Here is a 72,089-nt window from a genome sequence, read left to right on the forward strand (position 1 = left end):
ACTTTTGAACACTCTAGAATTTAGGCTCATGGCTTTTCTGGTTTAATATATACCCCTAGCCATCATCCCTCCTCTCTTTCTGCCCTCCCTACCCTAGCAAATTATTTCAAGGCAAATCCCAGACATAGCTCTTCCTAAAATCTATAGCATTTTTTATTCAAAGTTGTCAATTTTGCCTGCTATAAATTTCTACTTTTAAACATCTGATCAAACTACCTGATAGTTCAAATAGAAGAGCAGGAAATAAAATTACACCTGAAAGTTATGTAAGTTTTAGTTTTTCACTTCCTACAGGTGAAAGGAATCATTTAATTGATTTAACGACAACAGTTGAATGAAGTACACTGATGTTTCTTTTGAAGTTTAGCTACTTCCTGTCTGCCAGTTGTTTATTATAATAAAATGATCATAAAAACTTCATATATTTTCACATGTAACATTTTATTTTTAACTTTATAAAGACGTGGCTTTGGTCATGATTGTTTATAGAGGTCAGATAACGCAAATAACAACGAGCGAATTTGTACTTTTTTTTTTTGAGACAGAGTTTCGCTCTTGTTGCTCAGACTGAAGTACAATTGCGTGATCTTGGCTCACTGCAACCTCCACCTGCTGGGTTCAAGAGATTCTCTTGCCTCAGCCTCCCGAGTAGCTGGGATTACAGGTGCCCGCCACCGCACCCAGCTAGTTTTTGTACGTTTTTAGTAGAAACGGGCTTTCATGTTGTCTGGGCTGGTCTCAAACTCCTGACCTCAGGTGATCCACCCACTTCGGCCTCCCAAATTTCTGGGATTACAGGCATGAGCCACTGTGCCCGGCCAAATTTGTATTTTTTTAAAGATGATGTCTGATTCTTTTAAAGGTGATTTGTTTGAAGATGAGTTCTCACTGTGTGGCCCAGATTGAGTTTAAACTCCTGAGCTCAAGCAATCCTCCTGCTTCAGCCTCCCAAAGTGCTGGGATCACAGGCATGAGTCACCATGCCCAGCCAGATCTCTACATCGTAAACATCACAAAGGGCCTTTGGAGATCACTTGTCCTTGGTACCCATGAAGTCATGGTTCCTCTGTGTGCTTTATATGACATCACTAAGTGAATGGTAGCCCATGCTACACCAGGTGCTGAAGGCTGAGATGGTGACAGTATGAGTGATAAGATGTTCTCTCCCCTTGCTCTTTCTGAAGATGACAAACTCCATCTTTTTTCTGAAGTCTTACTAAAGGTGGAAATCTTTTTTCTTCCCTTCATTTAAAAAACGTATTTGTTTTTGTTTTATAGAATAGACTGAGAGTGGGCTTTTAAGATTAAGAAGTTGATTTTATATTTATATACAAACACTGCATAGTTAGACATTTATAAGTAGGTTGATGAATATTCAGTATATGATAGATACACAAGCAGTTTGGGTGTGAATATATTAAACTTATTGAAAAAATTTTTTAATGTGAGATTTTACATATTTCTGACTTTTTCAAAATTTGAGTTTAGAAGAAAGTTGAAATACAGCCCAGAGCAAATTTTCAGGTGGAGCTCTCTGTAGCCCTAGGTACTCCAAACCAAGTGTTTCAAGAGTCACTTGGAGTTGTGATAGTTGGCAGTTTAGGGGGCAAGAACCCTTGTACTCTATCTGTTCCTCCCCTCGCAACTGGGCAGTTGTATTTATTAAGCATCTGCACCATCCTTTGTTGAAGAAAGGGCTCCCCACCTGAGTTTGATAATCAATGGTCTACAAAAATAGCACTTTGATGAAATCTGATGCCCTGGGAGGGAGGAATTCAGAACAGAAATAGGAAACAGGTTCCATTTGACAGTTTATATAATATGTTCAGAATAGAAGGTAGAGAAACAAGTATTGTAATCAAGATAATATTCATGTACAGAGGAATATAGTGAACCTGCAATATTTCTAAAATTTCAGTTTAACAATAAAAAATGTACAAATGTTTCTCATTCAAGGTAACCCACATTTTGAAGATCTCATTTTACACAAAAAAGAGTAATTAGAACTATAAATAGGTCTTTATTTTATAATAAGCACTAATATAATTAATGTGCAGTTATGATTTTTAAAATTGGCAAACATGCAAAATTGCATTAAATAAGTTATGTCAGATAATTATCCTTTGTTTAATGTTTATTTACAGCTTGTAATTAATGTTTAATCATTTTGTTATCGGTGGTGGGAATCCGAGTAATACGGGACAGCATCAAGAATTCATGTGTCATCAGCGGCAGAATCCGACTAAGGGGTGTAAGGCAGAAGAAGAGATCAAGGCAAATTTTAGAGTGGGAGTGAAGGTTTATTGAAAAACTTTAGAGGAGGAATGAAAAGAAAGTAAAGTACACTTGGAAGAGGGCCAAGTGGCCATCTTAGAGGACAAGTGCCCCATTTGACCTTGGACGTAGGGTTTTACATGTTGGCATACTTCCGGCATCTTGCGTCCCTTTTCCCTTGATTCTTTCCTTGGAGAGGGAGGCCTGTTAGCACTTTGGAGGTGAGCGTGCGCAGTGTGTTTACTGGAGTTGTACGCATGCTCACCAGAGGTGTTCTTCCCTTACCAGCTGAATGTCCTTAGGAGGTCATGTACCAGTTAAACTCCTCGATTTTGCCTCTTAATATGCATGCCTGAGCCCACTCTCCCATCTCCTTAGATCTTATCCGGAAGCTGCTGATCACCAGTTTTAGGTGTTACTATCTGTTGGGAAACTGCCTTTTCCTGGCACTGGCTGCAACCAATTATTTCAGAGAGACAGTTTAACAACCGCTTGACATTCCCAGTTGGGGTAGGGGTCACCATCTCTTGCTCTGTTTATGCCTAAATAGCTACATACTGTAACCATTCATTTTTCAAGATACATTTAATTGAAAAGTAATGGAAATACAAAATAGGAAAAGTTATGGTCCCTGGCCTCAAGAAAATCCATCTAGTGGGGCTGAAAAGAAAACTTACAAGTATCTTACAGCAAAGTGAGGTGAAGAGAGAAGATGATTCAGAGTTGGCATGGCTGGGGCAGGTTTCATGACAGAAAGAGACTCGAGCTGCTACTTGAAAGAAACACAAGACTTTGCAAATTGGGGTGGAAAGCTAAGGGATGCTAGTCTGAAGGTTGATGTGAGCAAGAAATACAATGTGAGGAGCTGTTCACAAGAGAATGAGGGTTTCCAACAGGGAATAACGAGATAATTGATTGCAGCAAATTTTAGGATGAGGAGGTGAAGGAAATTTTCTTTTTTGGGGGGGCCAGGGAACAGGGTCCTGCTCTGTGGCCTAGGCTGGAGTTCAGTAGCAGGATCATGGCTCACTGCAGCATGGAACTCCTGGGCTCAAGTGATCCTCCCGCCTCAGCCTCCTGAGTAGCTGGGACTACAAGGTACATGCCACCACACCCTGGGATTTTACTTTTGAAACCAAGGTTCTCAGTTATCCCGAGGTGAAAGTAGGGTAACAATGTGTATTGCCTTTAGGGGTTCCTATGGAAGTCTCTCAAAGAGATGCTTCTACCCTCCCACCATGAGATATTTTGATTTTTTCCTCCTTTGCTGTCCAGGTGACAATGTATATGGTATAATAAAGGATGTTACTAGATGACATGTGCTGCACACCTGAGCCTTGTGGAGGCTGAAGAAAAGGAGGCTTCTGTAGAAAATAGGAACTCAGTGAGTGTTTTCAGACAGCTGGGTAATGTGTATGAAGAAAAAACTTTGGGCCAGGCGCAGTGGCTCATGCCTGTAATTCCAACACTTTGGGAGGCCAAAGCTGGAGGATCACTTGAGGTCAGGAGTTTGAGACCAGCCTGGCCAACATGGCAAAACCCTATCTCTATTAAAAATGCAAAAATTAGCCTGGCATGGTGGTGTGCGCCTGTAATCTCAGCTACTCAGGAGCCTGAGGCAGGAGAATTGCTTGAACACAGGAGGCAGATGTTGCAGTAACCTGAGATCGCTTCACTGCACTCCAGCCTGGATGGCAGAATGAGACTCCGTCTCAAAAAACAACAACAACAAAAAGAAAGTTTTGGCTACTGGTGTGTTAGGTGGGAGAAACTGAAGGCAGGGAGATGTGAAGAGTTGACTGCAATTGTATAGGAATTGAAGAGGCAGAAAGAATATCTGAATGTTTGATGGTAGAGAAGGTGAATGTCATAAAAACCGAAGTGGAGCAGACACTGTACTAAGAATAACCACCTTTCAAAGCAGGTATTGTTTCTATTTTACAAACAATAAAATCTAGAAATCAAATACAAATCCAAGTATATGGGTTTTAGTGAGAGAGTTGGGCTCTGAATTGAGGTCCGTCTGACTCTAAATTCCGCTAACACACTATAAATTTGAGTTTCTAAGAGATGAACAGAAAAAGGGACAAAAGATGAGCTTGCTTTTGAGGTTTGATGTATGGGTAGGTTGTCCAGCAAGCATCTGGAAAAGTGGCATTTGACTTTAGAGATGTTGGGCATAGATTATTAACAATTATTTGAACAGGGTGACAATGATAAGGATTCCAAGGAAGACCACTAAGAGTTGAAAAAGAAAGGAGAGAGCAAAGGCTTGAACAACAATAATATTCCCAGGTTAGAAAAAAATGGGATCAATTATTGAAAAACCAGAAAAGGAGTAAAGTTATGAGAAATAGGAAGTGTAGCATCACCAAAAATAAAGAAAACACTTGTACTTAGGAAAAGATTGTCAAAGCTGTTGGATACTGCAGATGTCAAGGAGGCAGGTCTAATTTGCCAATTAGGAAAAAAAAATTAGTTGGGGTCAGTAGTTTTATTTCAGAAGAGCATTACACAGGAGCCAATCTGTAATTAATTAAAAATCAAAATAGTAAAGATAGGGAAACAGATAATTTACTAAAATCTATAGACATTTCTTTTGAGATCATGAAAAAATGAAATGAGAGAGAAATTAGCACATGGTAGGTAGGTGGAAGAGCAAGGCCTAGGGAGGGTTTCAATACTGGGCTTCTTTATAGCTTGGTAAGGAAAAGAGCCCATCGAAAGGGTAAAATATTGAAATGCAGGTAAAGAAAGGAAAATAAATTTATTAATGGAAAAAAGTTTTTAATTAAAAAAATAAAGAAAATAGGGCGGGGTACAGTGGCTCATGCCTGTAATCCCAGCTCTTTGGGAGGGCGAGGCGAGCGGATCATGAGGTCAGGAGATCGAGACCATCCTGGCCAACATGGTGAAACCCTGTCTCTACCAAAATTAAAAAAAAAAAAAAAATTAGTCGGGTGTGGTGGCAGGCGCCTGTAGTCCCAGCTACTCTGGAGGCTGAGGCAGGGGAATCGCTTGAACCCAGGAGGTGGAGGTTGCAGTGAGCTGAGATTGCAACACTGCACTACAGCCTGGTGACAGAGCAAGACTACATCTCAATAAATAAATAAATAAACAAACAAACAAACAAATAAACAAAATAGCAGTAACACCTGTAATCAACCACAAAAATTGTATAAAATAAGTTAAAGGCCATTTCTCCAATTTACAAACCTTTTACTACTTTATTTCTACTGTTAATAGTTTGGTGCAAATCTTTTTCTTTTTCTGAGACAGAGTCTCGCTCTGTCGCCATGCTGGAGTACAGTGGCACGGTCTTGGCTCACTGCAACCTCCACCTCCTGGGTTCAAGCGATTCTCCTGCTTCAGCCTCCCAAGCAGCTGGGATTACAGGCACGCATCACCATGCCTGGCTAATTTTTGTATTTTTAGTGGAGATGGGGTTTCACCATGTTGGCCAGGCTGGTCTTGAACTCCTGATCTTGTGATCTGCCAGTCTTGGCCTCCCAAAGTGCTAGGATTACAGGTGTGAGCCACAGAGCTTGGCCAGTGCAAATCTTTTTCAACATCTTCCTTTATTCAAAGAAGCATCACTCTTTTCTTTCTCTCTCTCTCTCTTTCTCTGTATCTGTTCCTAAATAAACCTGTTATTAAATAAAAATAAAATGGTGCCACATATGTATGCATATATATTTATGTTTTCAAATTACTTTTTTTCATTGTATCTATCACAGAGATCTTTCTAGGTTAATATTTACACTCATATCAAATCCATCTAATTTATTTTAGCCGGTGTATAGTGTTCTTTTGCTTGGCTAGATCATAATTTTTATAGAAATTTCTTTTTTAAAAATTTATTTTTTATTTTGTAGCGAAGTGGGTTCTTACTATGTCTCAAACTCCTGGGCTCAAGCGATCCACCCCTCAGCCTCCCAAAGTGCTGGGATTGCAGGTGTGAGCCACCACATCTAGCCTCAATGTGTGTAGAAATTTCTTCATTGATGAACCTTTCTTGGTAGCTTAATTCTAAAAAGTGGATTGCTCCGTGTTGTGGGCTAACTAGTCCCCAAAGATATCCATACACTAAGCTTTAGAACCTGTGAATGTTACCTTATATGGCAAAAGATATTTTGAAGATGTGATTATTAACTTGATCACCTCTACTGGATATTGAAATAGTAAGATTATCCTGGATCACCTGGGCGAGTCCTAAATGTAATCACAAGGCTATGTGATGGCAGAAGCTGAACAAAGCAGTGTCAGACAGACCAAAGATGCTTCATCTTTGGCTTTGAAAAGGCAGGAAGGTGACAAAAGCTAGGAAATATAAGTAGCTTCTAGAAGCTTGAAAAAGCAAGGTAATAGATTCTCCCCTGGAGCCTCCAGAAGAAAATAGTCCTTCTTATTGATTTTAGCCCCATAATACTCATTTTGGATTTCTGGCCTCCAGAATTATAAGAGATACATTTGTGCTGATTTAGGTTACCGAGACTGTGGTACTCCAATATGACTTTATCTGAACTTTATTACATCTGCAAAGACCCAATTTCCAAATAAGGTCATATTCATAAGTATGAGGGTTAGGACATGAACATAAATTTTTGGGGGACACAATTCAATTCACACACCCATTTTCAAAAAGTCAATTCGATCTGTGAGTGGTTTTAAAATTTGATTTCTGGGAACCTACCATTTAATTCTGGAATTGTTACTGCCTCATTCCAAAGACAAAATTCTTACTGGATTTGAGATTTTGGAAGTCGTAGAAGAAATAGCTGAGCATGGGTGGATATTTTGGAAATAATCCTCATGGTATGGAGCTGAGAACACCCCAGTTATACATATGTAGCACATTATTGTATAAAGTTAGTAACTGAGCAAAACTAAACAACATATTTTTACACACACATATGCAGAATATGTATATGTGATCTACGTGTGACTATGCCCTAAAGAAAAGCAGCAAAGTGAGGGGAGATGGATGGCAGGGATGGCACAGGCAGGAACACGAAAGATTCCGCGGTGTGGAGGGTTCGTGGGTGCGTATAATTATCCTCCATTATCTACATGTGTACTTATGCGTTCGTTAGCTATATTTTTGTATGTATTAATATGCAACAAAACATCGTATGAGTTATGCTTTAATGTAAAATTGTCTACATAACACAAAATTTAAAAGAAATGGCATACAGATAGTAGAAAACATATTTTGAGAAAAAAGCGTCATGCACTAAGTCCAGAAATTTACATTGGAAAGAGGCACCAATTGTTTTCATCAAGCTAACTTTCCCAGGTGTTACTCGGAAAAGCTGACCGGTGATAGGGCACTGGGTCAACTCACGCTAATTATGAAACCGTGAGTAAAATAATCTGTGCTTCTATGTAACTCAAGTGCCAACAAATCAGGAAGCTCACAGAGGGACGAAAAGCATTCCCAGAACCACACGCTGGTTCGCCACCTTCCCGGTGGAAAAACCCTTTTTTCGGAAATTCTTAGCGCAAAAACTTTGCCCTATTCCAAAATGGCTCCGGCGCCCACAACTTAAGCACAGCGCAGGTCCGGAAGTTACGCAACCCCAAGAGATAGCACGCCCTTACCCGTAGGGAGCGTTTCCGCCATTTTTGAAAATTGGTAAGGTCCTGGTTTTAAGTGTAGTTGCCGACGCAATGGCAGCCTTTGCCGTGGAACCTCAGGGGCCCGCGTTAGGTGAGTGAAATATTGCTTTTCCTTGTTGGCACTGCCATCCCTGCTTTGGGCCTGGAGGCGGGCAAGACTGAAGGGCAGTCGTCAGGCTCTCGTCTGCTGGTTTCAGTCGCGGAGAGGGAACCATTGGGTGCCCCCAAGTTCCTAGTCAGTCCCCTACTCAACGCATCGCCTCCATACTGCTACAGAGGTGGCGCCGGGAAGCTGTGGGCCTGGGAGGGTGAAGGAAAGGCCGTCGGACGGTGACTGAGCTGTGTTTGTGCCCCCACACGCCAGCTACGCCAGACTGGCCCATACCTTAACCTCCTTCTAATACCCGAGACGCGCTGCTAGTTGCTGGATTCCCCGGTTCCCCGGAAGCCTACCTGGGAGGAACTGACCGCGGTACACGTGGGTGGGCGGTGCCCTGAAGTGTGTAGGTGCAGTCCACTGCTTCATGATCACCTGTGCTTCTAGTTCCTGTTTTGACTCCTCCTCTCTCCCGGGCTTTGCAAAAGGAATCTTGTTATTAATGGAAGCTTGAATCGTGCAACGTTTAATCAACCAGGTGGTTGGTAATCATTGAGATATTGGCCTTAATAGCAAGCTAGGAGTTCGCACGATATTTCCCGCCTTTATTTAAGTGACTCTTAAGTATTGTAGGAGGTATTTTTCTCTAATAGATCACTATCTGAATTTTTTAAAGATTCACTCCCATTATTTATTGCGGAGCCTCATTGAAATATGTCGTATTTGAAAAAAATCTACCAATGTAACAGCACGCGGATTCCTTTTTTTTTTTTTTCCTGCTGAGTTTTGCGACTTGTGAGAACCGTCGAAAATTTTAGAACGGAAAATAAACCGTCTTACTGTCATAGAGACTTACCTGAAAGTTAGGTTATAACTTTCTGAGCTTGGAAAAGAGAGCAAGTGTGATATATATATATATATATATAGTAGAAAGAGTCTTTTTAGATTTGAAGGGTATATAATGCTTGCCATGTTTGGTGTAAAATAAGTTCCTTTTGAGAATAGAGTAACTTGAACTGCTTTAGTATGTCATAAAAAAACTAAATGCATAATGTCAATAATGCAGATACTGTGCATTAAAATTTATGTACAAATGTCGTCTTGGTATTTATTTTTAATATATTTTAGAGATCAGAAAACTCTTCATTTCCAGTTCCAAATTTTTCTATTGAACAAAAACATTTTGGAGTGCATATTTATTGGGGTTACAAATGTGAGTAAACCAGTCCCTGTATATTGCCTTGCCAGAAATCTGACATTAGCCAGTATTAATGTGCAAGTTCACATTTTGCAGATATTCCAGGTGCCCACTGGTGTAGTAAAACTAAGGGTTGACTTCAACAAACTGTACTAGCTGAGTACGAATCTTTTAGGAGCACAGAATATGAAATGGAATTGAGGACATGCAGCATTTTTTCCTTAAGTTTGCTTTAAGTGAAATTTAGTCTGAAGGGTGGTTAGTGACAGTCCTGATTAAGAGCCCATTGTGCCCTCCTTGCTGTCTGGTGCTTTCTTTTTTCTTTTCATTCCTTCTTCTCTCTCTCCCTCCTCCCTCCCTCCCTTCCTCTTTTTTGACACAGGGTCTCGCCTTGTCCCCCGGGCTGGGCTGGAGTGCAGTTGTGCAATCTCAGCCCACTGCAACTTCCGCCTCCGCCTCCGGGCTCAAACAATCCTCCCACCTCAGCCTCCCAGTGGCGTGTGCCGCCACTCCCAGCTACTTTTTGTATTTTTGGTGGAGGCAAGGTTTTGCCCTTTTGTCCAGACTGGTCTGGAACTGAGCTTAAGCGATCCGCCCCCCTCGGCCTCCCAAAATCCTGGGATTACAGGCTTGAGGCTTCTACTGTGTCTATATGTATCCAGATATATCACAACTTTTCTTAAGCCAATTCTTACTTTATTTTGCTATGATTTTTTTTTTCTTTTAGGGAGGGGAGTGAATGTAGTGGATGTTACCAAAAACTTTGCATTTAATATGATATTCTAAATATCTGTTAGGAATATGCCTTTGTTTAGACTTTTGGTTTGATTTTAGTGGATATTCTTAGGAAATATTTCTGTAGTGCCATGTAACATAGTAACTAGCACTTTTTAAACTAATTACAATGTAGTTAGAGTTTTTTACACCTTGTTTTAGCATCTGCTTTATCCATTTATTGAATTTTTTTTTTGTCTTTTATACACTTGTATTGTTAATATCTAGGCCTAGTATAATGGGAAATAAGAGGAAGAGTAAAGAGTTGGCAGCTTTTAGATATCAAGAAACAGATTTTTAAGGCTGTCTGGAAGTTAAGTAATAGTTAATAAAAAACATACAAATAACATAGCAAACATTTGACCCTTCTGGGTGCCATGAGTCACACTCAGGCTTGTCAGCTAGTTGAAAATTATTTTCGTAAGCAGAGATTGCAAATTCTACATTTATACTTTCATTACTCAGTTTTTGCTATTATGAAATACTTGTAGAAAATAATAATTCGTATTTACTGAGCACTTCACTGTGTATCAGGTACCAGGTCAAGCTGTACTTGCTATAATTCTAACAAAAGCTCTGTTTCCCTTTTGCTGAAAGACCTTGAACGCACATCTTTGACTCCATAGCCCGTCGTTTTCCTTATTCTGCTATTTTGCTATGAAAATAGAATTATATAGCTCACTCATCTTCATAAGGGAAATAATATCTATAGACTGTGAGGATTTTGTATCAACAATTGTGAGAGGTTTCAGTTCTCTAAGTTGGCTTTATATTAGGGAAATATTTAGAGATGATTCTTTGTTTTTTTTTTATTTTTATTATTATTTTTTTTAATAAAAAGGATGAGCTCTCACTGTGTTTCCCAGGCTGGTCTTGAATTCCTGAGCTCAAGTGATCCTCCTGCCTTGGCCTCCCAAAGTGCTAGGATTTCAGGCTTGAGTCACCACGCCCAGCTGTGATTATTCTTGACTTAAACTAATGATTAAGAAAAAAGTTACAAAAATAAGTTTTCAATTCTTTTCAACATGTTTCTGAGTTAGGGTGCTAGTTATCACTGTTATTTTGTAAGTGCTCTAATATATGCATGGTTACAGTTTTATCACAATAATGATGCACTTTTTATGGGGAAGAAAAAGAAACAATTTAGCAAGCTAAACGCGTTGTGTTTGATATTCTAAGACTTTGTATAAGTAGTGCAGCCTGTCCTTGTTTTCGGTTGTTACATAGTCCAAACTGATTCGGAAATGGAAAGAAGTTATTAGTGTGATTTTTAAATCCCTGAAATAATGTAAACAAAAATAGCTGTCACGGATTAATATTGTGCTGCCAGGCATGATGGCTTCATGCCTTTAATCTCAGCACTTTGGGAGTCCAAGGCTGGTGGATCACCTGAGCTCAGGAGCTCCAGACCAGCCTGGACAGCATGGTGAAACCCCATTTCTACAAAAAAATACAAAAATTAGCTGGGCGTGGTAGTGCAGGCCTGTCGACTCAGCTACTGAGAGGCTGAGGAGGGAGGATCGCTTGAGTCTAGGAGGTAGAGGTTGCAGTGAACTGAGATTGCGCCACTGCACTCCAGCCTGGTGACAGAGTGAGACTCTGACTCTCAAAAAAAAAAAAAAAAAAAAAGTGAATACAAGATAACTTTACATTTTTCTAGAAATAATTTTTGTTGGCTTTTAAAATAATAAATTCAACTATAGTTCTATTATATCTAAAAGTTTTGATTAAACTTTCAAAATTATGGTAGATTCTTGCATGTATTTGTCAGATATTGTAACAGAAAAGTCTTTAATTTATTTTTTGATTCATGTAGGATCTGAACCAATGATGCTGGGTTCACCCACATCTCCAAAGCCAGGAGTTAATGCCCAGTTCTTACCTGGATTTTTAATGGGGGATTTGCCAGCTCCAGTGACTCCCCAACCTCGATCAATTAGTGGCCCTTCGGTAGGAGTAATGGAAATGAGATCACCTTTACTTGCAGGTAGGTGAATTGCTTAAAATAATTTTATAGACGTGCTGCATACAGGGATGTCCAATCTTTTGGCTTCCCTGGACCACATGGGAAGAAGAATTGACTTGGGCCACACATAAAATACAGTAACTCTAACAATAGCTGATGAGCTACAAAAAAAAAAAAAAAAAAATGCAAAAAAAAGTCTTATAATGTTTTAAGAAAGTTTAGCAATTTGTGTTGGGCCACATTCAAGGCCATCCTGGGCTTCATGTGGTATTCAAGCCACGGGTGGGACAGGCTTATGCTAGAATTTTAAAAAGTGTAATGGTGCAGCATTCACCCTCGTCAGTACGTTCATTAATTAAAAAAAAATTAAGCAATGTGTCTATTATAAAGCAAAGCTTTTATTTTAAGGCTCTTGGAATAGAGATGTAAGCAATATAAGCTATAATTTCTAGAGCCACTAAAATGTATTCTACTTTTTATTCATTCTAAGATGCCACTGAATTGGCTTTTAAGTACCACTAGCAAAAATAACCCTAAACGTGACATAATGCTAAGATGCCATTTTTTGTAAAATTTCTGTTTTGGAGATGTCAGAGTGTGGTGGGGGGAGAGTGCCTCATAGAGTTGATGAAATACCATCATTTAGCTTCAACTGAATTAATTTAAAGTAATTCATCTTAAGATACAAGCAGAGGAAATGATTGGTCAAAAGAAATGTAACTTGAAGATGTAGATGTGAATTCTGCCTTTAGTCTTAGTGAATTGAGATTGTCACATATAGCATGTTTGAGGAAGGGACTGACTTTGCAAACTAGGGGGAGGTTTTATACACAGAATTTGTGATTGTCAGGGCAAAGTATTGTAAATGCAGCCTGTATTTATTGCAGAACTCCTTTAGCAAAGAAATATTTTAAAAAATGACTTCAAAGTTTTAACTGAGTAGTGAGAATTAGCTACGGAAGTGGTTGAATTCTAATTGTGAGCTAATATCCTTTAGTAGTTGTTCAAATGAAAACTCTTTTTACCTTAATTGCCCTTTAAAGTATTTTTGCTTTAAAATGGTTTATTATTATTTAGGATTTATCCAGGAGAATTATAAATTATATTTGAAATAATTCATTTAACATTAAACATTAAATTTCAAATGTGTTTTATTGTGGTAGCCAACATGTATTGATTGCTTATGAGCCTGGCAGTATGCTAATCCTTATTTTGTCAATCTTAAAGGGTAGGTAACAGTATGCCCATTTTTAAAAAGAGGAAACTGAGGCTAAATGCAACAAATAATTTGCTGAAGGTCACTTGCTAGTGAGAGAGCGCTATAAACCTCAGGTTAGTCTTATTCCTTAGACTGTGCTCTAAATAGCTCAAGCTATACTGTCCAAGCTCAGACATTAGTCTTACCAATGGCCTGGGCTGCATCACTCTTTGGCATTGCATGTTCTCTGATCGAAAAAGACATCTTTATGTCACAGAAGTTGTTCCTTTTATTACATCTTTATTATGTACTTAAATATATTTCTACTGTGAGAAACATGAATGGGATGTACTTAATCTAGATAGTCAGACTCTACATTAGGGAATTATATTTATTCAGGAATCTACAGACTGGAGTTGTTTAGTACCTATTTTCAAGTGAGAAATGGGATCAAGTTTTGTATTTAAATGTTAAGCATTTTGTAGAGAGAGCAAAAGTTACATGTGTTTTCTGAAAACTAAGATTTTCATTAACTACTTACTCTGAATCCTTTTGTTCAAAGTGCAGTCTGTGGATCAGCAGCATTGGCATCACCTGGGAGCTTGTTGTAACTGTATAATCTCAGGCTTCACCCTACACCTTCTGAATCAGAGTCTGAATTTTAACAAGGTCCCCAGGTGACTCTTCAGCTTATTAAAGTTTGAAAAAAACTAGGAGACAAGATTTTAAGTCAATATTTCAAAAATATAAATTTTTAAAAATCTTACCAAAAAGATAGAAGAATCTTTTCTTTTCTCACCTTTTTTTTTTTGTACACTGTAGGTGGGTCACCACCACAACCAGTTTTACCAGCTCATAAAGATAAAAGTGGCGCTCCACCAGTTAGAAGTATATATGATGACATTTCTAGCCCAGGACTTGGATCAACACCTTTAACTTCAAGAAGACAGGTAATATAAATACCATTTTGATCCACAGTGAACAACATCATGGTTTTATGTGACTGTTCAGTGAGAGTCAATACTTTGAAATGTTTCCCTGAGGTCTATTTTAATGTAACTGTGTTGCACAGAATAAGCATTAAACACATTTATCGTACAATCTACTTAAATTGTTGATGATGAACTGTACTTAACAGCGTAGAACTCGAGATTTTCTCTCATAGGTAATTCTCAGTTTTTATAGGTATGCCTTATCCACCTGCTCATACCTCCAATCTACTTAATATACATGTAGAATGTGATTATGGTTTAAATCTTTCTGATTGTTTAAGAAGTTTAATATTTAAAAATTATGTGAAAGAATAAATGAAAATTTAGAGTTTCATGTAGATCTAGGGCACTTGTCAGCTGAGAAGTAGTATGGACTTCTCTTTATTTTCTTCTGTTTTTTAAGGTCCCAACAGGGTCCTGCTCTGTTGCCCAGGCTAGAGTGCAGTGATGCAGCCATAACTCTGCAGCCTTGAACTCCTGGGTTCAAACAATCCTTCTGCCTCAACTGTCCTATTGGGATATAGGCACGTGCTGCTATGCCTGGCTTATTGTGTTATTTTTTGTAGAGATGAGGTCTTGCTGGCTTCAAGTGATCCTTGCACCTTGACCTCTCAAAGCGCTAGATTATAAGTGTGAGCCACTGTGCCTGGCCAACTTTTCTTTTAAGTGGAAAATTTAGTAGCTTCAGAGACACAAGTGTTGTTTCCTATTATTATTGTGCTTAGTAGGACAATCATAAACGTTTATCAGTTAAGTTGATAAGTTCTTTATATAAACATATGTCTGCTGTTTGCTTTAGATATATGTTTTATGCTTTTCCCTAAATCGTATTTAGTGAAGTTAAGAGTTCAAGAATATTAGAAAGCTTTTTTCAGTAGATTCGTGCTATTTATAGGCTTATATATCTGGCATACTAGGCTTACTTGTCAAGTAAAGCAAAATTCATTCACTGTGGTAAACAAATTACTGTTTCTTCCCAGCACTTCTAGACTTGCCTTCGTGTTTAACAGGAGCCACTAGCTAAGTGTGGCTATTGATACTAGAGATATAACTAGTCTCAATTGAGATATATTTTAAGTATAAAATACACACCAGAGTTTGAAGACTTAGAAAGAATGTAAGGTATCTTATTTTTTATGTTGATTACATATTGAAATGAGAATGTTTTGGATGTGTTGGGCTAAATAAACCATTACTAAATTTCACCTGTTTGTACTTTTTAAATGTACCTACTAGAAATGGTAAAATTACATGTATGGCATTTGTTGTTCCTAATGGACAGATATTCTGGTCTGGGATGGTTTTCTAAAGGTTGGTAAGTAAAGCTTATGTTTAGTTTGGTATGAAGGCTGGGCGTGTTGGTGCATGCCTGTAATCCCAGCACTTTGGGAGGCTGAGGTGGGCGGATTGCTTGATTTTTATGTATTTTTATCATTTTTATTATTATTATTTTTTGAGACAGGGTCTTGCTGTATCACCCAGACTAGAGTGCAGTGGAATGCTCATGCCCCACTGTAGCCTTGACCTCCTGGGCTCAAGTGATCCTCCCACCTCTGCTCCTTAGTAGCAGGGACTACACACGTACACCACCATGCCTAGCTAATTTTTGTATTTTTTGTAGAGATGGGATTTGTCCTGTTGCCCAGGCTGGTCTTGAACTCCTGAGCTCAAGTAATCCACCTTCCTTGGCCTCCCAAAGTGCTGGGATTACAAGTGTGAGCCCCTGTGCTGGGCTTTGGGCAGATCACTTGAGCCCATGAATTTGAGATCAGCCTGGGCTACATGGCGAAACTCTGTGTCTACTAAACATACAAAAAAAAAAAAAATTGACTGGGTGTGGTGGTGTGTACCTATAGTCCCAGCTACTCAGAAAGCTGAGGTGGGATGATTACTTGAGCCTGGGAAGCTCAGGCTACAATGGGCTGTGATTGTATTACTGCACTCAACCTGCGTGACAGAGTGAGACCCTGTCTCAAAAATAAATAAAATAATAAAAATTTAAAAATTGTTTGTTACAAGAACCACTGGCTTCTAAATTTGTGCAAGTTTTCATTACTTCTCTGATGATATAGGCAAAGGCTTGCAGATATTGCTGTATTCAAAATGCTTGAAAGACTCATGGGTCATAATTTATAGAGAATGTTTTTGATTTGAAAGTTGGTAAGAATATCATTGCTAGATTAGAGCCCAAATTAGTTATGCCCCCTGGAATTTGCTCAACCTTTTTCTAATCATGAAAGAGTTGGCATTAATCATTGAAGAATACATTTTATATCTCTCCCAACATTCTCTCAGCATTTAGTTCTGGTTGCTAGATGAAGCTATTTGAGATTTCCTTAGTTTAATTAGAATCTGTTTTTTAAAATATTGAGTTCTAGGTAGAGTCTGTTCTCATTTATTGATTGAATATCGTCTTTGTTTTAGAAGGATTTTTAACTGTTTTAATCCTTAATTATATTTAAAGGGACTGAAATGGATAATTTACCAGTTTTGGAACGTTCTACTGGTAGTGGTAGGGATATGCTGTCTATTATTGTTTAGACTGATTTGAATCTAGAGTATTTCATGGTTTCTAAGTATCTGTTGAAAATCATATTCTGTCACCCTTCTGTTTTTCTGTGTGAACTTGGTCATTTTAAAAATTACCATTATCTCTGTTATTTCACATATTGCACTTTAGAAACTAAAAACAAATAGTTACTATGTCACCTTTTATGGAAGATAATGTTTTTTTTTTTAAACATGACTTTTCTTATTTTAACAAATACTAAGGGGTCTAGTATGTTTTAGGTTAATACTATTTAACTTACGGAAAAAAAGAGTGCCTTTGTACTTTGATCTAATTAGAGGCATCTCTAGCACCTGATAAAAGTTCAGTTATCTGTTGAATGAAGCCTTTTAACGCTTACTGTATTTGTGTTTTGCATTTTTACCATAACACTTTCTTCTGTTTTTGCGTAGCCAAACATTTCAGTAATGCAGAGTCCTCTTGTTGGAGTTACATCTACTCCTGGAACAGGTAAGTGGTTTTTTCTTTCTTTCTTTTTTTTTTTTTTTTTTTAAGACAGGGTCTGGCTCTGCTACCTATGCTGGAGTGCAGTGGTGTAATCATGGAGTAAACAACTCTAACACCAAAGATTTCTCTGTTCGTCGAATGAAGATATGTTTGTTGGTAATTGCCAAAATTTTTTGTTTTATATTTCAAACCTGGGGATTTTCCGAAATCTCTATAACTTCTTTCAGGAAGGAAATACTTTGTATATTGATTATTTTCTGAATCAAATCACCCCAAAGGCATGATGGGTGAATATTCAGAATGTCTTTTTAAGAAATTGTATACTTAGGCCGGGCGCGGTGGCTCAAGCCTGTAATCCCAGCACTTTGGGAGGCCGAGACAGGCGGATCACTAGGTCAGGAGATCGAGACCATCCTGGCTAACACGGTGAAACCCCGTCTCTACTAAAAAATACAAAAAACTAGCCGGGCGAGGTGGTGGGCGCCTGTAGTCCCAGCTACTCAGGAGGCTGAGGCAGGAGAATGGCGTAAACCCGGGAGGCGGAGCTTGCAGTGAGCTGAGATCCGGCCACTGCACTCCAGCCTGGGCGACAGAGCGAGACTCCGTCTCAAAAAAAAAAAAAAGAAATTGTATACTTAATAGATGTTTGAAGTGTCTCCTTGGTTATTAAAATTTGTCAACAAAAAAGCCGTTGCAATTGGGATGAAAAGGAATAGTTAAGACACTGAATAATAAAGGTGTTTTGAGAGATGTTAATGCATAGTTATAAATCTAAATGCTGTTGAATAGAAGCAACCACTGATTATATACCTAGTTTTTCTTTAAGATTAATGGCTTTTTAATCATCATCATTATCCTTAGCACAGTTCTTCATATGTAGTCATATGTGTATAATCCCATCAAATGTTTATTCGGCAAATATTTGAGCACCTCACTGTACTCTGGGAAATAGCAGACGAAATAGATACTCCCTGCCTTTATGGAACTTACATTTCTTTGCAGAATTTACATTTATAAACAAAACAAGTAAATTATAAAGTTTGTTAGAAGGTATTGCATTTTGTGGAGGAAAAAGATTAAGCAGCAAAGTGGGGAAAGGGGTGGGGACTTAGAGATTTAAATAGGGTAATGTATTAGTTTTCTATTGCTGCCATAACAAACTACCGCAAACATAAAAGTGGCTTAAACAATACAAATTCATTATCTTTCATTTCTGGAGGTCAGAAGTTTGAAATGGGTCTTGGTGGGCTAAAATCTAGACATTGGTAGGGCTGTGTTCATTTATGGAGGTTCTAGACAATAATCTTTTGAGATGAGTCGCTCTGTCACCCAGGTTAGAGTGCAGTGGCACGATCTCGGCTCACTGCAACCTCTGCCTCCTGGGTTCAAGCGATTCTCCTGCCTCAGCTTCCTGAGTAGCTGGGATTATAGGCACCCACCACTGTTCCCGCTAATTTTTTTTTTTTTTTTTGTATTTTTAGTAGAGACGGGGTTTCACCATATTGGCTAGGCTGGTCTCGAACTCCTGACCTTGTGATCCACCCGCCTCGGCCTCCCAAAGTGCTGGGATTACAGGCCTGAGCCACCGCATCTGGCCAGCAATAATCTATTTTCTTGCCTTTTGCATTTCTGGAGGCTGCTTATGTTTCTTGTTTGTGGTTCCCTTCCTCCCTCTTCACAGTCAGCAACTTTGTAACTCTCTGACCATTCTTCTGTAGTCACATCATCCTCTCTCTTTTAAAGACCCCTGTGAATACATTGGGCCCTTCTAGGTAATGTAGGATAATCTTCGTATTTTAAGGTCAGTTGATTAGCAGCCTTAATTTCACCTGCAACCTTAATTCCCCTTTGCCATGTAATGTAACATTCACAGGTTCCAGGGATTAGATCATGGACATCATTTGGGGACCTACCCAGATTATTCCACCTACCACTGATAGTTACGGGACAAGTAAACTTTACTCAAAAGTCTGTAAGTGAGGGAAGTAGGGAATAGTATTCTAGATGGAGGTAACAGCAGACACAAAGGTCCTGAGGTGGGAGTGTGTCTGGGGTGTTCAAGGAAGAATAAGGGGACAGTATGAGTGAAATGAAGTAAGTGAGGGGGAGAATAGTAGAAAATGAGGTCAGAGAGGAGAGGTAATGGGGGCAGATGTATTACAGGGCCTTCTAGGTTATTGTCACAATTGGTCTTTACCCAGAAAAGGTGGAAGACAATAAGGATGAGACTGTTGCTGGATACAACTAGTTTGGGAGTAAAAATTAGCCTAGAAGCAAGGAGACAAGTTAGGAGGCTACTTGTAGCAATCTAGGTGAGAGATGGTAGTGATAGAAAAAGAAGGCAGGCAAGAAGGAAAAGAATACAGCAACAGAAAGATGGAACATTAGAAACAATAGCAAGACAGTAGATTTTAAACTAAGAAATCAGGGATGTGCCTGTAGTTCCAGCTACTCAGAAGGTTGAGGCAGGAGGATTGCTGGAGCCCAGGAATTCGAGGTTGCAGTGAGCTGATTTTGTCACTGCACTCCAGCCTGGGTGACAGAGCAAGACCCTATCTCTAAAAAAAAAGTAAATAAAATTAAAAAAAAAAAAAAGCAAAACTAACGAAATTAACAGTTACATAAAATGTATTAAACACTCTGGTTAAGGCAGATGTTGTCAGAATAAATAACAAAGGAACACCCAATACAAATTGGATCCTTTGAATCCTGCAAGTCTGAATTTCTTCAGGCAGTCTGTGAGCACTCATTGGCCATGTCTTTAAAGTCTACATTTCTAGTAACAGGTTGTTCAAGGAAACTTAGTCATTTTCTATCACGATGCTCAGAATTCTTCCAGCCTCTACCGACTGCCTGATTTCTAAATCCATTTCCACATTTTTAGCTGTGTGTTAACAGCAGCACCTGACTTGTCCCAACAATCTGTACTAGTTTGCTGTAGTTGCCATAAGAAGTTACTACAAACTTAGTAGTTTAAAACAACACATGTATTATCTTCTAGTTTGTAGAGATCAGATATCTGGGTCATTGCTTAGAGCTCAGGTGTCAACAGGGCTATGTTTCTCTCTGGAGGCTTTGGGTGTGAATCTGTTTCCAGGCTCTTTCAGGTTGTTGGTAGAATTTAGTTCCGTGTGGTTATAGGAATGAATGAGGTCCCTCTCTTTGCTGACTGTTACCTTAAAGTTCTTAACTTCTAGAGGCTGCCCTCACTCCTTGGCTCATGGCTCTCCATCTTCCATCTTCAGATAACAAACATCTAGAATGTCACCCTAATCTTTTCAGCTACATAACTGAGGTTGAATGTCTAGGAAAATTAGTTCTGAACAGCCTTAAGCTGATCAAACTGTAACAAATAGGTGGATGATGATGCTTTGTTACACACAGAAATAGTGACTATTCAGTTATTTGAGTCATGCCGGGTACCACTGGTTCATGTCTGTAATCCTGAGGCAAGCGGATCACTTGAGTCCAGGAGTTTTGAGACCAGCCCGGGCAACATAGTGAGATGCCTGTCTGTACAAAAAAATTAAAAAATAAGCCTGGCATGGTGGCACACACCTGTAGTCCCAACTACCTCAGAGGCTGGGGTTAAGAAGATCACTTGAGCCTGGGAAGTCAAGGCTGTAGTGAGCAGTGATCACACCACTGCATTCCAACCAGGGTGACAAGAGTGAGACCTTGTTTCAAATAAATAAAATAATTGAGTCAGTAAGTGATCCCAGGGACATTGAAAATCCAAAAACAGGGCTGGGTGTGGCATGATGGCACATGCCTATAATTCCAGTACTATGGGAGGTCAAGGTGGGAAGACTGTTTGAGCCTGGGAGTTTAAGGCTGCAGGCAGCTATGATTGCACCACTGCACTCCAGCCTGGGTGACAGTGAGACCTCAAAAAAAAAAAAGCAAAAACACATAATGTTAAGTAATGTTTTACATTTTAGCGTCTCTCTTAGTTGACTGAAAAGCGTACATTTTAATTTTCTTAACTGTTGTCAAGTGGAAAAGCACAGGATTAATGTTAATATCTTTTTGTTAACTTATTTTTTTTCTAATATAGTGACTTCTGTGAGGTTTTGTAATTGTGGAAACTGTATGTGAAAATACAAGAGCTGTGATAGGAAAAATAGTTATCATGAATTGGCCACTGGGAGCCACTGCTGCTTCTACTTTGAGTTTAAGGAATTTGCATGTAGAGAGTCTTAATAGGACATAAGTTAACAAGAATATTTTTGAAAAGATGACAAGGTGTGGAGACCTGTCATCCATGGCCAATGATAGGCAAGAAATGGGAAAAGGGAATTGATAAGAAAATTGAGGGGAAAACCTAGATTTTTTTCACTTAGAGCTTTTTTTTTTTTTTTTTTTAGCTCCTGTATTTATTGTTAAGTGAAGTTTTTTTGGATGATTAGTAAATCTTAGCCTTCTGAGATTGGCAACTTTTATAAAGAGATGTCATGGGATGTAATGGCATGACTGCCATTTTATGCTTAGGGTTTTTTTGCATCCAATAAGGAGATTGGTGGGTTTTTATTTTTTTTTGTTAAACATTCTGTAACTGATGTTAAGATCTTTTTTAGAATATTATTTCTGGTGCAGGAAAACATTGGTCATAAGTCAAAATAGGAAATCTGGATTAAAGAATATAAGAAACTCTTAGTCATGGTATATTACTGCCCCTGGTAAAGGACATTGAATGTGTTTGCTCTGCTTGCTCCATCCTCATCCCTCAATATTTTTTTCTGCCGCTATTGAAGTTTTCTTCTGCTTTTCTTCTTCCATTATATTTTTTATTAATTTTTTTCTTGAGAAGTTCTTTCACTTATATATTAGCTCTCTTCCAAAATGGTAGGTCACTAGTTAATTAACTAGAATCATTATTTGTGTTAGCATATTGTTAAGGGGTTAAGTGTGTTATTAAGTGATAATAGCATTTTATGGCTGCTTTTGTTGATGGAAGGACCTCAGAGTTTTGATAGTGTTCCTGGAAGTGGGGGCCAAAAGTGACTCTTTGTTTTCTGGTTTGGGTTAGGTACTCCTAACATGTGCTCCTTTTAAAGTTCTCTCTGCTTGGCTCTCTTCTGTCTTTATTACTTGATTATGAACTCCTTCAGGACAGAGACTTCCTGTGTCTTCAGTGTTTACCCATCTCAGAGCTGGGTACAAAGGGCCTAACATTAATCCTGTGCTTTTCCACTTGACAACATTAAGAAAATTAAAATGTATGCTTTTCAGTCAACTAATAGAGCTGCTAAATGTAAAACATTACTTAACGTTATGTTTTTGCATTTCTTTATTTTTTTTGAGAAAAGATCTCGCTGTCACCCAGGCTGGAGTGCAGTGGTGCAATCATAGGTCCCTGCAGCCTTTAACTCCCAGGCTCAAGCAGTCCTCCCACCTTGACCTCCCATAGTACTGGAATTTTAGGCGTGTGCCACCATGCCATACCCAGCCCTTTGTACATGTTTGTTGACTGAATATATTGATGGATATAAGCTGTAGAGAGTCGAATGGTGGCCTCCATACAATATGTCCACATCCTAATCACTGGAACCTGTGACTGTTAACTTATATGTGATTGCATTAAGGATTTTCAGAGGGAAGACTCTGAAGGAGAGTGTAAAGAGGTAGGGAGGGAAGGGGAGGGAATCCTGGATTGCCTGGATGGCTCCTAAACCCAGTCACAAGGGTCCTTGTAGGTATGAGGTGGAAAGAAATTTGAAACAGAAGAGGAAGAGAAACATAGAGGAGAGAGAAGGTGATGTTCATAAGGGGACAGAGGTTAGAGTGTTATTTCCAAAGCATGCCGTAAGTCACCAGAAGATGGAGGAAGCAAGCAGTGGATCCTTCCTTAGAGTCTCCAGCAGGCATGCCACCTTGCCAACAACATAATTTGGGACTTCGGGCCTCCAGAACTTGTGAGAGAATAAATATCTGTTTTAATCTATCCAGTTTGTGGTAATTTGTTACAGCAGCCACAGGTAACTAATATATGTAAATATTGTTTCAAGACAATGACGTTCCAACACCAGTATCTACTACCAAATAAGAGGATTGGAGTATTTGCATCCAACTTGGCAAGGCATTTTTCTTTAATAATACCAAACAAACACTATCCTTATTCTAGACTATGTAGGTTCTTATTGCTGCTGAACCATATTATCACAAATTAATGGCTTAAAACAACACGAATGTATTGTGTTACAGTTGGGGAGATCAGAAGTCTGAAGTAGGCCTCAGTGGACTAAAATCAAGATGTTAGCAGGACTGCATTCCTTTCTGGAGGCTCTAGAGGATAATTTTTTTTTTTCTTTTCCAACTTCTGGAGGCTCCCCACATTCTTTGACTTGTGTCCCCCTACCATCTTCAGAGCCAGCAGTGTTTCTACATCATTCTTTTCCTTTCCTCTTCCCTCTTTAAGACCTTGTTGGTTATCTTGGGCCTTTTTGGATAATCTAGGATAATCTTATTTTTGATAGTCACCAAAATTTTATTTACTCTCATGTCACATTAGGCTACCATTGAGTGGTTTCTAGTTACGGTGGTGGCAATATTTATGTTTTAGTCAAAATAATAAATTCAGATAGTTTTAGAAAATTAAATAGAGCTTACTGTAATCCCAGCACTTTGGGAGGCCAAGGCGGGTGGATCACCTGAGGTCAGGAGTTGAAGATCAGCTTGGCCAACATGGTGAAACCCCATCTCTACTAAAACTACAAAAAATTAGCCAGGCATGGTGGTGGGTGCCTGTAATCCCAGCCACTCAGGAGGCTGAGGCAGGAGAATCGCTTGAACTGGGGAGGTGGAAGTGGCAGTGAACCAAGATTGCACCACTGAACTCCAGCCTGGGCAACAAGAGCAAAACTCTATCTCAAAAAAAAGAAAAGAAAATTAAATAGAACTTAAATACTTACAACAAAATGCAATAATCTTTAACCTTATTTTGAACTAGCCAGTCCAGATCTTAGAGCTGTTCTTTTTGGAATTTACTTTCATGTCCAAATGAGATGCTAGATTAGTTTACTCTTGCTGTTATAACAAATTACCACAAATGTAGTGACTTAAAACACTTTACATTCATTCTCTTAGAGTTTTGGAAGTCAGAAATCCAAAATCAGTTTCACTGGGCTAAAGTCAAGGTGTTGATAGGATTACCTCTGGAGATTCTATGGACAATCAGCTTCCTTGTTTTTTTTAAGCATCTAGTTGGATTCTTGTTTATGCCTTTTTCCTCCATCTTCAAAGCATGTCATTCCAATCCCTGCTTCCATAATCACATAACCTTCTCCGAAGTAAAATCTCCTTCTACTTCCCTCTTGTAAGGATACTTGTGGTTACATGTAGGGCCCACCTGGATAATCTCCCCATCTTGGGATCTGTAATCGCATCTGCAAGATCCCTTTTGCCACATAGATAGCATTCGCAGATTTCAGGGATTAGGATTTTGTTATCTTGGAGGGTTATTATTTAGCCAGCCACATATCATCATATTGCTAATTCTTAATTTTCAGTTTTTAATTTTGCTGTATTTCTCTTAAAGTAATTGAAGATACTATATTTTCCCCTCATATTATCTGAATATAGTTATATCTAATTTTATTCCTTTGTCAGTGTTTGTATTGTGACTATGTAAATACTGCTCAGTGCTGAACCAATTAATATTATTCTTTCTGTAAAACTCTTGATTCTCCAATAGCTAATAATTGTATTTTTTTTCTATGTGCCATTTGTTCCCTTTATTTTAAGCAAACATTCTGTTGCTATGGTATACACCTATTTTAGTACACTCATTTTTCAAGCACATTTTTCTTTGTTTTAAACTGAGAATTTCTCTCTCTTAGCCTCTGTCTTGATTTCTTGTTTTGGCATGGTGTATGACTGTCATCCTAGGACTTGCAAGTTTCTAACATCGAGTTCTTTTTCCTAGAAAGCATTCCTTCCTCTTTATGTCCTGGTTTTGGTGAAGAATATATTTGAGTAGCTTTCTAAAAAAGCTTGCTTAGGAAGCAAAAATCTTAAGACCTCATGTCAGAAATGCTTTATTTTCAGTCTTCACACTTGACTGATAGCGTAGGTTGGTAGGTTGGAATTTTGGAGGCATCATTCCATTGTCTTCTGCCTTCCAGTGTTCTGTGGAAGCGATTTGTGGTGATGATTCCTGAGTATTTCTGTGTGACCTGTTTTCCAAAATTTATGGTATCTCTATGGTTGGTATTCTCAGTTTCACAAATGTGACTAGGTGTAGAGCTTTTAAAATTGTTTTTCTGGGGAATTGATGGATCCTTGGCATCAAGAAGCTTATATTCTTCAGTTCTGAGAAACTTCCCTGTATTATTTGCTTGACAATTGCTTTCTCTCTGCTTTCTGTGTTCCCTTTTTTGGAATTATTTCTGTTTGTGTGTTGCATTACTGCAGAGATTTCTAATTATTTCTTCCCTTTTATGTTATCATTTATATCTGTATGCTACTTTCTGAGAGATTTTCTCAAATTTTGTGTGTGTGTGTGTGTGTGTGTGTGTGTTTTGGCTTTTTTTTTTGTTTTGAAATGGAGTTGCCCAGGCTGGAGTGCAGTGATGCAATCTCTGCTTACTGCAGCCTGCCTCCCAGGTTCAAGTGATTCTCCTGCCTCAGCCTCCCAAGTAGCTGGGACTACAGATGGTGCGCCACCATTCCGGGCTGATTTTTTGTATTTTTAGTAGAGACAGGGTTTCACCATGTTGGCCAGGCTGGTCTCGAACTCCTGACCTCAAGTGATTCACCTTCATCAGCCTCCCAAAGTGCTGGGACTACAGATGTGAGCCACCGTGCCCCACCATCTCAATCAGTTTTTTATTTTCTCTGTCATTTTAATTCCGGGAACATTTTTGTTGTTATTCTTTGAATATACTTAGAAATACAGCATTCTGTTCTTTCATAGGTAAAATGTCCTAGCAGTGAGGTTAATAGCAGTCTTTTTTATTCCTGCTCTTACTGTCTCGTCTCTTCTAGTTATTGGTGTTTTTTTGTTTGTTTGTTTTTGTTTTTTTTTTTAACCCCTCTGTCATTGCTGGTGAGCAAATATTTATCAAATGAGGCACTAGAAAGCTACTTGGAATAACTGTGTGTATAGGGTTCAGTATTGGCAGCAGGGTAGAATTGATGGAGAGAGGCTGTTTTGTATCTTACTGGGCTTCACCTGTAAGTGTTCGCAAAGAAGAATCTTTTAATAGCCTTATTGCCTAAGCTGGTGTTCTGAATCTAGGCAGGGGCAAGTCTCCTTTTCAGTGTGCAGATTTCCACTTAATCTCATTACAGTTGTCTTCTGCTGTCAGACTCATTGAGTTTTGAGCTGTTTAGGTTCCTTTTCTCCAGAGACAAACTCTTTGGTCTTTGAGGGTGGATTGGGAAAGTGACAGTTATCTGGCTGCCTGGGATAAGGAGAGGCCTGGCCTCTAAGCCCTTATTATATACTTTACACTAGTTTTCCTTAAGTTCAGCCAGGAGTTTTCCACAGTATCATTGTCCCCAAAACCTGATACTTTTTTAGAGTGTCTGTCATTAGGTGTTTGCAAGGGATTACAAGTGAATACAGGGTTCAGTTCACTATGCTTGATTGGACATTGTACCCACTGTTCAGTACGCTTTTTGGGTACAATGTGTGTGCCATACTACAAAGTCTGATTAAATAGTCCTTATAAGATTATCCTTACTTCAGATACTAGCTGTTAAATTTGGAACGATCACTTTAGACCAACTGTCTATAAAGTAAGAGATTCCCAAGGCTGCTTGTAATGTTTGGTAGTTTACTAGAAAGACTCACAACCCCACTGAAAGTGCTGTACTCATGGTTACAGTTTTATTACAGCAAAAAGAAACAAAGTAGAGCCAGCCAAAGGAAGAGACATAGGGCGAAGTTGGAAAGGGTTCCAAATGTGAAGGGAGATGTGTTATCATCCCATTGTCAATGTATAGCAATATACATGGAGTACTACCAACTAGGGAAGCTCACTGGAGCGTCTATGTTCACAGTTTTTATTGGAGTTTCATTACGTGGGCATGATTGAATTATCAATCAAATGGTTGAGTTCAATCTCCAGTCTTCCTCCTCTCATTGAGCAGAGACCAAATCCCTTAGTACATTTTGTGCTACTTTGTTTCATGATAAGAAGTTAACACTGCCAGAAACCCTCTTTTTTTCTAAATTTCATTTGGCTTATATCTGTTTAAAATTTACTTATCTTTTTATCTCTTTTGTTTTCATTTAGGTTAGTGGTCTATTTTGAAATAATTGAATCTTTCTTTAATTGAAGACATTGTCATAAAGGGTAATAAGATCTTTTGCCCTCTGCTTTAATCCAGTTTTAGGAAGAATGTTTGGATAGTGATTTACTCAGGGAGACACATTACACTCCGATTTGATGTGGTTTGATAGGCACACTTTATTTTCATCTTATAAAGCATGGCATGTGGGCACCAGAAGTCTGATTGAAAGGAAGTAAAATCAGTGGAGCAATTAAACATTAGGTGGGGGGCAATTATGCTAAAGTTATGTAAATAGTTTTAGATTATGTATAAGTAATTATGTTACTCAGAGTAGTTGACAGGGCAAAAATTAGATTGCTTATTCGTTTGAGACTTATTTTTGATTTTATTTTTAAAGGTTGTAATGGTTGTCATAATTTGAACCTTCATTTAATTTCTTGCTTGAAAGTTATTACATGATGTAGCATAACTAAATTTTATCTTAATGGTAATACATATAAACCATAGAAAATTTGGATTGGCTTCAGATTAAATGCCTTTTGCTGTCTTTGGTTTGTTAATGGAATCTTTGTAGTAACTAAAATTAGTTAAGAGTATCTTTTGTATAAATATATGCTTTTGCTTACTTAGTAAAGCAATAGTTGGTAACTTAGTTGATAAACAGATTCTTAAAAATATATCTCTTGTCAAAGTGGGATGTTTCATTTTAAATTAGCCTTATTCTAGAAATATATTGAATAGGTTGAGTATCCCTTACCAGAACTGCTTCGGACCAGAAGAATTTCAGATTTTGGAATATTTGCATTATACTTATCAGTTGAGTGTTGAAAATCTGAAATTTCCTTTGAGTGTTATGCTCGTGCTCCAAAAGTTACAGGTTTTGGAACATTTTGGATTTTGTATTTACAGATTTTGGATACTCAGCCTATACCTATTAAATGCTTCTGTGGCGATGAGGGAAATAAATTGTTAAATGTATTATAGGATGATGTACTTTAGTATTCCTGCACATCTACCCCGTACATTTGTACAAATAAAAAAAAAACTGTCCCATATAGTTGAAGATTACCTGAAAGAAAATTTTTAAAAAGGTTTAACAAATATTACTTAGTTTTATGTTTATAATGAACCTGTAACACAAGACTTAGGTGTTACTCCAAAAGTAAAATGCGACAATAGACAAGAACTTAAAAAAGTTAACTGTTGTTAGTAATATATAACTTCAATTACAGCACAAATGTTAATTTGTAAAGTCAAATCTAAAAGACTTCTAGGAATGATGTCCATGTCTTGCCTCCAAATGATATCAAAACAAAACTGTAGCCTGGACAGGATCAAAAGAGTTGTCAAGTAAAAGCTATAATGCAATAATATCATTCTAACTGAAGAGAAAAAAATATAATCACTTAAAAATTTCAAAAGTCTGCTGGGCACGGTAGCTTACGCTTGTAATTCCAGCACTTTGGGAGACCAAGGCGGGCAGATCACCTGCCGTGAGGAGTTTGAGACCAGCCTGGCCAACCTGGTGAAACCTCGTCTCTACTAAAAATACAAAAATTAACTGGCTGTGGTGGTGCACACCTGTAATCCCAGCTACTCCAGAAGCAGAGACAGGAGAAACCCTTGAACCCAGGAGGCGGAGGTTGCAGTGGGCTATGATTGCACCACTACACTCCAGCCTGGGCAACAGAGCAAGACTCTGTCTCAAAAAAAAAAAGTGTTTCAAAAATCTTGCCTCTTTAGGGTTGCTAAACAATTTGAGTTCCGAGACTGCTTTGAATTCAAAGTTAGAAACTAGAACTAATCTAATTTAACCTATTAACGTAAACTTTCCTCTAGGAAAAATATGTTTCAGATCACCTCACATCTATTAAGCTTATTAAATAATCTATTTTATCCAGAACGCTATTCTATACCTTACTAGACAACAAGATGTTCAAATAGTAGTGCTATTTTGAGTTCTACAAATCTCCAAACCGCTTTCTGCTGGGGCTGCACTAATTTACACTCCCACCAACAGCATATAAGGGTTCCCTCTGCAGCCTCACCAACATTCTTACATTCTTTTTTTTTTTTTTTGAGACGGAGTCTCGCTTTGTCGCCCAAACTGGTGTGCAGTGGCCGGATCTCAGCTCACTGCAAGCTCCGCCTTTCAGGTTCATGCCATTCTCCTGCCTCAGCCTCCTGAGTAGCTGGGACTACAGGCACCCGCCACCTCGCCTGGCTATTTTTTTTTTTTTTGTATTTTTTAGTAGAGACGGGATTTCACCGTGTTAGCCAGGATGGTCTCGGTCTCCTGACCTTGTGATCCACCCGTCTCAGCCTCCCAAAGTGCTGGGATTACAGGCTTGAGCCACCACGCCCGGCCTACGTTCTTATTTTTTGATTTTTTTTTTTTTTTTTTTTTTTGAGATGGAATCTCACTGTCACCCAGGCTGGAGTGAAGTGGCACGATCTCGGCTCACTGCAGCCTCTGCTCCCTGGGTTCGAGTGATTTTCTTGTCTCAGTTTCCCAAGTAGCTGGGACTACAGGCGCCCGCCACCATGCCCAGCTAGTTTTTGTGTTTTTAGTAGAGATGGGGTTTCGCCATGTTGGCCAGGCTTGTCTCGAACTCTTGACCTCAGGCAATCCAAATGCCTTGGCCTCCCAAAGTGCTAGGATTACAGGTGTGAGCCACTGCGCTTGGCCTATTTTTTGACTTTTTAATAGTAACCATTTTGATTGGTGTGAGATAGTATCACATTGTGGTTTTGATTTGCAGTCTCTCTGATTAGTGACATTGAACATTTTTTCATGTTTGTTGGTCACCTGCATGTCTTCTTCTGAGAAATGCCTGCTCATGTTCTTTGCCCATTTTTTAATGTGTTTTTTTCTTGTTAATTTAAGTTCCTTACAGATTCCTTTGTTGGATGCATACTTTGAACATATTTTCTCCTATTCTGTAGGTTGTCAGTTTATTCTTTTGATAGTTTCTTTTGTGTGCAGAAAGTCATTAGTTTAATGAGGTCCAACTTGTCAATCTTTGTTTTTGTCGTATTTGCTTTTGCAATATTAGTTATAAAGTCTTTGCCTAGGCCAATGTCCAGAAGAGGGTTTTCAAGGTTTTCTTTTAGAACTTTTATTTTGAGGTCTTACATTTAAGTCTTTAATTCATCTTGAGTTAATTTTTTTATATGGTGAGAGGCAGGCTGCATATGGCTAGCTAGTTTTCCTTGCACCATCTATTGAATAAGGCATCCTTTATCCATTCTTTATTTTTGCTAACTTTGTTGAAGATCCATTGTTTGTAGGTGTGTGACTTTGTTTCTGGATTCTCCATTCTGTTTCATTGGTCTGTGTGCCTATTTTTGTACCAGTACCATACTGTTTTGGTTACTGTAGCCCCATAGTTTGAAGTCAGGTAATATGATGCTGCTGGCTTTGTTCTTTTTGCTTAGAATTGCTTTGGCTATTTGGGCTCTTCTTGCTTCTCTGTGAATTTTAGAGTAGTTTTTTATAATTCTGTGAAAAATGATGTTGGTTATTTGATTGAAAATGTGTTGAATTCCTTTGGGCAATATGGTCATTTTAATAATATTGATTCTTCTAATCTATGAGCGTGGAATGTTGTTCCATTTGTGTCATCTGTGATTTCTTTCATCAGTGCTTTGGAGTTCTCCTTGTAGAGATTTTTCACCTCCTGGGGTAGATGTATTCCTAAGTATTTTAATTTTTTTTTTTGTATGTGGCTATTGTAAATGGGATTACATTTTTGATTTAGTTCTCAGCTTGAATGTTATTGCCGTATATAAATGCTACTGATTTTTGTGAATACTTTTTAAAGCACTTGCTTATGAGTGAGCATATGTGATGTTTGTCTTTCTGTGCCTGTGTTGTTTCACTTAAGATACTGACTTCCAATTCCATCCATGTTGCTACAAAATTGATTCCTTTCTTTTTAATGGCTGAATAATATTCCATTGTGTATGTATACCACATTTTCTTTATTCACTCACCCATTGATGGACCCTTAGTTGATTCCATATCTTTGCTATTGTGAATAGTGCTGTGATAAACTTACAAGTCCAGCGGTCTTTTTGGTATATTATTTCTTTTCCTTTGGTTAGATACCCAGTAAGAGAGATTGTTGGATTGAATGGTAGTTCTATTTTTAGTTCTTTGAGAAATCTCCATACGGCTTTCTATAGAGGTTGTACTAATTTATGTTCTCACTATCAGTGTATGAGTTTTTTCTCTGCATCCTTGCCAGCATCTCTTTGTTTTTTTTTGTTTGACAATAGCCATTCTGACTAGGGTAAGATGATAATGTAGTTTTGAATTGCATTTCTCTGATGATTAGTGATGTTGAGCATTTTTTCATATACCTCTTAGCCATTTGTATGTCTTTTGAAAAATGTCTATTCATGTTCTTTACCCACTTCTTTAATAAGTTATTTTTATCAAATATATATATACATTTTTTTTGAGATGGGGTCTTACTCTGTCATTTAGGTTGGAGTGCAGTGGCGCAATTTCGGCTCACTGCAACCTCCATGTCCCAGGCTCAAGTGATCCTTCCATCTCAGCGTCTCAAATAGCTGGGACCACAGGCGCACACCACTACGCCCAGCTAATTTTTTGTATTTTTAGTAGAGATAGGATTTCACCATGTTGCCCAAGCTGATCTCGAGCTCCTAAGCTCAAGCAATCCTCCTGCCATGGCCTCCCAAAGCGCTGGGATTACAGCCATGAGCCATGGTGCAAAGTCAAGCTTTTTATCACAGTAGCTTTTCCCCCCACTTTCTATAGATAGTCTTTTTGGTTTCTTGAGAACATTGAGAAATCCAGGTGACTGTAAACACTTTGGAATGAGTTAGGATGGTTTTCAGCTCATTTGGGAATTAAGGATAAATGACAAGCCAGGAGATATATACAATAGTTAGAATGTGTTAAGTAGCCTCCAGAAAATCAGTAAAAATGGAGCGTGACTCATGTGCATTGACCGTAGAACAGTGGTTCTCAAACGTCTTAGTTTTATAGTTTTTACCTTGTTTATACTCTTAACAGTTAAAGAGCTTTTGTTTATATAGCTTATAGCTATCAATATTTACTGCATTCAAAATTAAAACAGAAAATTTTAAAACTTAAGTATTAACTGATTTAAAAATAATAAAGTTATTTCATATAAACAACCCTTTTTGAAGTGAACAGTAACTATTTTCTAAAGATAAAAAAATTTTGTGGAAAGAGTGACATTGTTTTTGTTTTAAAAATCTTTTTAGTGTCTGGCTTAATAAAATACCTCTGAATTCTCATGAATCTGCTTCTCTGTTCAACCTGAGTCCGTTGAATCACATAATCACATGAAGTTGCCTCTGGAAAACTCCATTGTACACTCATAAGAGACTGAGAAAAAGGCAAATGAAACTTCATGTTTTTGTGAAAATAATTTTGAGTTGGCTGATCTCATGAGAGGGTCTTGGGGGAGCCAAGGGTCTCCAGACCACACTTGTAGTACCGCCATAAGAAATAAACATGTTAACTAGGTTACTGCCTTAGAGCTCATGCTTTGGATTCCTATTGCCTGGATTGGAATTCCAACTTCCCTACTGTTATTTAATATTATCATTTTCCTAATTTGTTAAATGGACTAATTGGACCGATTTTATAGGATTGTTAGGATTAAATGTAATTATACTCATAAAGTATAACAATCACTTAATAAAATGCTACCTATTTTTTTTTTTTTTGAGACAGAGTCTCTCTATCACCCAGGCTGGAACGCAGTGATGCTATCTCAGCTCACTGCAGCCTCCGCCTCCTGGGCTCAAGCGATTCTCCTGCCTCAGCCTCGCGAGGAGCTGGGATTACAGGCATGTGCCAGCACACCTGGCTAATTTTTGTAGTTTTTAGTAGAGGTGGGGTTTTACCATGTTAACCAAGCCAGTCACGAACTCCTGACGTCATGATCTGCTCGCCTAGGCCTCGCAAAGTGTTGGGATGACAGGCGTGAGCCACTGGCCTGGCCCTTAAAATGCTACCTTTTACTATCAAAGTTTTAGTCCTGTTATGTCACGCTTGCTCAGAATTTTCTGTTGGTTTCCTACCTCACTTAGAGCTTTGGCTTTTACAGTGGCTTTATAAGGTTTTTCTTCATGATCTGGCATATTGCTGCCTCTCTGCTTTCATATCCTTGTTCTCATCTCACATCCCCCCCACTCACTGTGCAAATAGTGGCCTTCTTGTGTTCATCTAAAACCAGTCATGTCTTTCCTCAGGGCCTTGGTTTTATTATTTTCTCCACAGAATGTTCACTTCTTCAAATATTGTTTTGCTTCCCTTGTCCTTCAGGTTTTTGCTTTAACGCACCTGAGTGAAATCCTTTTTCATTTAACCCATCCACACAAATTGGCCCTGTCTCCCTTCTCTGCTTTATTTTTTTTTCCCTATAGTATTTTTAGTTTTGTAGCACACTAAGTATTTACTTATATGTCTCTCTTTCTCTAGAATGTAGGCTCCAGTAGGGATGGATTTTTTGTTTTTATTTGTCTAATGTGTTTACTGCTATACCTTCAATACCTAGGTTGATGCTTGGTGCATATTTAAGTGCTGACAAAATATTTTTTGAATGAGTAAATCATGATTGCTACTGTGAAGATGAAAGGGAAATAGTCTCTGTTTCTCACAAATGTATAACCTTAATTGGACAGTGCTTCTGAGATAAAATGAATTTGTAAAGTGTTTATTTAGCATGGCATGTTGGATACATGGAAGTACTCATTAATTGGTGGCTGTTACTGAAGAATAAGAAATAAAAGGATAAGACATTTTAAGTAGAAATGACCTGAATAAAAGGAAATTGCATTCACATTTTAAGGGGTAGGGTAGATATTGTTTAGTGCATACCGGCAAAGTAAGATTGCAACTGTATAGCCAAGGCTGAGGCATTCGGATTTTGTTCTGTGGGTAATACATTTTTACATGTTCTTGAGGCAGAGGTGCTGTGATGAAAGTGGTAGGTTTGGAAGATGAAACCAGCAGAAGTCTTTGAGGTTGCCTGGGATATCCTTCTGGTGTCGGCTTAACCAGACATGCTTAATAAAGCATTTAGATAATTTATCATACATAATAAAACATTTGCAAAATTATAAACTATGCCCAATTATTACTTCCTCTAATTGTGTGGTAGCATGAAATTGCTATTTGACCACAGTTGTATGTTTTGAACTATTTATGTAATTGCCAACTTTATTAGACTTTATCATTTAAAACTAAGATTTTTGATTTAGAATCAATCAAGGTGTTTATACTGGTAACTAACTTGCTAAATATCTTAATACAGGCCAAAGTATGTTTAGTCCAGCAAGTATCGGTCAACCACGAAAGACGACATTATCTCCTGCCCAGTTGGATCCTTTTTATACTCAAGGAGATTCTTTGACTTCAGAAGATCACCTCGATGACTCTTGGGTGACTGTGTTTGGGTAAGGTTTTTAGATCATTTGCCTTTTAAAAACCCCACCGAATATAATCAAACATACAGAAAAATGGAAAGAAGCGCATAGCAAACACCCATATTACTACTGCCTAGATTCTATGGTTAACAGTTTGCTACATTTGCTTTATCTGTCATTCACCCATCTATCAATTCATTATTTTTGTTGGTACATTTCATAATAACTTGTAGACAACAATACATATTACCCTGACATTTGAGCATGCATGTCATTAACTAGAGTTTGATATTTGTTTGTAGTTTTTTTAATCATTTGTCTGTTTATTTCTTCCCAGCTTATTTTCTCTTAAGCATATTTGCTAGATGGAATACAGTTGTCCCTTTAGACTTAGGGACTCCTTTCCCTTTTTCTAGTGACTAGTTCTCTATATCTAGTGGAATTCACCAGTTTTGAACTAACAGAATGAACATTTACACACACACACACACACACACACACACTCACAGGGTTGATACTTTCTAGTCACAAAGTATTGAATATTAATAGAAACAGAGTATTGACGCTCGTCGTTACATTTTTGAATAGATTTTTAGGTCCAAAATATACTTTAAAATACCTTTCTTTAAAAAAAATTTTTATTTCCGTAGGTTTTTGGGGAACAGGTGGTATTTGGTTACATGAGTAAGTCCTTTACATGATTTGTGAGACTTTGGTGCACCCATCTCCTGAGCAGTATACACTGACCCCAATTTATAGTCTTTTATCCCTCAGCCTCTTCCCGCCATTTTCCCCTGAGTCCCCAAAGTCCATTTCATCATTCTTACGCCTTTGCATCCGTATAGCTTAGCTCCCACTTATGAGTGAGAACATACGATGTTTGCTTTTTACATTCCCGAGTTACTTCACTTAGAATAAGTGAGTTACTTCACTTAGAATAATAGTCTCCGGTTCCATCCAGGTTGCTACAAATGCCATTAATTAATTCCTTTTTATGGCTGGGTAGTATTCCATTTTCTGTGTGTGTGTGTGTGTGTGTGTGTATGTATATCACTGTAAAACACCTTAGAGATCATATTGTATAATGTTTTATTTTACAGGTGAGGAAACTGAGGTGTAGGCAGCTTAAGTGATTTATTCAGCAGTTTATATCTAGTTATTATTAGCAAAGCTCCAGCAAAAACTTAGGTCTTTTGATATTCAAGCTAATATTTATACTGTACAATATAAGGTTTGTTTCTGAAAGTATGATTTGCCATACTGTATTAGTCCATTTTCATGCTGATAAAGACATACCCCAGACTGGAAAGAAAAAGAGGTTTAATTGGACTTATGTTTCCATGGCTGGAGAGTCCTCAGAATCATGGTGGGAGGTGACAGACATTCTTACATGGCGGTGTCAAGAGAAAATGAGGAAGAAGCAAAAGCGGAAGCACCTGCTAAACCCATCAGATCTCGTGAGAATTATTCACTATCATGAGAATAGCACAGGAAAGATTGGCCCCCATGAATCAATTACCTCTCCCTGGATTCCTCCCACAATATATGGGAATTCTGGGAGATATAATTTGAGTTGAGATTTGGGTGGAGACACAGCCAAACCATTTCATTTCATCCCTGGCCCCTCTAAATCTCATGTCCTCACATTTCAAAACCAATCATGGCTTCCCGATACATCCCCCAAAGTCTTAACTCATTTCAGCATTAACCCAAAAGTCCACAGTCCCAAGTCTCATCTGAGCTAAGGCAAGTCCCTTCCACCTATGAGCCTGTGAAATCAAAAGCAAGCTGGTTACTTCCTGGATACAATGGGAGTATAGGAATTGGGTAAATACAGCCATTCCAAATGGGAGAAATTGGCCAAAACAAAGGGGTTGTAGGCCCCATGCAAGTTAAAAATCCAGCGGGGCAGTCAAATTTTAAAGCTCCAAAATGATCTCCTTTGACTTCCTGGTCTCACATCCAGGTCACGCTGATGCAAGAGGTGGGTTTCCGTGGTCTTAGGCAGCTCCACCCCTATGACTTTGCAGGGTACAGGCTCCCTCCCGGCTGCTTTCCCATGCTGGCACTGAGTGTGTGGGTTTTCCAGGCACACAGTGCAAACTGTCAGTGGATCTACCATTCTGGGGTCTGGAGGATGGTGGCCCTTTTCTCACAGCCCCACTAGGCAGTGCCCCAGTAGGGACCTTGTGTGGGAGCTTTGACCCCACAATTCCCTTCCACACTGCCCTAGCAGAGGTTCTCCATGAGGGCCCCACCCCTGCAGCACAGTTTTGCCTGGGCATCCAGGTATTTCCATACATCTTCTGAAATCTAGGTGAAGGTTCCCAAACCTCAATTCTTGATTCTGTGCACCCACAGACTCAACACCATGTGGAAGCTGCCAAGGTTTAGGGCTTCCACCCTCTGAAGCCACAGCCCAGGCTCTACATTGGCCCCTTTCAGCCATGGCTGGAGAGGCTGGGACACAGGGCACCAAGTCCCTAGGCTGCACACAGCACAGCGATCCTGGGCCCAGACCACGAAACCGCTTTTTCCTCCTGGGCCTCCAGGCCTGTGATGGGATTAGCTGTCTTGAAGGGCTCTGACATGCCCTAGAGACATTTTCCCCATGCTCTTGGGCCTTAACATTAGGCTTCTTTATACTTACGCAGATTTCTACAGCTGGCTTGAATTTCTCCTCAGAAAATGAGTTTTCCTTTTCTCCTGCCTTGTCGGGCTGCAAATTTTCTGAACTTTTATGCTGTTTCCCCTTTAAAATGGAATGCTTTTAATAGCACCCAAATCACCTTTTGAATGCTTTGCTGCTTAGAAATTTCTTCCGCCAGATACCTTAAATCATCTCTCTCAAGTTCAAAGCTCCACAAATCTCTAGGGCAGGGGCAAAATGCCATCAGTCTCTTTGCTAAAACATAGCAAGAGTCACTTTTGCTCCAGTCCCCAACAAGTTCCTCATCTCCATCTGAGACCACCTCAGCATGGACCTTATTGTTCATATCAGTATCAGCATTTTTGTAAAAGCCGTTCAACAAGTCTCTAGGAGGTTCCAAACTTCCCACATTTTCCTGTCTTCTTCTGAGCTCTCCAGACTGTTCCAATCTCTGCCTATTACCCAGTTCCAACGTCGCTTCACATTTTTGGGTATCTTTTCAGCAATGCCCTACTCTACTGGTAGCAATTACTGTGTTAGTCCATTTTTATGCTGCTGATAAAGACATACTTGAGACAGGGAAGAAAAAGAGGTTTCATTGGACTTACGGTTCCACATGGCTGGGGGGGCCTCAGAATCATGGCGGGAGGCAACTTACATGGTGATGTCAAGAGAAAATGAAGAAGCAAAAACAGAAGCCCCAGATAAACCCATCAGATCTTGAGACTTACTCACTATCATGAGAACAGTATGGGAAAGACCGGCCCTCCCAATTCAGTTACCTCCCCCGGGTCCGTCCCACAACGCATGGGAATTCTGGGAGATGCAATTCAAGTTGAGATTTGGGTGGAGACACAGCTGAACTGTATCACATGCTGATACTGGAATATATCTATCTATTATATTTTTTTGGGGGATTAAAAAACATAAAAGTAACACATGAGCTCCTTGAAGGAAGAAAGGTGCACAATAAATGTTTAGTGTATTCAATTTATTTAAAATTAAAAAGTTCAAAAGGTATGTGAAAATGAACAATGAAGTCTTCCCTTTTGCTTTTCTCCCCAGCTAGTTTTCCTCCTCTTTAAGGCAGTGATTGCCACCTGTTTTTTGTGTATGTTTCCAGAGAGATTTTCTGTGTTACTGATTTCTATTTAGGTAAAAAGCAGGGTCATTGCATTTTGTTGTTCTCTAGAAAGCCCATACTCAGTCCTATATCCATAGCAATTGGGCTGGCGTGTTTTTTTTTTTTCTTCTTCTTCTTTTACATTTTTATATTCTCTCATAAAATGGCTTTTTGCTTTGTTTTGTTTTTGCTTTTGATTTTTTTTTTTTTGAGACAGTCTCTGTCATCTAGGCTGGAGTGCAGTGGCTTGATCATAGCTCACTGCAGTCTCCAATTCCTGGCCTCAAGCAATCCTTCTGCCTCAGCCTTATGAGTAGTTGGGATAACAGTAATGAGCCAGCTTGGCTGCGTATTTTTGAAAATAGATATGCACTCTTAAATCTGTTTTTCAGGCTCAATAGTAGTGGTTTAACTTTTAAGATTTCCAGTAATTAGATAAATTACTTGAAGCACTCCTAGTATGTTTTCAAATTTCAGATATTAAGTTTCCCAGCTATTTATTTTTTTACTTTCAGGTTTTAACAACCCTCTGTGACTTTAATTTCAAGAACTGAAGCATTCTCCTTTAAGGGATAAAGTATTTTATTTTGATCATTTATGGGGAAGTACCTCTGAAAGATGCACTATATATGTTCTTTCTTTGGTAGTTTAACTTTTTCCTACTGACTTAGGGTTATGAAATATCATTCATTGTTTTGGGTGATTCTACTGTAGAGTATTAGAATGTAAGTTTCTACTCAAAGTGGTCCAAGAGTTTAGAATTATGTTTTATTTCTTAAGTACTTCCCTCACTTGCAGCCGTTCTTTCTTCTTTTCATTTTTGTTTTATCTCCGCCCTGTAGGCACCCAACCTATTTGTTGTTTTTCTTTGTGGTTAGAAATTTCATGTCCATATTTTATACAAATGAATTTTCAGTTCTGATTGCATGAATATGTTACTCATACAGATTTAATTAATTAATTTATTTATTTTGAGAAAAGGTCTTACTCTGTCACTCTGGCTGGAGTGCAGTGGCATGATCTCAGCTCACTGCCACCTTTCCCTCCCAGGTTCAAGCGATTCTTCCGCCTCAGCCTCCTGAGTAGCTGGGACTACAGGTGCCGCCACCATGCCCAGCTAATTTTTAGTAGAGGCGGGGTTTCATCAGGTTGGCCAGGCTGGTCTCGAACTCCTTACCTCAAGTGATCCACCTGCCTTGGCCTCCCAAAGTGCTGGTATTATAGGCGTGAGTCGTCGTGCCCGGCCTCACATAGATTTTTAATGTGTTTGGTTTCTGATTTATTTTTGAGACTCAGATTTTTCTTTTGTCTTTAGGGTTCTAATTCAGTCTTCAGATAACAGAAGTTAGAGGTTAGAGAGCCTCCAGATAGCCATTTCTATTCTGTTGGTAGTGGTTATTGTTCTCAAATTGAAAATAGCTTTATTGTTAGGACTATAAAATAATAATGTGTCATTGTAAAATATTCAAACCATACAGAACTTTATAAAGAAGAAAGTAAAAATTACTTAGAATTTTCTCATGCAGAGATATGGCTAATCAAATTTTGGTAACTGTCCTTTTAAGTGATTCTATACCATAGATATTGATGCTGAATTTTATCTTTGTTATAAGACTTAATTTCAGAATTTTTAAGTGATGCTCAATGTATAATGATTTGCTTATAATTTAAAATTCTTTATCTTTTCGTAACTGTAGTATACCTAAATGTATTACATATTAATGTACATATATTGAAATAAATTATATATAGAACTGCAACTTTATAGTTTTTTTCTAAGACCTGGATAATGGCAATGAGAGTAGCATTTTTAGAGATTTCAGAGGTAGAATGTGAGGGTGGAGAAGAATGGCAGAATAAGACTAACTTTAAGGTATTTGCTTTTGAGTGACTGGTCGTTGACAGAATTAGCCCATATCGAGGAAAACAGGATGATCAGCACTCTCCTGTTAACGTTCTAGACAGTTGGGGGGAATGTATCTTGAAACATTATCTTGTAGTAATTTGCATTCACATTGATAGTAGAAGCTGACTGTTTTCTTTGGACAACTGTTTTTTTCAGGTTTCCTCAAGCATCTGCGTCCTACATATTATTACAATTTGCACAGTATGGGAATATCTTAAAACATGTGGTAAGGCTTAATTTTTTTTCAGTTCAGAGTTTTGACTAAAGAGGGGTAAGTTGTGAATTGAGAGAAACTTTGCTTCTGAATTTTGTGGATTTTTTTTTTAAACTTAATTTTTTTTTAAAGTTTTGATATCATATATCCTTTGAAGTCTGGAAGGCTGGAAGTTGCATAGTTTTTGATGAAAAGAGATAAAATGAGTTTGAAAATCCACCTCTTCTCACCCCCTTCCTTAAACAGTTTACAGTCTTAAAAAAGATAGATTATACCAAGTATTATATTACTGTTTTCCAATTTTGAGCTTCTTTTATTGGGGATAAAGGAAGTAGGAGGTTCCTGAGCTTTTAGAGTTTTTAGAGCTTTATAGTTCTAAAATTTAAAAAATTATCTTACCTTGTGCTACAAGTTATAAGTAACAAATCTTTTTTTGTTATTAGAGATTGACTTAATTAACTCCTATACAAAATCAAATTGAATAGTTTTAAATAATTTTATGGCAAGTGTTGCTATGATCTCTTTACAATAAACATATTTTGAGAAGTATTTTACTTTCAGAGAATATGTACATATTGATTGTAGAGAATTGAGAGATTGTTGAAGCTGTTTTAAATATGATTTTTGTTGAACTTCACAGCTTTTTACAAGGCATCAAATATGAAATGGAAGTAAATTTATCTTCACGTTTCTATTTTGTAGTAGAATTCATTATGTAGATTTTATATATTTTCTATTTTAAGAGAATTTCATTCTTTGCAGATGTCTAATACAGGAAATTGGATGCATATTCGTTACCAATCTAAACTGCAGGCTCGGAAAGCCTTAAGCAAAGATGGGAGGATTTTTGGAGAATCCATCATGATTGGTGTAAAACCATGTATTGACAAAGTAAGTTATTGGTGATGTACGGAAAGTAGCTTAATCTGTATGAAGAACACAAGACCAAGGATTGAAATTGGTGGTTGTGTCACTTGGTTTCACTGTGTCTCTTTTTCGTAGTTTGTAACATGTGATGATACTTACAGTACTCTTTGTGGCAAGCCGAAGGTATTTAATCATAGACTTTAGAATTTAGAGATAATCTGTCCTCACTTCTTCATTTTTCAGATAAAGGAAAGAAACCGAGAGGACTTAAGTAACTTGTCCAGAGTTGTTACAGATGAGGCCTAGATTTTAGGTCTCTTGACTACTAATTCATTCTCTTTCTTGTGCAAAGCAATACCAGATTCTTTAAAGTACTTAAATGGAATGATACTATTTCAGAATGAATTAGTTCATATGAATGTTAACTGATAGTTAACTTTTAAATGCCAAAGGTTTTTGTTTCGAAATATTTCTATTTCAAACTATTTTAAAATTATTCTATATATACTCATTAAATAGTACAGAGTACAATTTAAACTGTTTTTTGTGGCTTGTTAAATCATTGTGAACATTCTTTAAGTATATGTGAACTTGTACTATATACCAGGCATTGTGCTTGGTGTCAGTATACACGCATTAATGAACAAAGCAAGACGTGGTTCCTATTCTTAGAATCTGTTATAGCAGTGTAGTTATATAGTTATAATACTGTGTTGTAACAAATGTTTGCAGAGGCCAGAGAATATTTGGGGTTACTGAGCATTAAAAATCTTTGGATTTTGATTCTTTTCCAGGTTTCCCTAAGAACTTTTTTTGTCCTTAATGATTTTTCATAGTGTTTTAGGAAATTCTTATTTCTGTGGTCTATAGTTGTATTGAGATTGTTTGAGGTCACTGAAGTGAAATTTCTGGCTGAGCATTCAATCTCAAATGCTACCTAAGGACCAAATGTTTTCTCAAGCTTAAAATTATTTGGAAGTAGAGCAAATAAAGTATTTCATCCTTATCTTTTAATTAAATTTTCTTTCTAAGTAGACTGTAATACTGGATGATATGTATTACTTTTATAAACAAAGGAGTTGTTTCTTTGTTTCTCTAGAGTGTTATGGAAAGCAGTGACAGATGTGCTTTATCATCTCCATCTTTAGCCTTTACACCACCAATCAAAACTCTAGGTACACCAACACAACCTGGAAGTACTCCCAGGATTTCTACCATGAGACCTCTTGCTACAGCATACAAAGCCTCTACTAGTGATTATCAGGTATTTTAAGGATTAGATTAAAAAAAGATGTACCTTAGCGGCTGAGTGCATAGCATGTTTAACTTTTTCATTGTATTGATTTGTATGCTATTAAATGTTTCTTGATGAGGCTATTACCTTGATGAAACCTTTACACTTTAAAAATTTTCTTTTTTAAAGTTAGCATCTTGGCCAATTGGAAAGTTATCATGAATTAAAGAACAATGTATTTGCCATTCCTTAAAATTTTTTGAGAGTTGTTTTAGCTTTTTCTAAGTTATATTTGCATACATACAAAATGTATCCCATGTACATCTTTGACATGAGGGCGCATTAAAGCTCTATTAAATTGGTGACTAAATTGATGGTATCCAAAGTGCAGAACCTTAGTTTGGAGTAGCTTTGGTTATTGAAATGAAGACATTGACCAACTCCCATTCAGACAGAAAAAAATTTCTCATTTCAAAAAAGCTTAAAGAAGTTAATTATGTTCTTCGAAGAATGGTAGAAGTATTATGACCTCATTCAGTATATTATTGTCTCCTACTGAGTAGCCAAGTGTTTGAACTTAACCAGCTGCAGAAACAGGTCCTGCAAACACAGTACGTGAAACACTTGTGCTTTAGTAGGGCAGATAGTGGTAGTTCAGTTTTTTGACTTCCTCTGAAATTTGGAGATCATTCTAGAACTGTTTCTTTAGTTTCTGTTACTGTTATTTTAAATTTCCCATTTTTTGCAGCTTTTGTTTTATTCAGTTTTCTTTCTTTTGTTTTGAGATGGAATCTCACTCTGTTGCCTAGGCTGGAGTGCAGTCGTGCGATCCCAGCTCACTGCAACCTCTGCCTCCTGGGTTCAGTTGATTCTTCTACCTCAGCCTCCTGAGTAGATTACAGGCACGTGCCACTATGCCCAGCTATTTTTTTGTATTTTTAGTAGAGATGGGGCCATGTTGGCCATAGTGGTCTTGAACTCCTGACCTCGAGTGATCTGCCCACCTTGACCTCCCAAAGTGCTGGGATTACAGACATGAGCCACTGCACACAGCTATTAAATTTTCTAATTTAAGAAACAGATATTATTTGCTTTTCCAAAGAAATGAAATTTTGGCATTCTTAAAAGCATAAGGATATTCTAAGTCCATATATTAATTTTAAAAATATACAGTTCAGTGCTATACATGCATTTTGGTGTTTCTCTTTTAAATGAGCAATTCTAGAATTGACTATGACACTGAAGTAACAATAACCTAACAGCTTTGTGTGTGTATGTGTTTTTAATAGGTTATTTCTGACAGACAAACGCCAAAAAAAGATGAAAGTCTTGTATCCAAAGCAATGGAGTACATGTTTGGCTGGTAGTAGAAGACCAAGGAGGAAGTTGCTACACTAAAACCGAGTTAGCAGAGTGCTGCTGGTTCCTTCGGTTAGTTATATAACCGTTCCTGCAATATTGGGTAGCTGTCTCATACTTCTTTTAGAAAGAAGCCTTTTTCATTAAGGATACAGCTTTTTTGTAGCTCGCACTTTAAAAGATGCTTGAGATACATTTAAAGAAAACTAAAAATCCCTGTGAATAGGATTTTGTGCTTTCTGTAACAGTGCATGCTTTAGCACCGAAAACTCAGCATTGATTATTGTAAATTAAATAACTGAAATTGTGGTGAGACTTCTTAGTCTTCATGAGAACGTGGGGGTGAATTTCATGAAGGGGAACTGTAGTTATTTCTACTGACACAAAGATTATAATTAGCAATTTGAATTATGGTCTTTTAATTTAGATAGTATTTAATATTTTAATTATCCTTGTTTGTATATGTCCTGTCACAGAATGTCCTCTTGATGTATTCTAAAACGAGCATTCTTTTTAAAAACTTACTACTAAAGTTTCTTGATAATAAACCTTGTCAATGATATGTGTATTAGTCTGTTTGCATTGCTATAAAGGAATACCTGAGGCTGGGTAATTTATTAAAAATAAAAGAGGTTTATTTGGCTCAGGGTTTATTTGACTTGTAGCTGTACAAGAAGCGTGATGCTTTACTCATGGAGGAAACTGAAGGACAGTGAGCATATCACATGGTGAAAGAGAGGAAGAGAGCAGGAAGAAGGAGATTCTAGACACTTTTCAATAACCAGATCACACATGAACTCATTACTGCAGGGAGGGCAGCACGCCATTCATGAGGCATCTGCCCCCATGATCTAAACGTCTCACCCTAGTCCCCACTTCCAACATCGGGGATCATATTTCAACATGAGATTTGGTGGGGACAGATATCCAAATGATATCAATATGTATTGAACATTTTTTGAAAGTGCAGTTTATTATAAAAAGCTTTAAGTACTCTTTGAAAGAGAAAATATGTTATGAACCACTATATACCAGCTTTAATTACTGTTAAATTTTGCCATACTTGTTTCTTTTCTTCCCCTTTTATTTTGTTTAAAGCACATCTCAGATAAGATGTCATTTTACTCTAAATACTTGAGGATATATCAAAAAATATTTCTACATGGAATTACAATGTCAGTATCCCACTGGACATAATTAGTATCTTTTTTTTGAGATAGAGTCTTGTTCTATCACCCAGACTGGAGTGCAGTGGTGCAATCTTGGCTTACTGAAGCCTCTACCTCCTGGGCTGAAGTGATTTTTGTGCCTCAGCTTCCCAATTAGTTGGGACTATAGGCGTGCGCCACCATGCCTGGCTAATTTTTGTATTTTTAGTAGAGACGGGATTTCGCCATGTTGACCAGGTTGATATGGAACTCCTGAACTCAAGTGATCCGCCTGCCACGACCTCCCAAAGTACTGGGAAGTATTACTAAGTAATACTGAGGAATGTACTGGCATGAATGAAAATGCATTTATAGAGTATATTTTCATCTGAAAACTTTTACATTGAAGTCTTTTTCTTCCAATTTAGAATTATATTTATATCCTATTTCATTATGTGCAGAACTCAATTATTCAATTTAGAACTGGCTACTAAATTCCATTTTACAAGTTCTGCATTTGTATTTGAATTAATACACATTTTATTAAAAGGGTTGTTTATTGAAGGGAGTGTTTTATTTATTTGCATAGGCCTTCATGGAGTGTGAAGTTTGCTTTTGGGCCAAAAATACTTGTTTGCTATATTTTGTTATTTCTCCCAGTATCATATCCTACCCATCTTTGTATCTATCATTTAGTTTAAAAGATCCAGGAAAATTTCAGAAAGCAAGCTGTCTTATTTTTGAACACTATATAAAAACAACAAAAGTGGAATATCTGTGATGTTAGGAAAGTTACCCTGAACTAAGCCTCCTTTTAAAACCTCAGAGAAGCTGACTTCAAACAAAAATAAATGATATGAAACTGTAGTCAATGCAAGGTTGTTAAAGAGTATAAGGAAAAAAATAACATCCCTGTAGACATTGAAAGCACACCAGAAAGGCATGCCCATAAAATGGATAAAAGCTATAGAGTATACTTAAAATTGAGTTTTAAGATGTTTAGAAAATGATACAAGATATGAGAAAACAAAAACAAAATTGAAGAACTTGGGGAAATAGTAGTAATAGAGGAGAAAATCACCATAAATTAAGACTAGAATAAATGACAGCTGATGAACAACAGATAATACCCTAAGAGAAATGAAAAATAAAAATGGAGGACTTTTAGAAATCAGAAAGAAAAGAGATAAAAAGGATTAGTAGGGATATGACAAACTTTAGAGACAGAAAAGAAAAAATGCAACATACAGAACAAAATCAAATGACTACTTTGAAAACAACCCTGCCTACCTGAGATTATACCGGAACAACAAATGGCAATATACAAACTGGGTTTGACTAGACAAAAACAGCAACTGACTTATAAGAGCAAGAGTTAAAACAGCAGCACTATGTCAGGAGGAAAAAGAATAGCCCCTTTAAGGTATCTGTAGAAAGAAAATGTGAGTGAAAGATTTTGTATCTACCAAAACTGGTTTAAGTATAAAAATAGCTCCTCAGACACTATCAACGTGCAAGAATTCAGGGAACGTGTTTCCCTTGAGTGTGTCCTGAGGAATAGACTAGAAAATGCACCTTCAGCAAGCTAAATGCCTAGAAAGATGACATACAGTCTGGTGAGCATTTCATTTTATGTTACATCATGAGCAAAGTGCTGACCAGGTTTATTGCTTGAAGCTCAGGCCTCTAGGGAGCTTTTTCCTTATCTGCGCTTTTCAAGTCTACTCAGGCTAATATGGCAGGAGTCAGTCTTTGGTTTACAGTAAAATACCAAGCTGATTTATCTGTGAATCAAGCCCGGGGTTTTTTCCTTCTGTGTCACCTAATTGTAGTGGTGAACCCCAACGAAGCCATGAGCTGAGGGAAAGGTGCTGGTGTCTTGGAGGTAAGTTACATGGGCCACCTTTTCTTGAAAGTTGGAGCCCTGGGAACTGCTTGGGCACCATCCTGAATGTACCATGAGTTATTACTATGCTGGTCTATTCTTAGGGTTTGGTGGATCTGACAATACCCAGCTTGTGATGGATAGCTCTGGTCACATAGTTGATGTGCTCTGATGTGAGGAGCTACTCTTTAAATAGTGACTAGTTATCTGCTATGGAAAGACTGACTTAACTCCAGAAACCTAAAGGTCTGTGTTACAACTTATGCAACCAGGGCTTGCCAGAGACTCTATGTAGCATCCTTGTCTACCAGGAACGTCTCTGGCATCATGGGATTTGCCAGGTCCTATGGCCTAAATGTCGAGTTATTTGTACTATAAGCCTGAACTTGCTCCCAAACGCCCTCACTCTGGGCCCCATTAAAATCTAAGCTGCATAAGAAATGGGTCAAAGGAGTTTTCCTGTCTACAATTTGTGTTGCTAAAATCCAGAAGCCTATAAAGTGCTGTATCTCTTTTTAATGGTAGGAGGATCAAGGTGAAATAATTTATCCATTAGTGAGGGGCAGTCCTAGCATGCTCCAGACCAGTGAACCCCTCATAACTTTACCAGTGTGGTTGTCCTCTGAATTTTTGTGGTTTATCTCTAACCTTTTGGGATGCATGTAACTTAGGGCATCCAGAGTACTTCCAGTTATTAATTTTTTTTTGATGGAGTTTTGCTCTTGTGTGGGCTGGAGTGCAATGGCAGGATCTTGGCTCACTGCAGCCTCTGCCTCCCAGGTTCAAGTGATTCTCTGAGTAGCTGGGATTACAGGCACCCACCACTATGCACAGCTAATTTTTGTATTTTTAGTAGAGACAGGGTTTCCCATGTTGGCCAGGCTGGTCTTCAATTCCTGACTTCAGATGATCCACCCGCCTCAACCTCCTAAAGTGCTGGGATTATAGGCATGAGCCATTGGGCACGGCCAGTTATTTCTTTAAAAAAATACTTTTTCTTGTGGTACAATACATACTACATAAAAATTACCATCTTAACTTTTTTTTTTTTTTTTTTGGAGACAGCGTCTCTCACCTGGGCTGGAGTGCAGTGGTGGAATCACAGCTCACTGCAGCCTCAACCTGCTGGGCTAAAGTGATCCTCCTACCTCAGCCTCCTGAGTAGCTGGGACTACAGGCATATACCACCATGCCTGGCTAATTTGTATTTTTTAGTAGAGTTTGCCACGTTGCCCAGGCTGGTGTTGAACTCCTGGGCTCAAGCTATCTGCCTACCTCAGCCTCCCAAAGTGCTGGGTTGCCGGTGAGAGCTACCGTGCCCATCTCATCTTAAAACAGTTTTTAAGAGATGTTCAATGATATCAAATACATTCATAATATGCAACCATCATCACTATCCATTGCCATAATTCTTTTAATCTTGCAAAAATGAAACTATCCATTAAATAATACCCCTCCCTTTCTCCCAGGTCCTAGCAACCGCTATTCTTTCCAGCTCCAAAATTTTGACTATGCTTTCTCATATAAGTGGGATCTTGCAGTATTTGTATTTTTGTGACTTGCTTATTTCATTTAGCATAATATCTTCAAGATTGATATATGTTATAGCATATGTCAGAATTTCCTTTTTAAGGCTGAATAATATTCTCTCATATGTATATTACCATATTTGATCATCCATTTTTTGATTTGTTGTAGGGTACACAACAACTAGAACAGAGGGTAAGAACACAGATACATTAATGTCTAAGATCACATAGATATGTAGTAACAGCAATAGGATAAAAACTTTTTTTTTTTTTTAGAATGCAGTTTTGTTCAACTGTAACATTTTAAGATTTATGTGTTTAGTTTCTATTTTGGGTCCAGGAGTACATATGCAGTATTGTTACATATGTTAATTGTGATTACATTGTGTTACATATGTTAATTGTGATTACAGGGATTATTTTGTCACTTACATAATAAGCATGGTACATGATAGGTAGTTTTTCAGTCCTCTCCCTTCTCCCACCATCCAACTTCTGTTGTTCCCTTCTTTGTGTCCTTGTGTAGTCAATGTTTAGCTTCCACATTGAGTACACATGGAGTGAGAACATGCAGTATTTGGTTTTCTGTTCCTGTGTTAGATTGCTTAGTATAATGGCCTGCCTCTCCATCCATGTTGCTGCAAGGGACATGATTTTGTTCTTTTTTATGGCTGTGTAGTATTCCATGGAGTATATGTAGCATATTTTCTTTATCCAGTCTATTACTGTTGTTGGGTATTTACGTTGATTCCATGTCTTTGCTGTTGTGAATAGTGCTGTGAGGAACATACGTGTGCATGTATTTTTATGGTAGGATGATTTATATTCCTCTGGGTATATACCCAACAATGAGGCTGGGTTGAATGGTAATTCTGTTTTCAGTTCTGAGGAATTGCCACACTGCTTTCCACAATGGCTGAACCAATTTACCTTCCTCCCATCAGTGTATAAGTGTTCTCTCTTCTCTGCAACCTTGCCAACATTTTTCTTGACTTTTAATAGCCATTCTGACTGGTGTGAGATGATATCTCATTGTGGTTTTGATTTGAATTTCTGTGACTAGTGATGTTGAACATTTTTTCATATGCTTGTTGGCTGTATATATGTCTTCTGAAAGGTATCTGTTCATATCCTTTGCTGACTTTTTAATGGGGTTGTTTTTGCTTGTTAATTTAAGTTCCATATAGATTCTGGATATTAGACCTTTGTGGGATGTATAGTTTGCAAATATTTTCTTTAATTCTGTAGGTTGTCTGTTTAGTCTGTGTAATGGTTAATACTGAGGGTCAACTTGATTGAATTGAGGGATACAAAGTATTAATCCTGGATGTGTCTGTGAGTGTGTTGCCAAAAGAGATTCACATTTGAGTCAGTTGACTGAGAAAGGTACATCCACCTTAATCTGGTGGGCATAATCTAATCAGCTGCCAGCAAATACAAAGCAGGCAGAAAAACATGAAAAGAGAGAGACGGGCCTAGCCTCGCAGCCTACATCTTTCTCCCGTGCTGGATGCTTCCTGCCCTCGAACATCGGACTCCGTTTTTCAGTTTTGGGACTCACTGGCTCTCCTTGCTCCTCAGCTTGCAGACAGCCTATTGTGGGACCTTGTGATCTTGTAAGTTAATACTTAATATACTCATATATATATGTATATATATCTGTATATAGCTGTATTTCTAGGTATTTTATAACTTTCGTGGCTATTGTGAATGGTATTGCATTCTTTATTAGGCTTTTGGCTTGGACGGTCTTGGTGTTTAGAAATGCTACTGATTTTTGTACACTGATTTTTATATCCTGAAACTTTGCTGAAGTTGTATATCAGATTTAGGAGCTTGTGGGCAGAGCTTATGGAGTTTTTTAGGTATAGAGCCATATTGTCTGCAAACAGAGATAGACTGACTTTCTCTCTACTTGGATGCCTTTTATTTCTTTCCCTTGACTGAGTGCTCTAGCCAGGGCTTCCAGTACTACATTGAATAGGAGTGGTGAGAGTGGGCATCCTTGTCATGATACGATTCTCAAGGGAAATGCTTTCAGCTTTTGCCCATTGAGTATGATGTTGGCTGTAGGTTTGTCATAGATGGCTCTTATTATTTTGAGGTGCTTTCCTTCAATGACTAGTTTGTTGGGAGTTTTTGACGTGAAGGGATGTTGAATTTTATTGAAAGCCTTTTCTGCATCTATTGAAATAGTTTTTGTGCTTAGTTCTGGTTTATGCGGTGAATCATATTTACTGATTTGTATATGTTGAAGCAACCCTGTATCCCAGGGATAAACCCTGCTTGATTTTTATAGATTACCTTTTTACTCTGCTGCTGGTTTTAGTTTGATAGTATTTTGTTGAGGATTTTTGCATCTATGCTCATCAAGGATATTGACCTGAAGTTTAGTTTTCTTTTCTTTCCTTTTCCTTTTCCCTTTCCTTTTCCCTTTTCCCTTTTCCCCCTTTCCCCTTTGCTTTCCCAGTCTCACTCTGTTGCCCAGGTTGGAGTGCAGTGTCCCGATCTCAGCTCACTGCAACCTCCGCCTCCCGGGTTCATTCAATTCAAGCAATTCTTCTGCGTCAGCTTCCAGAGTAGCTGGGATTACAGGCGCACACCACCACACCCGGCTAATTTTTGTATTTTTAGTAGAGACAGGGTTTCACCATGTGGCCAGGCTGGTCTCGAACTCCTGACCTCAAGTGATCTGTCCACCTCAGCCTCCCACAGTGCTAGGTTTACAGACTTGAGCCACTGGGCCCAGCCAACTTCTTCTTCTTAACACTTCTTTAGCTGTGTGCTAGAGATTCTGATATGTTGTTTTATTCAAAGAATTTCTTTATTTCTATCTTAATTTCCTGTTTAAACAAAGGTTATTCAGGAGCAGGTTGTTTAATTTCCATTTAATTACATGATTCTGAGTGATTTTCTTAGTTTTCATTTCCATTTTTATTGTGTTGTGGTCCAAGACTGTGTTTGGTATGATTTCAATTTTTTTGAATTTGGGAAGGATTGTTTTATGACTGATTATGTGGTTGATTTTAGAGTGTGTGCCACGTGCAGATGAGAATATATGTTCTGTTGTTTTGGGGAAGAGAGTTCTGTTAGGCCCCTGGGTCAAATGTTGAGTTCATGTCCCGAATATCTTTGTTAGTCTTCTGCCTCGATGATCTGTCTAATATTGTCAGTGGGGTGTTGAAGTCTCCCACTATTATTGTGTGGTTATCTAGGTCTCTGTGTTGGTCTCTAAGAACTTGCTTTATGAATTTGGGTGCTCCTGTGTTGGGTGCATATATTAATATATTAGGATAGTTTGGTCTTCTTGTGGAACACTTTACCATTGTGTAATGCCCTTCTTTATCTTTTCTGATCATTGTTGGTTGCAAGTCTGTTTTGTCTGAAATTGGAATAGCAACCCCTGCTTTTTTCTGTTTGCTGTTTGTAGTTTTGTCTGAGTTATTTTGGAGAAGCAATCTCAAGTTCTGAGATTCTTTCCTCATCTTGGTCAATTCTGCTGTTAATACTTGTGGTTATATTATAAAATTCTTGAAGTGAATTTTTGAGCTCTGTCAATTCAGTAGTTCTTTCTACTGAAAAGTAGAAAGGATCATTTTGTCTTTTATTGGCTTTATCATTTTATTGTAGTCCTTAGATTCCTTGGATTGGGTTTCAGCTTTCTCCTGAAAGTTGATGATCTTCATTCCTATTCATGTTCTAAATTCTATTTCTGACATTAAGCCATTTAAGCTTGGTTAAGAACCATTGCTGGGGAACTAGTGTGGTTGGAGATGAGAAGACATTCTGGATTTTTGAGTTACCAGAGTTTTTGTGTTGGTTTTTTCTCATCTGTGTGGGCTGATGTTCCTTCAATCTTTGAAGTTGCTGTCTTTTGAATGTTTTTTCCCCCCTCTTTTACCTTCTTTGATGCCCTTTGTGGTTTCACTGTGGTATAAGGTGAGTTCAGTCAACTGGCCTTAATTCTAGTCTGCTCCTGGGTCTTGGAGGATTCCCCCCTCAATTACTGTCTCTGTGCCTGCTTTTCTTCTCTTTTCCTTTCTCTTCTCTTCTCTTCTCTTCTCTTCTCTTCTCTTCTCTTCTGTTTAAGGCATAGTCTTGTTCTGTTGCCCAGGCTGGAGTACAGTGGTACAATCTTGACTCACTGCATCCTCTGCCTCCCGGATTCAAGTGATTCTCCTGCCTTGGCCTCCTGAGTAGGTGGGACTACAGGTGCCTGCCACCATGCCTGACTAATTTTTGTATTTTTAGCAGAGACAGGGTTTCATCATGTTGGCCAGGCTGGTCTCGAACCTGTGGCTTCAAGTAATACGTCTGCCTTGGCCTCCCAAAGTGCTGGGATTACAGGCATGAGCCACTGCACCTGGCCCCTGCTTTTCTTTTGTTGGGTGTTCTTGTCCATGGAGCTCCCTCAGGCAGGTTTCACAGTTGTAGACAAGCCATATACTTGCTGGGTCAGCCATAATCTGCTCTCCGAGTGCTTCCTGGGGGGCCACAGGGTTGTGCCTGCCCAGGCATAAGCAGGACCCCTGGACTAGAAGCTTTAATGGGTATGGCCCTTCTTAAGAGAGTGGATGGAGTTGCCTGCCCTGCCATCCAGGCATTTCCAGGGCAACAGGAGGCTGTGCCCCTCAGCAAATTCAGGCAGAGGTAGGACCTCTGGACCGAAGCTCTAGCAGGTGTGGTTCTCCTGGAGTCACCCACCCTGCCCTCTGGGTATTTTCCAGGACAACAGGGTGCTACAATCAGACAGAAGTGGGACAGCTAGGCTGGAAGCTCTAGCAGGCATTGCTTGCCTGGCTGCCAGCTGCAGGGGTGAGTGGGGTCATCCACCCTGTTATTCAGGTATTTCCTGGGACAACAGGAGGCTGTGCCCACCAGCTAAGTCTACACAGAAGGGGACCACTGGGCTGGAATCTGTAGCAGGTATTGCCTACCTGGCTTCTAGTGGTGGGGTTGGGTGGGGTCACTCACCCTGTTATCCAGGTGCTTCCTGGGCAATAGGGGGCTGCAAACTCTGGCTGAGTTCACACGGAAGTGCGACCCCTGAGCTGGAAGCTCTGGCAAGCACTGCCCACCAGACTACTAGTAGTAGGGGTGAGTGGGGTGGGTGGGGTGAGTGGGGTCACCCACCCTGCTGTCTGGGTGTTTCCAGGACAAGAGGCTGCAGCCACTGGCTGAGTCCAGGCAGAAGTGGTTCCGCAGAGCTGGAGGCCGGCACCAAGCCTTGTCCAGCGAGGGGGTGTGCAGTAATGTTACTGCTCCCAGGCACCATGACTACAGCCTCTATTGGGTCTGTGGCACCAGTGCTGGTCTGCTCTGGGGCTCAAGGCTTGTCGAGGTCCCCTTGGACTTGAGTGTTGCCCCTACAAAATGTCCCGGTGTCTCTCCACCTCAGTCCTCAAAGCACAGTGGGGGAGGTGCAGGGGGGCCAGGAGGATTCTCCTGTTCCCAGTCTTGCACAGGTCCCTGTGGAGAGTGTGTGTCCCCCAGGGGGCTCTCGCTTATTGATCTTTTTCTGTGTTGAAGAGATTCTCCTGCCTCCACCCTAAGCCCAGACAGGCTGGTACCCAGCTTCGCTCCTCTCTGCTCTCTCTGCCCCCCTGCTGCCTTGATGCATCCTGATGTGGTTTCTCAGATGATTGGCCTGCAGGGTCAGTGTTCACTAGCCCTTTTGTTTCCTCTCCATGAGAATGGCATGCATGAGCTGCTTCTAGTCTTCCATCTTGACCCAACGCCCAAGGTTATTTGATTTTTAAACCACTTAAACTTAGGTGAACTGGATAAATATTTTACATGAATCTCCTGGGTTCCAATCACAGGTCCTTAATTAACTACTAATTAAAGAATATTTGAAAAGACTGTATTTTAAAAACATAAAGCCAAATAAAATATTTCTTTTTGGTCATATAAAAAAAGTATACTTAAAACTTTACAACGTGCAAAGGATGATCTCAGTGTAAATTACTGGACACATTTGTTAACTGAATATTTAAATAGTATCAAAGTGCTGACTTCTTCATATATTTTGTTTGTGCTAGCACTTATTGTCTAGGCTGAGGCACAGGGACATTCTTGGGACAAAAAAGCAGCTCTGACTCAGAGGACACATGTGCATCCTTTAGCTCCAAGATCTCCATGTTTTGCCAACTGGGAGAAACATCAGGGCAATGTGTGCTGGGGTAGAGGCAAAGACACAGGGAAGGGACTCCAAACTTTTTTCTTTCTTTTTTATTGAGACGGAAGCTTGCTCTGTCACCCAGGCTGGAGTGCAGTGGCACAATCTCGTCTCACTGCAGCCTCTGCCTCCTGGGTTCCAGTGATTGTCCTACCTCAGTGTCCCAGGTAGCTGGGATTACAGGCACATGCCACTACGCCTGGCTAAGTTTTTTATTTTTAGTAAAGACGGGGTTTCACCATGCTAGCCAGGCTGGTCTCAGGAGGGTTGGTGAAGAAGGTTTGTCTGGAGCCTTTGGGTCATGTCTTAAGTTATCAGGTTATTTCTTGGCTCATCAGTGGAAGATATTTTATAAATTTAAACCATCTAGCTCTTCCTGGTTGGTTTTTTTTTTTATATGTAGTAAAGTCTTGCAGCAGGTTTTAAAGCACAATTTCAAGTGGCATTTAAATAGATTGTCTTTTTTTTTAATGTGTGATGGTATTTCACTCTTGTTGCCCAGGCTGGAGTGCAATGGCGCAATCTTGGTTCACTGCAACCTCCGCCTCCCGGGTTCAAGCGATTGTCCTGCATCCGCCTCCTGGGTAGCTGGGATTACAGGCGCCTGCCACCACGCCCAGCTATTGTATTTTTAGTAGAGATGGGGTTTTACCATGTTGGCCAGGCTGATCTTGAACTCCTGACCTCAGGTGATCCACCCGCCTCGGCCTCCCAAAGTGCTGGGATTACAGGCGTGAGCCACTGGGCCTGGGCGATTGTCTATTATTGAAAACAACTTTCATGTACTCAATACTTTAAAAACATATCTAACTCAAACTTCAGATGTACCTCCATCTTGTGGTGACTTGTCAGAAGTGTTCAACATGAAAAACTTTCAGAGTAAAAATTTTTTTCCTTTTTTTCTTTCTTTTGGTTTTTTATACTTTAAGTTTTGGGATACATATGCAGTACCTGCAGGTTTGTTACATAGGTATACATGTGCCATGGTGGTTTGCTGCACCCATCAATCCATCATCTAGGTTTTAAGTCCTGCATGCATTAGATATTTGTCCTCATGCTCTCCCTCCCCTTGTCCCCCTACCCCCTGACAGGCCCCAGTATGTGATGTTCCCCTCCCTGTGTCCATGTGTTCTCATTGTTCAACTCTCACTTATGAGTGAGAACGTGCAGTGTTTGTTTTTCTGTTCTTGTGTTAGTTTGCTGAGAATGATGGTTTCCAACTACATCCATGTCCCTGCAAAGGACATGAACTCATTCTTTTTTATAACTGCATAGTATTCCGAGGTATATATATGCCACTTTTTCTTTATCCAGTCTATCATTGATGGACATTTGGATTGGTTCCAAGTCTTTGCTATTGTAAATAGTGCTGCAGTAAACATAAGTGTGCATGTGTCTTTATAGTAGAATGATTTATAATCCTCTGGGTATATACCCATTAATGGAATTGCTGGGTCAAATGGTATTTTCTAGTTCTAGATTCTTGAGGAATTGCCACACTGTCTTCCACAATGGTTGAACTAATTTACACTCCCACCAATGGTGTAAAAGTATACCTATATCTCCACATCCTCTCCAGCATCTGTTGTTTTCTGACATTTTCATGATTACCATTCTAACTGGCATGAGATGGTGTCTCATTGTGGTTCTGATTTGCATTTCTCTAATGACCAGTGATGATGAGCTTTTTTTTCATGTTTGTTGGCCGCATAAATGTCTCCTTTTGAGAAGTGCCTATTCATATCCTTTGCCCACTTTTTGATGGGGTTTGTTTTTTTTCCTTGTAAATTTGATTAAGTTTCTTGTCGATTCTGGATATTAGACCTTTGTCAGATGGATAGATTGAAAAAATTTTTTCTCATTCTGCAGGTTGCCTGTTCACTCTGATGTTAGTTTCTTTTGCTGTCCAGAAGCTCTTCAGTTTAATTACATCCCATTTGTCAATTTTGGCTTTTGTTGCCATTGCTTTTGGTATTTTAGGCATGAAGTCTTTGCCCATGCCTATGTCGTGAATGGTATTGCCTAGGTTTTCTTCTAGGCTTTTTATGGTTTTAGGTTTTACGCTTATGTCTTTAATCCATCTTGAGTTAATTTTTGTATAAGGTGTAAGGAAGGGGCTCCAGTTTCAGTTTTTTCATGTGGCTAGCCAGTTTTCCCAACACCATTTATTAAATAGGGAATCCTTTCCATATTGCTTGTTTTTGTCAGGTTTGTCAAAGATCAGATGGTTGTAGATGTGTGGCATTATTTCTGAGGCCTCTGTTCTGTTCCATTGGTCTATATATCTGTTTTGGTACCAGTACCATGCTGTTTTTGTTACTATAGCCTTGTAGTATAGTTTGAAGTAGTGTGATGCCTCCAGTTTTGTTACTTTTTGCTTAGGATTGTCTTGGCTATATGGGCTCTTTGTTTGTTTCCATATGAAATTTAAATTAGTTTTTTTCTAAATCTGTGCAGAAAGCCAATGGTAGCTTGATGGATATAGCACTGAATCTGTAAATTACTTTGGGCAGTATGGCCATTTTCATGATATTAATTCTTCCTATCCATGAGCATGGAATGTTTTTCCATTTGCTTGTGTCCTCTCTTATTTCCTTGAGCAGTGATTTGTAGTTTTCCTTGAAGAGGTCCTTCACATGCCTTGTAAGTTGTATTCCTAGGTATTTTATTTTCTTTGTAGCAATTGTAAGTGGGAGTTCACTCATGATTTGGCTGTTTGTCTATTATTGGTGTATAGGAATGCTTGTGATTTTTGCACATTGATTTTGTATCCTGAGACTTTGCTGAAGTTGCTTATCAGCTTAAGGAGTTTTTTGACTGAGATGATGGGGTTTTCTAAATATGCAATCATGTCATCTGCAAACTGAGACAATTTGACTTCCTCTCTTCCTATTTGAATACACTTTATTTATTTATCTTGCCTGATTGCCTGGGCCAGAACTTCCAACATTATGTTGAATAGGAGTGGTGAGAGAGGGCATCCTTGTCTCATGCCAGTTTCCAAAGGGAATGCTTCCAGTTTTTGCCCATTCAGTATGATATTGGCTATGGGTTTGTCATAAATAGCTCTTATTATTTTGAGATATGTTCCATGGATACCTAGTTTATTGAGTGTTTTTAGTATGATGGGGTGTTGAATTTTATTGAAGGCCTTTTCTGCATTTATTGATATAGTCATGTAGTTTTTGTCATTGATTCTGTTTGTATGATGGATTACGTTTATTGATTTGCGTATATTGAACCAGCCTTACATCCCAGGGATGAAGCCGACTTGATCATGGTGGATAAGCTTTTTGATGTGCTGCTGGATTCAGTTTGCCGTATTTTATTGAGGATTCTCACATTGATGTTCATCAGGGATATTGGTCTGAAATTCTCTTTTTTTGTTGTGTCTCTGCCAGGTTTTGGTATCAGGATGATGCTAGCCTCATACAATGAGTTAAGGAGGAGTCCTTCTTTTTCTATTGTTTGGAATAGTTTCAGAAGGAATGGGACCAGCTCCTCTTTGTCCCTCTGGTAGAATTCATCTGTGAATCCGTCTGGTCCTAGACTTTTTTTGTTTGGTAGGCTATTAATTACTGCCTCAATTTCAGAACTTGTTATTTGTCTATTAGAGATTCGACTTCTTTCTTGTTTAGGCTTAGGGGGGTGTATGTGTCCAGGAATTTATCCATTTCTTCTAGATTTTCTAGTTTATTTGCATAGAGGTGATGGTAGTTTGTATTTATGTGGCATCTGTGGTGATATCCCTTTTATCATTTTTTTATTGTGTCTATTTGATTCTTCTCTCTTTTCTTCATTGTTAGGCCGGCTAGCTGTGTTTCTACTTTGTTAATCTTTTCAAAAAACCAGCTCCTGGATTCATTGAATTTTTGAAGGGTTTTTCATGTCTTTATCTCCTTCAGTTCTACTTTGATCTTAGTTATTTCTTGTCTTCTGCTAGCTTTTGAATTTGTTTGCTCTTGCTTCTCTAGTTCTTTTAATTGTGAAGTTAGGATGTCAGTTTTAGATCTTTTCTGCTTTCTGATGTGGTCATTTAGTGCTATAAATTTTCCTCTAAACACTGCTTTAGCTGTGTTAGAGATTCTGGTACATTATGTCTTTGTTCTCATTGGTTTCAAATAATTTCTTTATTTCTGCCTTAATTTTGTTATTTACCCAGTAGTTATTAAGGAGCAGGTTGTTCAGTTTCCATGTAGTTGTGCGTTTTTGAGTGAGTTTCTTAATCCTGAGTTCTAATTTGATTGCACCAGTTTTTCCTTTCCATATTTAGTGCTTCCTTCAGGAGCTCTTATAAGGCAGGCCTGGTGGTGACAAAAATCTCTCAGCATTTGCTTGTCTGTAAAGAATTTTATTTCTCCTTTGCTTATGAAGCTTAGTTTGGCTGGATATGTAATTCTGGTTTGAGAATTCTTTTCTAAGAATATTGAATATTGGCCCCCACTCTTTTCAGGCTTCTAGGGTTTCTGCGGAGAGATCCACTGTTAGTCTGATGGGCTTCCCTTTGTAGGTAACCTGACCTTTCTCTGTGGCTGCCCTTAACATTTTCTCCTTCATTTCAACCTTGGAGAATCTGACAATTATGTGTCTTGGGGTTGCTCTTCGTGAGGAGTATCTTAGTGGTGTTCTCTGTATTTCCTGAATTTGAATGTTGGCCTGTCTTGCTTGGTTGGGGAAGTTCTCCTGGATAATATCTTGAAGTGTGTTTTTTAACTTGGTTCCATTCTCTCTGTCACTTTCAGGTCCACCAATCAAAGATTTGGTCTTTTCTCATAGTCCCATATTTCTTGGAGTCTTCGTTCATTCCTTTTCATTCTTTTTTCTCTAGTCTTGTCTTCACACTTTATGTAGTTGATCTTCAATTTCTGATATCCTTTCTTTCACTTGATTGATTCCACTATTGATACTTGTGTATGCTTCACGAAGTTCTCCTGCTGTGGTTTTCAGCTCCATCAGGTCATTTATGTTCTTCTCTAAACTGGTTATTCTAGTTAGAAGTTCCTGTAACCTTTTATCAAGGTTCTTAGCTTCCTTGCATTGGGTTAGAACATGCTCCTTTAGCTCTGAGGAGTTTATTATTATGCACCTTCTGAAGCCTACTTCTGCCAGTTCATCAAACTCACTCTCTGTCCAGTTTTGTGCCCTTGCTGGAGAGGGGTTGTGATCATTTGGAAGATAAGACGCATTCTGGTTTTTGGAATTTTCAGCATTTTGCCCTGGTTTTTCCTCATCTTCGTGGATTTATCTACCTTTGGTCTTTGATGTCGATGACCTTTGGATGCGGTTTTTGTGTGGGTGTCCTTTTTGTTGATGTTACTGCTTTCTGTTTGTTCGTTTTCCTTTTAACAGTTGGTCCCCTCTTCTGCAGGTCTGCTGGAGTTTGCTGGAGGTCCACTGCAGACCCTGTTTGCCTGGATATTACCAGCAGAGGCTGCAGAACAGCAAAGATTGCTGCCTGATTCTTCCTCTGGAAGCTTCATCCTAGCGGGCATCCCCCTTGATGCCAGCCAGACCTCTCCTGTATGAGGTGTCTGTTGACCTCTGCTGGGCGGTGTCTCCCAGTCGGGAGGCATGGGGGTCAGGGACCCACTTGAGGAGGCAGTCTGTCCCTTAGCAGAGCTGGAGCACTGTGCTGGGAGATCTGCTGCTCTCTTCAGAGTCAGCGGGTGGGAACGTTTCAGTGCTGAAGCTGTGCCCACAGCCTGCCTCTTCTCCCAGGTTCTCTGTCCCAGGGAGATGGGAGTTTTATCTATAAGTCCTTGACTGGGGCTGCTGCTGGCTTTCTTTCAGAGATGCCCTGCCTAGTGAGGAGGAATCTAAAGAGGAAGTCTGGCCACAGCTGCTTTTCTGTGCTGGGGTGAATTCCACACATTGGAACCTCCCGGTTGCTTCCTTAACACTGTGTGGGGAAAACTGCCTATGTAAGCCTCAGTAATGGCAGACTCCCCAACCCCCACCAAGCTCAAGTGTCCGAGCTCGACTTCAGACTGCTGTGCTGGCAGCGACAATCTCAAGCCAGTGGTTCTTAGCTTGCTTGGTTCCAGCAAGCTAAGAGTGGGAGTGGGACCTGCTGAGTGAGACCACTTGGCTCACTAGCTTCAGCCCTGTTTACAGGGGTGTGAACGATTCTGTCTCACTGGGGTTTCAGGTGCCACTGGGGTACGAAAAATAAACTCCTGCAGCTAACTCAGTGTCTGCCCAAACAGGCACCCAGTTTTGTGCTTGAAACCCAGGGCCCTGGTGGTGTAGACACACGAGGGAATCTTCTGGTCTGCAGTTTGTTAAAACTGTGGGAAAACTGTAGTATCTGGGCTGGATAGCACAGTCCCTTGACTAGGTGAGGGAGGTCCCTGGACCCTTACACTTCCCAGGTAAGGTGTCGTCCCACCCTGCTTCTGCTCGCCCTCCATGGGCTGCACCCACTGTCTAACCAGTCCCAGTGAGAGGAACTGGGTACCTCAGTTGGAAATGCAGAAATCACCCGCCTTCTGTGTTGATCTCGGAGCTGCAGACAGGAGCTGTTGCTATTCAGCCATCTTGCCCAGGAACTCCTAGAGAAAAATTTAAATACAAAAGCTGGAAAATCTGACATAAAAATCAGTTGCTGTATTTAATATTTTAGGAAGATTTTCCTTTACATTTTCCTTTACATTTTTTTCCTTTACATTTTTTTTCCTTTACACCTTTCTTAAGACTTGGTTTTAGTCCTATTATACATACTTACTTTTATTAGAAAGGATCAGAAATGTTTTTTGAGTGTGATGAACAGGCATAAATACTTTTTCAAAACATTTTTCTTAAAACATTTTTCTAAAAATACTTTTTCTTTTTCAAAGTTATTTATGTATTTATTTATTGGAGACAGAGTCTTGCTCTGTAGAGAGGGGGTTTCACCGTGTTAGCCAGGATGATCTCAATCTCCTGACCTTGTGATCCGCCCACCTTGGCCTTCCAAAGTGCTGGGGTTACAGGCGTGAGCCACTGCGCCAGGACTTTTGGGTTTTTTTTAAAAGCCAGAATAAAAAGAATATTGGATTTTGGCATTGATTTATGTCATTGATTTAAAAACTGGAAATGAGTAAGAATAAGAGAATATAATTCATTGTTTCAAGCAGCTCTACTGCAGTCTATAGGAGCTGCGAGAACAGCATAGGTTGTATATAACTCATTCCATCAGTCAATACTTGGAGAACTGCATTCAACAACCAATTCAAGTATTATAATATTTATTGAGCTCCTAATATGTGCAAGGCCTTGGGATGCATCAGAGGAAGAAAGATAGTTACCCGCTCTTGCAGAGCTAACATTCTAGCAGAAAGAAACAGTAGGAAATGATTCTAGTAAATAAGGTGTAGAGTAAGTTAAAGAGCAATAGGTGCTATCGGGAGAAAAGATAAGAAATGCTGGAGTATTAAAACAGGGCACTCATGGTAGGCTTTATTGAAAAGATAAGATTTGAGCAAAGATTTAAAGGGGATGAGGTTGTTAGCAGAATGGACTCTGGGGAAGAACATTCTAGGCAGAGTGAACATTAAGAACAAAGGCAGGAGTTTGCCTGGTGTGTTCGAGGAACAGCATGGAGGAGGCTAGAGTTCAGTGAGTAAGGGGAATAGTAGTAGGAAAAGAGATCAGAGGTAGTGGGAGCTTAGGTTGCATGGGATCTGCTAGACCTTTATAAAGACTGGCTTTTACTCTTTGTGGTAGGCAGAATAAAGATGTCAGCATTCTAATTCTCAGTACTTGTGAATATTGAGAACTAAAAATGAAATCCTAAGCCCCCCAGTTTACTGAACGAACCCGCTCTTGGCCAAGAGAACCACAGAGAAACCTTAAAAACTGAGTTCCTGGCCATGATGGGATGGGAGGTAGGACATTCTTCATTATGCCACCGTCCTTTTGCAGTTTAGACACAACTGACCAGCATTAATAAAATAGAGATCATAAGATTAGTGGAATGGACTCTGTGGCAATAAGATACCAAAATGATAACACCTACGGCCATACTAGGCAAGGGTTAAATCACGCACCCCTACATTTAAAAAATAAGCCATGTCCTAACTGCCACAAAGTTTTTCTTTTTCTCTAGCAGCTAAACAAGCACTGGCCTGGAGATAAGCAAGATGAAACAATTGCATCTCATCCATTGCTAGACACTGACTAACCCCCTATTCCACAAGCCATAACTACAGCTTCGACTGGACAACACACTGATTTCAGTAACTTTCTCTTGATAAGATGTCACCTGCCATGGACTGGTTCTGGCTGATTTACAGAGGCACTGGAATGCCTTCATGCCCCTGCTTTACCTTTTGATGTACGGGCCTAATTGTAATACATTTAAATGTTAAGTCTTCATCCTAAAATGAACATGGGTTGTATGTAACATAATGTTTATTCAGTAAACCCCCTTTGTGCATCTAGCTACTCCTGCAAGCTGTTGAATATGTATGTTTAGACCACCCTTTCAGCATAAAGCTCCTGCCCTAATCCCTCCTCCTTCGAAGCGCCCGCCTCTGAGTTTGACCAGAGGCTGCTTCTTAGCTTGCAGGTTGTAACTTCCATAAGAAATAAACTCTCCTTTTAAAATTTATAAATTGTGTGATTCTTAAGTTGTCAATGTGTTACATACATCACATGGCAAAGGGGACTGCATGGATGTGATTAAGAGCCTAGAACTCAAGATGGGGAGAGTATCATAGATTATTCAGGTGGGTCCAATCTAATCATTCACATTAGCTTTTAAACATGATACCTCCTAACTTCCCTGTCAGAGATAGAGCCTCTAGAATCTGAGAATAGCCCTCAACTGACAGCCAGTAAGAGAATGGAGACATCCGTCCTACAACTGCAAGAAACTGCATCCTGCCAATAATCTGAATGAGCAAGAAATGGAGTCTCTCCTAGAGCTTCCCAAAAGGAATGCAGCCCTGCTGAGTTCTTGACTTTGGCTTTGTGAGACTTTAAGCAGAGACTCATCTGAGTTCACCTGACTCTGACCTATGGGATCTGTAAAATAATAAATCTGCATTTTTTTAAGCAACTAAATTTGTGGCAATTTGTAATGGTGGTCATAGAAAACTAATATGCTCTGAGCGAAACGTTGGATGTTTCTGAGTAGAGGAGTCATCATGATATGACTAATGTCTTTTGTCATGTAAATTTCCATGACCTGTTAATGGTTCTCACAATCTCTCATTAAGGTTAAAATCCTTTCAGCTTTAGTAGTAGAGCTGAGTAATTTATATCCTTGATACCAGATACTGAATTTTGACAGTTCAAAAAGCCTTTTATACTAGATTTCAGCATTAATATGTATGTATTTTTTCCAGGAAATCCAGATTAATATGATCTGGAACAATTAAATAAATTTAAAGTTATTTAATTCATTTATGGAAAAATGACATATTTTTTTTGGTAGCCAAGCCAAGCCTAAATTTTCTCCGAAGCCAGTTCTAACCCTCCATTTACCTTTTTTCTTTTTTCATCTTTCTTCCCACAAACTAAGTCCTTGTTAAAACTAATGCCCATGTTTCAGTATTTTAAAAAAATATGGGTATATTTTTCACAGCATTCCAATTTGGCTGCCTCAAGCAGTAACAGCACAGGAGATTTATTAATTGATCATCAGTAAATAACTGTCTTCTAAATTTGTATGAAATAGTGGCTCAATAAGACCTACCTCCAGCCAGGCGCGGTGGCTCAAGCCTGTAATCCCAGCACTTTGGGAGGCCGAGGCGGGCGGATCACGAGGTCAGGAGATCGAGACCATCCTGGCTAACACGGTGAAACCCCGTCTCTACTAAAAATACAAGAAAAAATTAGCCGGGCGTGGTGGCGGGCGCCTGTAGTCCCAGCTACTCGGGAGGCTGAGTCAGGAGAATGGCGTGAACCCAGGGGACGGAGCTTACAGTGAGCCGAGATGGTGCCACTGCAGTCCAGCCTGGGGCACAGAGCAAGACTCCGTCTCAAAAAAAAAAAACAAAAAAAAAAACCTACCTCCATCCGAGGCAATGAATTTCAGCTTGGAACAATAGAACTGCTCCAATCAGTGATGGTTAAATTATAGCTGTAGGAGAATATGACAAAGGAAAACTTTTGGGCCAACATGTAGAAAGATCAGAAATAGGACTTAGCAGTCACTTACAGAACGTTCGTAAAAAGAGGTTTCCTCAAGCCGGCTGTATTCAGTATAGTATGTATATTGATGGAAGCTAATCCTCTGTTGTGCTTTTGTGTTTCAAAATAAGTTGACCTTACTGTATACTAGAAGACCACTAGCTTCAAAAATCACTCTTCAGTGATAGAACTATAATATATAAGCATTCTTAAGGAAAAACTCCCATTCCTCTGGTCTTTGTGCTAAAATGTTAGCTACAATAGATATGCTGCTTCCACTATCCTTTCTAAACTGGAAAAGCTGAAGTCTTCTCAGGAGAAATGTCTAGTCAAGCCCTTGGCCCTTTTTTTGTTGTTGTTGTTGTTATTGGCTTATTAGTTTTTTTGCTTTGATCTGTATTAATTCCTTGTACATTCTGGGTATTAGCCACTTATCAGATATATTGTTTTCATATTTTCTCCCATTCTGTAGGTTGCCTTTTCACTCTGTCAATGTTTCTTTTGCTGTGCAGAAGATTTTTAGTTTGATATAGTCCTACTTATTTATTTTGCTTTTGGGGTCATATCCATAAAATCACAACCAAGACCAAAGTCAAGGAGTCCTGATCCTATGTTTTCTTCTAGGAGTTTTATAGTTTCAGGTCTTAGGTTTAAGTCTTTAATCCATTTTGAGTTGATTTTGTATATAGTGTAAGATAAGGGTTCAATTTTATTCTTGTATGTGTGAATATTCAGTTTTCCTCACAACATTTGTTGAAAAAGACTATTATTGTTCCAACATGTATTCTTTGCATCCTTGCCAAAGGTCAGTGACCATATATGTGTAGGTTTACTTTGGGGGTTTCTATTTTTCCATTGGTCTATATGGCTGTCTTTATGCCAGTACCATGTACCATACTGTTTTGACTACTGTAGCTTCATAAAATATTTTGAAATCAGGAAATGTGATGCCTCTAGCTTTGTTCTTTGTCAGGATTGATTTGGTTCATAATCTTTTGTTCTATGTGAAGTATATAACCTTTTTCTATTTCTGTAAAACATGTCTTTGAAATTTTGAAGGGATTGCATTGAATATGTCAATTGCTTTGAGTAGTATAGACATCTGAACAATAGTAAGTCTTCCAATTCAGCAACACAAGATGTATTTACATTTGTTGTCTCTTGTTTAATTTCTTTAAGAATGTTTTGTAGTTTTCAGTATATAAATCTTTTACCTCTTTTTTCCCTAGATTTATTCCTATTTCAAAGTATTTTATTCTTTTCAGTACTTTTGTAAATGGGATTGCTTTCATAATTTCCTTTTCAGGTAGTTTGCTGTTAATGTATAGAAAGGCGACTTATTTTTGTATGTTGGTTTTGTATCCTGCAACTTGAATTCATTTATTATTTAAAATATATATTTTTAAGTGTTTGTGATTTTCTATCTTTTTTATTTTAGAGATAGGATCTTGTTCTCTCACCTGAGCTGGAGTACAGTGGTGCAATCATAAGCTCACTGAAACCTTGAACTCTTGAGCTCAAGTGATCCTCCTGCCTCAACCTTTCAAGCAGCTGGGACCACAGGTATGTGCCACCATATCTGGCTAATTTTAAAATTTTTCTTTTGTAGAGGTAAGGTCTCACTATGTTGACAAGGCTGATTTTGAACTCTTAAACTCAAGTGATCCTCCCACCTTGGCCTCCCAAGTGCTGAGATTATAGATGTGAACCACTGTGCCCAGCCTGGGGTTTTCTATATAAGATCATGTTAGCAAACAGGGATATTTTTACTTCTTTCCAATTCAGATGCCTTTTATATTTCGTTTTGTTTTTGAATTGCTTTATCTAGGACTTTTAGTATTATGTTAAATAGAAGTGGTGAGAGTGGACTTTCTTGTTTTGTTCCTGATTTTAGAGGAAAAGCTTTCATTTTTTTCACAGTTGTGTATGATGTTAGCTGTGGGCTTTTCATGTACTGCCTTTATTGGGTTTAGGCATTTTTCTTTTATTTCTAGTTTGTTGAGAGTGTGTCTCTGAAACAGTGTTGAACTTAGTCAAATGCTTTTTCTGCATCTTTTGAGATGATCATATGATACAAATATTTTATTCTGTTGATGTGGTATATCATACTAATTGATTTTCATGTGTTGAGACCCTGTGTTTCTTCTAGTAGCTTTAAAATTGAAGTCTTATATGTTTTTAGTTGATTTTTATATATGGTGTGAGATAAGGGTCCAATTTCATTCTCCTGCTTGTTTCCCCAATACTACTTGTTGAAGAGACTGTCCTTTTCCATTATGTGTTCTTGGTCCTTTTGTCAAAAATCAGCTGATTGTTAATGTATTCCTAAGTTCTTTTTTTGATGCTCTTATAAATGGGATTGTTTTCCTGATTTCTTTTTCAGATAGTTCACTGTTAGTGTATAGAAATGCTACTGATGTTTGTATGTTGAATTTGTAATGTGCAACTTTACTGAACTTATCAGTTCTAGCAGTTTATTGGTGGAATCTTTAGGGATTTCTTAATATTAAATCATGTCATCAGCAGAGATGATTTCCCTCCTTTCCTATATGGATGCCTTTTATTTCTTTTCCTTGCCTAATTGCTCTGGCTAGGACTTCCAGTACTTTGTTGAATAGAAGTTATGAGAATAGGTTTCCTTGTTTTGTGTCTGATCTTGGAGGAAAAACTTTCAACTTTTCGCTATTTAGTATGATGTTAGCTGTGGGCTTGTCATATATGGCCTTTATTATGTTGAGGTATAGTCCTTCCATACCTTTTGTTTTTTGTGAGAGTTTTCAATATTAATGAATGTTGAACTTTGTCAAATGCTTTTTTTTTTTCTTTTTGCATGTATTGAAATGATCATGTGGTTTTTGTGCTTCATTCTGTTGATTTGATGTATCACATTTATTTGCATATGTTGAACCATCCTTGCATCCCTGATAGGATTTCCACTTGATAATACTGAATGATCTTTTTTATGCACTTTTGAGGATTTTTGTGTCTGTTCATCAGGGATATTAGTGTATAGTTTTCTTTGCTGTGTCTTTGATTTGGTGTCAGGTAATGCTGGTCTCATGGAATGAGTTAGGGAGATTCCCTCATCTTCAATTTTTTGAAATAGTTTGAAGAGGATTGGTATTAATTTTTCTTTAATTCAGTAGTGAATACACCTGGTCCTGGACTTTTCTTTGTTGAGAGACTTTCTATTACTGATTCAATCTTACTACTCATTATTGGTCTGTTTGGGTTTTCTATTTCTTCCTAATTAATGATTGGTAGGTTGTATGCTTTCAGAAATTTATCCATTTTCTTTAGATTTTTCAGTTTGTTAGCATATAGTTATTCTTAATAGTCTAGGATGATCTTCTGTATTTCTGTAGTATCAGTTGTAATGACTCCTTTTTCATTTCTGATTTTGTTTATGTGGATTTACTGTCTTCTTTTTTTGGTTAGTCTAATTAGTGATTTATCAATTTTACTTAACTTTTCCAAAAACAAACTTTTCATTTCACTGATGCTTTGTATTGCTTTTTCAGTCTTCATTTTGTTTAGTTCAGATCTGATCTTTATTATTTCTCTTTTGCTGCTGACTTCGGGATTGGCTTGTTTCTACTTTTCTGGTTCCTTGCAGTGCATTGTTATTTTTAAAAACTCTTTCTATTTTTTTTTTTTTTTGGTGTAGGCGTTTATTACTATAAACTTCCCTCTTGGCACTGTTTTTCTGTAAAATACAAGTTTTGGTATGCTATATTCTCTTTTTCAAAAAATTTCTGTTTCAAGAAATTTTAAAATTTTTATCTTAATTTCATCATTGACCCCATTGTTTCTCAGGAGCATGTTGTTTAATTTTCATGAATTTGGATAGCTTCCAAAGTCCCTTTTGGTATTGATTCCAGGTTTTATTCCACTGTGGTCTGAGAAGATACCTAATATGATTTTGACTTTCTAAAATTTGTTGAGGCTTATTTTTTGGCCAAACATATGGTCTGTTCTGGAGAATGTTTCATGTTCTGATTAGAAGAATATTTATTTTGCAGTTGTTGGAAAAAATGTTCTATAAATGTCTTTTCGGTTCATTTTGTCTAAAGTCCAGTTTAAATCCAATGTTAATGTGCTTATTTTCTATCTAAATGGTCTGTCTAATGCTGACAGTCCCCACTATTATTATATTGGAGTCTATCTCTTTAGATCTCATAATATTTTCTTTATGAATCTGGGTGGTGTGTGCGTTTGGTGGCAGCAGGTTGAGTGGACCTGACCTCAGATCCCATGAGGGGTGCTCAGGTGTGCCACTGGTAGTGGACTTGGCTGGGCGTTCCCCAGGGCTTTGGACTGTGTGCTCAGGTACTGGAATTGGGGGGTTGGAGCCAGGCTGGGCTGTGCTTTTAGAGCCCCAAGAGGTGCATATAGATGCTAGGGGTGGTATGCAGTGGTGGAATGGACCCCAGACCGCCAGTAGAATGCTCAATTGGAAGACACAGTGGCTGTGCTGTGCCCCTGCTACTGGGGAGGACAGAGTTGCTTTTCCTGGGAGCAGTCTTAGGCAGGCAGCTAGGAGACATGGGCTTGCTAGTGCAGCTGTGGCAGTTGCAAGCAGTGGAATTTGTCCTTGGGGATGTGTGAGAATGCTTGGCAAACCCTCTGCGGTGGGGTAGGTTTGCTGTTGGTGACTCTCTCCTCACTCCAGTTGTAGGGTAGTATGCAGTCCAGTGTGGGGTAGGCTCTTAAAGTGGTGCTGTGCTGCCACTGCTTAGGATTCAGGGTTTTGTGGGATCCAGTGTGTGCTCTCTCTGGAGCAGTGCCTTCGTGCAGTTTCCAGGGAGCTTCAGGGCTAGTGAATGTTGAGGGGCTCTCCTGAGGCTAGGATTGTAGGGATCCTGTGTTGGGAATGAGGATTGCTGGGGCTGCCTCACTTATCTTTTTCCAACCTTGGGGAGTCTCTCCTGGTTCGTAGCCAATCTCAGTCTCCACCAAGCAGGTTGTCGCGCTTCCCTCTTTTTCCTTGCTTTAGGTGTTTCCTGTCACTTCTCTGTTGAATTCCAGTGGTCTTTCCTGGATGATCTATTTGAAGTGTGACTACTGACTAATTTGGTTCTTCTTAGCGGAGGAGGCGAGTAGATCCTCTAATCAGACATCTTGAAGCCTCTCCCGTTAGGTTGTTTGAGATATTTCTACTATTTTGGCGTAGGTTTTTATTGCTATAAACTTTCCTCCCAGGACTGCTTTTGCTGCATTTTGTAAGCTTTGGTATGTTGTATTTCCATTTTTGCTTGTCTCAAGATATTTTTAAATTCCCTTTTAATTTCTTCTTTGACTCATTGGTAGTTAAGGAGTGTGCTGTTTAATTTTCACATACCTGTGAAGTTTTCCAAGATTCCTCCTGTTATTGTTATCTAGTTTCATGCCATTGTGGCTAGAAAAGATACTTGATATGATTTCAGTCTTTATACATTTGTTAAGACTTGTTCTGTGACCTAACTAATGATCTATCCTGGAGAATGTTCTATGTGGTGATGAGAAGAATATTTATTCTGCAGTGTTGGATAAAATGTTCTGTAAATGTCTGTTAGGTCCATTTGGTATAAATTGTAATTTAAGTCCAATATTTCCTTGTCCATCTCTTTCTTCAGATATTATAATATTTGCTTTATATATTTAGGTGCTTAATGTTGGATGTATATATATTTATAATTGTTATATCTTCTTGATGAATTGACCCTATAATGATCTTCTTTGTCTGTTTTATAGTTTTGATTTGAAGTCTATTTTGTCCACATTTTCTTTTGGTTTTTATTGTGTGAAATATCTTTTTTCCATCCCTTTAGTTTCAGTCTTTGTGAGTCCTAAAAGGTGAAGTGAGTCACTTGTAGCCAACATACAGATGTGTCTTGTTTTTTAATTCCTTCAGCCACTCTGTGTCTTTTGATTGGAGAATTTAATCCATATACATTCAAAGTAATTATTCATAGGTAAGGACTTACTCTCGCCATTTTGTTAATTGTTTTCTAGTTAATTTGTAGATCCTTTGTTTCTCTCTTCCTCTCTTGCTGTCATCCTTTGCGGTTTGATAATTTTCTGTAGTGGTGTTATTACAAGTTAGACAGGCATGAGTGGGGCGGAAGAGGGCTCTCCCCCACCCACTAGGAATGTCAGGTGATGACTTGACTGACAGTGATCACACTGACTCTCGAAAAATGATAATTTGGCAGCTGGCACTAGGAGCAGACAATCTCCTAATGGTCCACAAGCTGTTAACGTTAAAATGTTAATTGAATGCAGACACCAGGGAGAAGCAAAAAGGGCTTCCAATAAAATCTCAGGTATTGGGCTAGTGAGCCTGGGCACATGCATTAAGAGACAAAATGGCAGAGTATGACCTTCCAGGGGCACTCCACTGGAAAAGGGAAGAAAGCCTCAGATGAGCATGTGTACAACTTCCTGAACACACTGTGCATGCACACTTCCCAAGCATAAGGAGGGCACTGTACATGCAGGCCGCCCACCCTATGGGAAGAATCAAGGAAAAAGGTTGCAAGATGCCGGAGGTGGGCCAGCCTATCAACTCCTAGGATCAAGGTCAAATGCTGCATTTGACCTTCTCAGTGCCTGCTTGGGTCTCTTCGAATTATACTTTCCTTTATTTCCTGCTCTAAAGCTTTTTAATAAACTTCCACTGCTGTTCTGAAACTTGCATCAGTCTCTTTTTCTTTTTTCTTTTTTGAGATGGAGTCTTGCTCTGTTGCCTAGGCTGGAGTGCAGTGGCATGGTCTCAGCTCACTGCAACCTCTACCTCCTGGGTGCAAGTGATTCTCCTGCTTCAGCCTCCTGAGTAGCTGGGATTACAGGCATGCACCACCATGCCCAGCTAATTTTTGTATTTTTGTTTTTTTTAGTAGAGATGGGGTTTCACCATGTTGGCCAGGCTGGTCTCAAACTCCTGACTACGTGATCAACCCACCCCAGACTCCCAAAGTCCTGGGATTACAGGTGTGAGCCACCGTGCCCGGCCCTCAGTCTCTTTTTCCATCTTATGCCCCTCATTCGAATTCTTTCCTGAGAAGGCAAGAATCGAGGCTGCTTCAGACCTG

General features: G+C 38.8%; 1 protein-coding gene across 2 annotated transcripts; it reads left to right on the forward strand.

Annotated features, from left to right (window-relative positions):
• The first annotated feature begins 1,115 nt into the window (after positions 1-1,115).
• On the forward strand, positions 1,116-44,722 carry NUP35 (nucleoporin 35). 2 transcript variants are annotated; one of them, XM_009182572.4, is made up of 9 exons: positions 1,116-1,222; positions 11,779-11,949; positions 13,949-14,076; positions 17,080-17,137; positions 34,696-34,837; positions 40,643-40,712; positions 41,463-41,591; positions 42,667-42,831; positions 44,091-44,720. In XM_009182572.4, the coding sequence occupies exons 2-9, from the start codon at positions 11,790-11,792 to the stop codon at positions 44,166-44,168; spliced, it is 930 nt and encodes a 309-aa protein (XP_009180836.1). In that variant the 5' UTR covers positions 1,116-1,222; positions 11,779-11,789; the 3' UTR covers positions 44,169-44,720. The 2 variants fall into 2 exon arrangements, with proteins under 2 accessions (XP_009180836.1, XP_003907744.1); XM_003907695.3 differs by lacking the exon at positions 1,116-1,222 and adding an exon at positions 7,851-7,984 and having other exon boundaries at positions 44,091-44,722.
• Positions 44,723-72,089: the final 27,367 nt, after the last annotated feature.

The sequence above is a fragment of the Papio anubis genome, chromosome 10, assembly GCF_008728515.1.
Source record: "Papio anubis isolate 15944 chromosome 10, Panubis1.0, whole genome shotgun sequence".
Lineage (NCBI taxonomy): Eukaryota > Metazoa > Chordata > Mammalia > Primates > Cercopithecidae > Papio > Papio anubis.

Coding starts and splice junctions, on each gene's coding strand:
- NUP35 (XM_003907695.3), top strand. CDS start 7,945: ATGGCAGCCTTTGCCGTGGAACCTCAGGGGCCCGCGTTAG. Junction 34,838..40,642: donor TCTTGGGTGACTGTGTTTGG/GTAAGGTTTTTA, acceptor TGTTTTTTTCAG/GTTTCCTCAAGCATCTGCGT. Junction 40,713..41,462: donor GGAATATCTTAAAACATGTG/GTAAGGCTTAAT, acceptor CATTCTTTGCAG/ATGTCTAATACAGGAAATTG.